Here is a 56,917-nt window from a genome sequence, read left to right as displayed (position 1 = left end):
GTAGTAGGTAGTAATATTTCCATATATCTACCACTGAAATGCACTTATGTCTATCAGGAATGTAGCATCACTTCAAATGTGTGCAGCAGAAATAAGCAGTTCAATAATTGAAGTGAAGAAAATTTTACCTGACAGAAATTCTGCAAATAGAACTTCACCAGCAGAAGGAACAGTACCACAGTGCATAATGCCAAGGAATAGCACTTCACAATCTTATGGAAATTCTGTCATGCAAGTGGGTAGTTAAAAATATAACATTTCATTAGCTTAACTAACTGCACTTCAAGATGATGGAACAAAGCTATTCAAGACATTTCCTCTGTCAACATAGGGCTGTAATACCATATATACCCTGCACTTGTTTCTGATTTATTTAAAAATGCAAAACACAAACCTGGTGACAATAGATACTATTGCTTCCCCCACTTTACTGTGTAGTCACTGGATATCCCTGGCTTGATATTTTGAGCTTAACTACAGATTATTTACAGAAATTCAGATAAAATTCTATAATTTTCTGTTCTAAAAGTTCTGGAATTTTCATTGAATTGCTTTGATGTTTTATATAATTCACTCTTTTAGAACTTTGAGAAAAATAGCTTATTTTGCTCCAAAGAATGAAATCGTGGAAGTGCTAAAAAGATTAATAATTTGTTGCTCACTTTCCTATCTTAATTTATTCTATTAATACAAGTTTTCTTAAGCGTAGTGCTTCTTAAAAAAATTGAGACGCTAACTGCTGAATTTCATTTCTGTACCTCCTTCGTGCTGCCTTACCAAGAACACAGATTTTTAGGTGAATTCCATTAATGGTAACTAAAATTATTGTGCTCTAAAATATAACTGTCTAAATATATTCCCATTTAAAAACTGAATGTGCAAGTTTTTTTTCTTTTTTTTTCCTTACCCCCCAGGCTTAACTTTTTCTTAAAACCAGATTATAGCAGGAAGGACTAGAGGTTGTGAATGCCAACTTTCACTTGGAAATTTAGTCTCTGCAGTAATTAATGTATGACAGTTATCCTGCCAAGTACGTCACTTCTAGTTTGACCATATTGGTATGAAATTTGGCCTTCCATTTTAAAATATGCCACATCCTGCTTCAGTGATAAACTCTGCTAAACCTGAGTCAAGGGACAAGGAGGAATATATTAGAGTGACAGTTCCAAGAAATATTTTGAAGGCAGAATGAAAGGTTCCAATAGAGCCTTCTCAATAAATAAGTGTACATTCTCCCCACCTGCCAAAGTTATTTCTAATTAGCTTCTTTAGATTATTCTGCAATACTGTGAAAGTCTAGCCTGGAGATGGCATCAGAGTGGACATATTTTAAAGTGACACTGCAATGAGGCAAATACAAATGTAAGTGAGGTAGGCCCGCACGTTAACAAGCCTTACCATGTCACATAAAGGACTGGGAGTCTGCTGTTTTACTGACTATTGTGATCTCATGAAAATTTCATAGATACCATGTTTTAGTTGCTAAATAATTGCTAAAAGTACACATGTATGCATAAATCAGAGAAATTATAGCAGTCTCTCCTCCACTTTGTTGCTGGCTCAAACCAAGAAACGTAAAAAACAAATACTACCACCTGAAGGCTGTTTGGCAGCCTAGCTGAAATAACAGGTTTCTGTTCAGCTGCTAGCACACAGTGTTGTAATAAAACAATCACTGTCACTTTCTGGCAGTCTTAGTGTATAGGCCAAGTACTGAATCAACTAATGAAGTAAAGAAAAACATGACAAAGACCTCCAACCCTATCATCTCTAAAAGCAGAACTGCATCAAATAAAAGACAGAACAAGTTTACATGTAAACTAGCACTGGGGCCGCTTTACCAAATTTCTTTGTCAACAGATTGATTTAGTTTCCACAACTGTTGGTTTGGCACTTTCTATAAATACTAAAATGCTCAGACACTTAAAAAACAGAACACCACACCAGGAATTCCTGAGAGTTCGAAGGGTTTGCCTATGTGGATGTCAGACATTTCTCTGCTATTAGGACCCAGGGTGAATTTAATCTACAAAGAGATCAGTTGGCCTACATCATTAACACACTTCTACAAACAGTGGATAAAACAGTTTTAAATTACCAGAAGTTGCATCATTATGGATTATTATTTTAGCATTGTTAGCCTTCTATAATATGATGTTGCTCCCCCTGGAATACTGATTAAAATAGGAACCAGATGTGCTTTTCATGACCAGATTGAAAAAGATAAACAACCAGAAAATCAATTCAAATAAAAAGGATGCCCTGGGGGTGTTTCTCAAAACTGAAGAGGGAGAGCATATGTATCTTTCAGAAGGGTGGAGCAGGAACTGAAAAACACTCAAAAACAGACCTTTCCTCTTTCACAAAAAGCCCTAAGAAACATGGAACAATCTGGTCCTTCAGATACCTATTTGGATTATACTCCAATGCACCATTATCTTAAAATTGTGTGCACTGGCAACACTGAAAGGAAAAAAAAAAAAAAAAAAAAATCAGTATTTTCAGTTTTGCTCATAAATCAACAAGAAATAAAGCTTGTATTAAAAAAAGACCTTTTTACATCTAGATCTCTGTATTTTACAGGAATACCACTTTAGTTTACTGGCCTGTAAATATGATATGAAAGTTCCAAAAGAAATGATCTATCTCCAACTCCAGAGAGCCACTAAATGGAAGCCTTATCTTTTGCCAATCCTGATGGTAGCACTTTTTATACTAAATGCAGGCCTGTATCTAGAAACTTGAAAACTATGACTACAATACAATGGCATGGTGGATCAGCAGAGTAGACCAGCTGTTTCTCCACAACAGAGCAGGGATCACAAATCACAAAGGAAATTTCAGGGCCAATTCTCAATGCTTCAGCTTTTACTGCAGATTTCAGTGTGGCCCTACTGAAGCTAGATTTTTTCCCCTGCACCTTTGCATCTAGGCAAAGTTCACTGAAGAGGGAATGTCTCTGCTTCCTTTGAAAAACAAGGAGTTGAACAGGATTCTTCATTTGGGCAGGAAACAAACAGTCTTTGTCCTTTATCTACCTTAATTTCAGAAGAGCTAGAAAGACCTAGTTTGAACCTGCTCAGCACTTATTCTCATAGCTAGAGTTCAGGTTGCACCAGCCTGCTTTGCTTCAGCTGAGAGTCACTTCCACTGGGAAAAGCACAGGCCACACAATAGCACAGTATATAATGGCAAAACAGACAACTTATGTCTAGCTTTTATGAGCAAATGATTTTGGGTATCAGTATCTCACTTTTTGTGTGAGCAAAGCTTTGTTACTATATGATACAATAGTTACTCCATCCCTAGAAGTCTTTCACTGCAGATTATCAAAGTCAAAAAACATTGAATATTCAATCTATTCACACTAAATTTAGAAATGAAAGATTCCATGCAGTAGAGCTTAGTACATATTTGATTTGCCAAGTGACGTTACTTCTCTTAGCTGAGTTTTAGGGGAAAAAAACAAAAAAAAAACAAAAAAAAAACCCAACCAACCAAAAAAACACACCACAAAAAAAAAATCAGACAGGAGAAGAGGTTTTATATGAGAAATTCCTTGGTCCCACCCTGCACTTTCTTAAAATGACTAAGTTATTAGAGTTTATTTTCAGGGGATCCCCTATTTTGCAGCTCCTATTTCTTCTGATTCACTGCATACATTAGGAGCTCATTACTTTCCTTTGTTCTTCCTCTATGCCTCACATCTCTCCCCCTTTTCCTCAGATTTGCCAAAATTTTTCCCATATTTCTTCTCCTCCACTGTTTTTAATGCCCTTTAATTTCTTTCTTCTCATAGTTGGTTTTCTGTTCTCTTCCACATGCCAACACTAGTTGGTACATTATCAGGTTCCTTTGGATACATGAGGATGCTCATCACTCTCCTTATGCAAAAGCTTAACCAAGCTTGCCAACTCAGACAATAAGCTGCATGAGAAGTATTTGTAGATGTTGAAAGATTGGTATTGGATTAAAGTTTCATTCTTTGAGACACCTGCTATGTTTGAGATACTGGTGCCTATTACAGAAATGGTTTGGTTAGAAGAGTCTAAAGTAAAATTCTTTGCCTCTCACATTGAAGAGAGGGGTGTGCAAACACACCTTTGTAGGCCTAAGAAACAATAGTTCCACTGAGCAAAATATTTCTAATGGAATAAATGGTAGCTTTTTCGTATTTATAAATGTTGTGATCCTACTCTTCCTACTGCCTCACACTACAAATTGAGAAAATCAACTATAAATTTTCTAACTTCAAATTTTTTTTGCACTGAAGTGATTTTTTATTATTATTTTTCCATAATCATGTATTTTTTTTCCCCACAGTTGCACAAATATCAACTCCTATCCTATTTTCTTCTTGTTGTTGAAGTAATGGTTATCAAAATCATGTTGATTGCAAGCCCATGGAAAAACGAATGCAAAAACAAAGGGAATCACTGATAAAATCTCACAGTCCTCATACTAGAGCTGTAACAAGATTTTACGATGCTTTAAGAGAGCTGTCCTTTCTCCCATAGGCTTCTCAATAAGGAAGAGATAAAGCATTGTAGTCACCAGTAGGAACAATCAGGAAGGGCACAGACCACTTACTTGAGCAGAAAAATTCGTCTGTAACTGAAGGTTATAGAACACATGTTAAATTTGATAAACTATTCACCAGAGACATCTTAGAGACCAAGAATTTATACCAGACACTGCCAATGTATTGTTCATGCCTAACAATGCTATGAAACAAGCAAATAAACAAAGGCATGATATTCAGAGAGGAATTTTATTGAAATGCAGTTAACTAGCAAAAAACTGCTTGTCAAAATTCTTTGGAAAAAAAAAACTTTAATATTGATATTTTCTTATTCTGTGGTTTTCTAACAACTGGATTAAGAAAATAATACTCATTCAGTTGGCTGCCATGGGAAGGGACTGACACATTCTGTACCTCAGCATGATATATTTTAGTGACGTAACTTTGTCACTGGAGCTGTTATACCTACTCACTGAAAAATAAGCATTCACAAAACATTTTTCTCCTGAAAAAATGTGTTTTCTTTTTTTCCCATTTAGAAAGTACCTGGAAAAATCAAAATCTTGCATGTATATGGAATCGTTTTAAAAATAATTTTCAGGGTATTGGGTATTTACTAATCATTATATATGCACTTATTTTTTGTGGTCAGCAGTCTCCAAAATCACATAATTCCTACATCCCAAGTGAATAACGAACATTCTTCGGAACAGTTATTCCTCAAACATGCTGCATATGCTTTTCAAATATATGCCACAGTTTTTCATCCATGATGTACAATATGCAAGGAAATATGTACCATTTAAGTCCTTGAAGCAAAAGACCTGTACTCATACTCTGCTGACAAAGTCAGGTCAAAAAAATGTTTGTTTGCTTTACTGCAGAAAAGGTTTCTGTTGCAGTAATGCAGTCAACTACGTCAGAGCCAACAGAGACACAATAGGTCGAAAGCAGACATGATGCAGATTCATTCAATCCAATATCATAAAAAGCTGATAATGACAAGTTGCCATTACACTAGACTAATTCTTATTAGGGAATCAAGTTTTCTCTCCTCTTTAATAGGTTTAAAATGTTATCTGCTATGGGGGCGAAGGGAATACAGATGCCTTAGTCCTAGGGTTCCCCCGCTCCTCCATCTCCTTTTTCTCTATCACTTCCCAAACGTTCTGCATTCCATTTTCACTTAACAGCACTATTTAGGTTTGGTTGAAGAAAATTTAGTTACAATGGATAATCTCTGTCAAAAGTAAGTGTGAAAAACTAGTGACTGAAAAAGGGTAGAAACGATTTTAGTAATGCTATAATTATGATAAGCAAAGGAAGCCAAGAGTGAAGAGGCAGATCAGACCTATCTCAGTTGAGACTCAGATCTGTTTCAAAGCCTGACCTTCATCAATTTGCTAGCAAAATTCAATCCTTGTTCATGCCACAAGCCAATCAAATAATCTAACAACAGCTGCAATAGCAGACATTTGAACTCATGGAAGCACAGCTGTTCACAGACAGAAGGGTTCACTCCTTGAATCTACAAAAGAACTACATATACAGTGAAGCGCAATGCTGCTATTACCTTGGAATATAAACTACTCTGGTAATCTTAATTCTAGGCATCTTTAAATGCCGGTCAGTTTGAAAATAATAACGTCATATCTTGCCTAAACTCTCTTGCTGGAGCTCTGAAAGCTCTCCAATTTTGACATTCTCAATTTGCCTTACTACTTTCAGTGCAAAGGTATCTTGAAACTTTTTCTCTCTCTTCGTAATCAGGCCACAGAAAAACTAGTCCTCTGATCCATAGCCATGCTAGATGCCTCAGGAATGATGCTGACATGCTTGATCTAACCCTGCACTTGTGCTAGACATCTGAGTGCATTTCACGTTATCTTTACATCCTCCTTTCACACTCTTACCAGATTACCAAAGGACTGTCCTGGACTGAAGGATATCATGGACTTGATTATCAGTGAGGAAACGTGGTGTAGCACACTTGTAAACCAATTATTAACACAGTTTTTCTATTAAAGGCACCTTTTTATTAAGTTCCCTCAGTTCTGCAAATGCTTATCTATCATTCAAATGGTAAACAACTGGCAAACCCTACAACTGTGACTAAATGGTGTCCCTGTCTCTGACAGGTGAGTAATAAATAATGCAACCATTACAAACAATTACACTTGTTCTGAATTTATTCATGAGTTTTTATTCATGAAAAATTCTGCTTGAAAAAAAAAAAAGAAAAAGAAGAATGAAACATGCACATTGCAGGAGCAAAGACTATGAACAAACTCCAGGAAAACCAAGCTACCTACCCAGAATACATTTCTATGATTGAAAGCTAGATGCTTAGCTATGTAAATCACTGCAGTATGATAGAAATCTGCCTCATATACCATTCTGATTTACGTAAGAATATACTAACGATAATTTTATAACCTTAAAATTAGTTAAAATATAAGTATATGTCAGGAGATGACAAGAGCTTACTTGGATAACATTTGTTTGGCTGTCTCTGTAAGTATGTAGTACGATACAGACTGTAATCTGTGCCATTATTCTTTTCTTCACAAGTTCCCTCCCTAATTTAATGCATGAGATAACACATGTTTTGTGCCCTTTGAGTACTTTACTACACAGTGCTAACGATGTTTCAATGTAGAGTGTGTATGTGCGTATGACTAGGTTTTTGGAATTCCATCCCATTGTTACACCTAGAGAACTCAATAGGGACAGTACCCTTTGAATTTATCATGCCTGTTTAATTAGAGAAACTCACAGCTGTAGAAGTCTGTAAGCAAATGAAGGTGCCTAATATTTTAAGGCCATGCCAAAAGATTTGCAGTGTAGGTCCATTGTTTCTGTGTAAACCTGTGTTCCACTTTAGGTTTTGGAAATGTTCCTGTTGTATTTTCCTTGTCTATCGACTCTCAACCTCCATACTTTGGTTCCTTTTCCCTTGCTTAAACTTCTGCAGTTGCCTGTCTGAACCATCTTCCTCTCTTCAGTGCCAACCCCTTCACTTTCCTGGAAGCATCCAATCCCACTCCCCTAACTAAATCCTTGAGCTTTCTCACTCAAAGTATTTTATCCCAAATTCTGACCAATTGCCATCTCTTCTTGTTGCATAGCCAGTTCACTTTCAGATGAGTTAAGGACCATCTTATAGATATAAGATCATCCACTGCTATGTGATATTGCCAGTTCTTTCATTACGTACAGGTATGTATCTATGTAAGATGGTAAATCATGTGCCAATATACTTGCTGGACATTTTTACTAATCCTTTTAACAGTGTTTTCATTCTGACTTTAACTGGTAACATCCTTACATAAGAAAGTGCAGTGCTTTATGCACTGCCATCTAACTAGATGCCAACAGGTGTTAGTAGACTGGAAGACTACTAATAATTTCACCTTTATTGTGGTTTAATCAAAGAGTGCAAATTGTAGTGCAAGTCTAAGAGAGGACCATATAATTTGCACAATATAGTTCTTTTCTATGACAAGAGTTTAATTAGAGATATAAAGAAATATTCGAATAAGAGGATAATTTTCCATTCTCAATCAACCTTTGTTCAATGAAGTATATAGGCAGTATTACAAGATCAATGAAGCCACAGTTTGAAAACTAGAAAAAAAAAAGAGGCTGAAAACTGTCCTCCAAAAATCTGCCTTCAGATGGGCTCCAATTAAAAGGAACTAAAATTGTTTTCTAAGATGAAAAGACTAACAGATGGACAGGCTAATAATGGGTATGTACTATCATGGCAACAAAGCTTTATTCTTGTTTTAAGCTTTATTCACAAATTATATTTTCCTTATGGTCAATAAAATGTTTAACCATCAAGTAAATTACAATAATGATTATGCTATATATGGAACTACGTGAAGTGTTAAAAATGGTTAGCTTGAACACTTAAACAGAAATCAGTATTTCACAGTGAAATTTCGTACAGAAATCAATATTTCATAGCATATTTCAGTTTGGGATTATATGTAATATATGTAATATTAATAACTGTATATTTTTATTCTGAGTTAAAAGCAAACCTTGAAGACCTTATTTCATATTTATTGCTACTAACGTAAAATGTAATAATTACAAGTGAATCCCATTTTAGCTATATCAGCAGGGTACTGACACCCAACATCTTAGGTTTGAAGTCTGATACTAAGACTATATTCCTACTGTTCTGAGAATTTTGGGACATGTTCTAAAGCAAATTCAGGGATCAAGAATGATAGTTTCTTAGCAATAGAAATGATAGTTTCTTAGCAGGTATGTTTTGTCCAACTTGCCTTCAGGGCAACATGGAAGGTTTTGTTGTTTTGTTTTTTTAAAATCGCCTTCATGACCCAATACCAAACCTGAATGATACATATTACAATAGGTCAGCCTGGAGATTAAGAAAGCATAGATCTCTGTTGTTTTAGATGAAAACATGACTGCAAAAAGTAATAGCCTATGGGAGTGAAGAGAATGAAGACTTTATTAAGCTGTTTCTATTTGAAATGGAGGCCTACGCACAACCTTCATAACCGGAAGCAAAGTTCTTGCCCTTCATTTTCACTTTTTCCTTTTCAGCACTGCACGGTAGCAGTGCTCTGGACAACTGTTGACTATCAAGCAGGAGCCAATGCATGGGTTAATGTAAAGGGGGCAAGGTTTATATATTAAAGGATATGTTAAAGAATGTGTATTTTGCACATTTTTATGTTTCATGTGGTCATGATACCTCAAATACATTTCTTCAAATACAAACTTGCTCAAGAAATGGCAAACTGCTAGCATTTCAGATCAACAGTTTCCCTATATCATTAAAAATTTGCTTGGGATTTGATTTGCAAAGCCCCAAGTATACAAGTTTGTAAGAAACTAGAGGAAGAAGTGCCAGACAAGCTAAATCTTCCATAAAACTAACATAAAGCAATATGATAGAAATATTAGCTACACTTGGTTTAAACAGAAGCAGGTTGGACTTATGCAAAAAATCCTGATTAGTATATGCAGATCAAGATGGCATCCTTTCATTAAAAATTAAGCAGTTGTACTTGTATAGCAAAACAAAGTGTATGATTAAATAAAACTACAGTTAAAGTATTTAAGAAAATAAAAGTTATTCTATAACTAGAAAATGTGACGATGTGGAAGCTAGCAGCAGTAATTAAAGGTTAATTACATTGTTCACTGACTGAACTTACAGCTAGAGTTTTATTTAAAGCGTTTTTTGTTTATTCTAAACACAAAACTTCATAAAGATCTGAACTGAAGCACTACATAAAAACACACACAGAAAATTACTTATTTTTCAGAGCCAAGAGAAACACATGCATACGCCTGGATCACAAGTAGCTCCAGCTTTCTGGAACCAAAACCTCAGGTATGTATATATTTTTTTTTCTCCTGTAACTAACTGTCAGAACAAATAAGTTAGCGAGGAAAAAGGAAAAATTAAAACCAGTATGGATCTGAAAGTGAAAGTTGTTACTGCTCATTAAAAAAAAAAGGAAAGAAAGGAGTATTAAAAAAAACCACATTTCTGCTTGCGTCCTATTTTGCTGAGTTTACATTTTATCCTCAATTGCTTTCTTTATAATACACAACAGATAAGCCTTTTGAATGCCACAAATTTTTTTCATTGCTATCATTCTGAATTCAGATTGTGGAATAGATCTGAGAAGGCACTGACATAAATCCAGCAAATGCACTGGCAGAAACATAACTGGCATAAAACACTACAGTCCCACTTCACGTCAGAATGGTAGTCAGGGGCTGACAAAACACAAAGTCAAGGTCGAAATAGCTGTAATCACAGTTTACAAGGGCTAACTCAATGAAAGCTGCTTCTTTGTATATCTACTGTAGGCATGAGGTCTTTGAGAGCCATGGTGTCATATCTTTCATATCGCAAAAAAGCATAGATTGAGCCCTTGCTAAACTAGGAAACTTATGTTGAGTCACAGAATATAGGGAACAGTCCAATACACTGAAATGGAGATAAAGACATGAAAAGTTGATCAGCTTTGGATTATGAGTAAAAATGGTTAAAAAAGATAATTTAAAGCAAGTGACAAATTGGATAAGCCCAGCTGAACTCTAAGAAGGAAGCTGAGGACTTGAAGGAAGGAAATGACTTATTCTCTGTGTTTGTGTACAGAAAAGCCTGAGTAATACGAGGTTGCCTGGTCTTGTACACCTTTGATGATTATTTTGGGCCATTCCAGTGAAAAGAACATTTCACTTATGTCCCCCTCACCACAAGGTGGCACGTATGTACGCTGTTATTTAACTTCCTCTACAGTTTGCTTCAATTTCTAAGAAGTAACTGTTACCTATTTCTACAGAGCGGGAGCAGTGGCGATGGAAGAAAAGCAGGTAATGATAAACAGCATTATTATATCAAGTACAGACAATAAGGTCTGTAATAATAAGGTCAATAATGGTAAGTAAACCATTCTTGATTCGTGAATTAATTCCAAACTTTCCTTCTTACTAGTATTCTGTAGAAGGGTCTGAAGCGTATTCACATTAAGCGTGGAAATTAGACAAGATAAAGAGCTATTGAAAACCTAGCTTCTATATGTTTTACAGATACATTCATCAGAATCTCAAGAGAATTTAAGGGTGAAACAGAACATAGACTTCGGATAGCAGACTGATGCCAAAGATGGATATAAGCACAGAGAAGCAGAAAGCCGGGCACATCTACCCATGTCTTTGACTCTGGGAAGTTTAAGCCTCCTGGTTATCAATTGGTTGAAGCATGAGGCTTTACTTCCATCACTGCACCTTTTCATTCTCATGTTGTGAGTTTCAGAAACTAGTAACTACCTCAATGATCCTTGTGGGTCCCCACCAACTCAGATATTCTATGATTCTACCTATGTTAAGGAAGGCTGTTTCCTAGTAGCACTTTTTCCTTCATGCTAATAAAAGTTGTGCTTAAATGTCAGGCTTTCAAACATCCAAATACGCATTCTCATTTTCCCCTAGTGGCTAATCAATTGAAAATCTCAGTGATTTTCCTTGCAGTTGTTCCTCTTTTCAAGTCCATGATATAAACATATGCAGCACTATCTATAATGGTCACAGCACACTCTCCACAATACATAATGGACCCACATGTTTCATATACCCATCAGAAATGCAATAAACAGACTATGAATCCACCAAGCTGCACAAAAGATTTCAAAGAAAACTGAGATAAATGTGTGTGTATGAAAGAGAGGAGAATTTTTTTTAAAGACAGAAAAATACTGAACTAAACCAAAGCACAGAAACACTAAGTAGCACGCAAAGCAATTCTATCCACACATCATGGGATGTGTACTTTTAGAAAGTAGATTCTTGGAGATTTAAAGTATAAACTATGTACATAGCTCCCTCTGATGACCATTGGACACGATACAATGCAAGTCTCCTTTTATTTTTGTTCGTGCATTCAACTGACAGCTGACTGGTTAAATTCTAATTGCTTCCAAGTGAGGTCAGCAAAGGTATTTATCGAAAAGGACTGAACAACAGACTCAACACACACATGCACGCGCACTCATAAGCACACACATCTCTCTAGCGTGTTGATTTATGGAAACAATTACAATATTGGTGGAGTCTTTCTGAGCTGAGAAAGTTTGTAGCTACAATAGAGTATCTCATGTTGCAAAAAGCAGACAACAGAAATGGAATACTTGGGTATCCAGCTCTTATCAACAGGAACAAGTAAGTTATCTATCCTTTACAGGAACATTCAGCAGTTTCTAACAGCTAATAACCTTTATCTTCATTTGTATATGCTAGATGCTAAAAAAACATTATGAAAACTATTTCTTTTAATAAACTGAAAAATGTAGGAATAAAAATACAGGCTAAGACTGTGAAGTCTGTCTTGAAATTTGAACTAGAGAAATGTTATCTGATAGATTGTGCTAATAGTGAAGATATATGTATGAAGTAATCAGCAGAATTTTACCATGCATGATAAAGTCGTTCAACTGAATCAATATGGGATTTTTGGACTGATTTAAGACTGAGACAGAACTATGTTTACAATCAGTTTAAATGTCTGTTTATGTAAATTGTTATGTGAGAGATACCTATTGTATATATATATTTGCATATTTGTAAAAGTCGGCTTAGCATGTCATACACTTATGTATAGTACTTTTCAGTAGCATAATGTGTCCTTGCACGTTTGTAACAATTGAGCATAAAGACTTACACATGAACCTTTTCTCACAGATCTTTTACTTTCAGTGCAAGCAGCAAATTCAAGTAGTACAGAAGGTCACAACAACAAAGGTTTTTATAACTTGTGTCTTTAAAGGATATTCTGACTGCAGAGATTTTTAAGAAGCTCTTCTCTTTCGCCATTAACTATTAAGGAATAAACGATCAGAATTCTAGAAGAGGGAACTATCTCGTTTAAATGAATCTGTAACTCGTAAAGACAGAAGGCAGGTCGGTGACCTAAGAGCAACAGTCTACTTGAGATTTAATTTTCATTATGTTGTTCATGAACACCCAGAACACTGCACTATAATGCACAAATGGATACTGACATGGATCCTGCCAATTTTGCTCTACAGATCATACTTTTACATTATCTTTCTAATGGGCACTATATCTTTAGCTTGCAATGACATGACTCCAGAGCAAATGGCTACAAATGTGAACTGTTCCAGCCCTGAGCGACATACCAGAAGCTATGATTATATGGAAGGGGGGGATGTAAGAGTAAGAAGACTTTTCTGTCGAACTCAGTGGTATATGAGGATTGATAAGCGAGGCAAAGTAAAAGGGACAAGAGAAGCAAACAACAACTACAGTAAGTAATATCTTTGCTTTTCCTATTTGACTTCTAAGTTTTTAGACATTTACACACCATTGTTTCCCCATTCCTTGATTTATAGTCATTTCAAAAGAATTTTGTATAACGTACTGACCATTGTATAAAACAAGTTTTCCAATTAATTCTACAGCAGGACATTTGTTATTGATTTTGAAATGCGTCATTTTAAATACTACATTGTAGATCTGCTAGTGTATTAGTTACAGCTGGTAATTATTAGCAAACAGAGAGCCTATTTTAACAAGTGAATTAAGGTTGTAAGTATGAAAATGTATAACCACAAACTCTGCTCATAAAATACTTATGAAACATTAACCCACGCTCATATAGTCCACAAACTACCTAAAAGTTCTGTATATTTGAGATCACAATTAAAATATATGCAATACTAGAAAGTTCAATGGAAAGAATTATGTAAACTGTCTTGCAAAATCTTTTGGATAGCTTGCCAAGCCAGGAACAAAATCTATTATAGTTTCTGCAGTTCATTATTACAATGATCATGATGAAGAAAAAATATTCTCTACTCTTTCTTCCAAAAAGATGACTCATCTACAGAGAATGGACATATAATATTTTGCAAAGCTGTACCAAATACAACTTTTGAACTGGCAAAAGAATTGTACTAATCTGTGTTTTTCACACATATACTATATAACTTCCATTTACAACTACTTGAAGGCATCAGTTTTACAATCACTATTTCCGAGACTTTGGCTTTCATGGTATTACAGATATACTACATATTTAGAGAAATATGACATCCACTTTAAAAGACATTACTTTTTTTTAAAGATATAACAAAAATACTTAAGATTATATTGCATGTTTCAAAATAAAATTAGAAGGAAAAAGTGCCAGAGACTTTCTGGTCTGGCGTTTATAGTCATCTGAAAGATCAAACTTCTTTCCAAAGATGCTATTAAATACAGTTTTAATATAGGTTGCATGTCACTGCACTTTTTAATAACAGCAGCAAAATATAAATAAAAAATAAACTTCAAGAACTGTTGTTAGTGTGATTCAGCTTTCAGCTGAACTTGACTGCATATTTTCTATAAAAACAGCACTCCTCCATGTTACACACCTAGATAGTGAGCTTCAAAGTTTATTTCTTTACTTCATGACTACATTAAGTATTTGACAATGTGTGTGGCTAAAACTTCACTGATTAATGTTACCATTTCTTTTAAACTTTGTTTCCATATGTCTCCTTTCTTCCTACTCTATTACATAGTGCAAACCCTATTGCTCTGAAAGACAACACATGGCCAGCAGCCAAATGAATTATTTGGTCCATATTCAAGACGACTCCCATTGAGATTCAGGAAAACATTATTACAATAGAGATCCATAGGGGTAGTTTGGAAGTGAAATGTTGCTCCCATAAAAATAACTGGAAAAACTATTACTGACTGTTGATGTAATTTCTTCTAAATTTTTGCACAGAATTGAATTATTATTTACAAACAAATACTTTGAAAAGATTATGGCAGCATATAGAGCTGAATAATTTCATACGTTTGCACTTTTGCGATTCCATTCTACTTAACTAAGAACTTGCTTAGTAATTTAGCATTATTTCAAATTCAAGTAAAGTTTCTCAATTCTCTGCAGGATTCCATGTTGCTGAAGCACACTAATGATACCCTGAAACGTTCTGTAGTAAAACCACTAGAGAATATCAGATCATCTTGTGCTAAAGGCAAACCATTTTCTTGTAGAGTTTTCTGAGCACTTTATTAAGATTTACTGATGGCAAAAAAACTATCATGAATTATAGAAACAGAACCTTGAGTCTTTAAACCCTTACATATATATTGCAGAGAAAAAACTTTGAACACTTTCTGGTAAATGTAAAGAGAATCAGGAGAAAAATAACAATCAATACTTGAATGGTTTATCTGGTAACTGAGATACATTACAATGAAATGTCTCCATTAAATTTAACTGAAGTATATGGGAAAACTCCCACCATCTTAAATTTAGGTCTCTTGCTTGAATTTAGCTATTCTACATTAGGAAATAATATCTGAATGCTTCTGTTGGATAAGTAGAATAGGGAAATATAAGCAAAAGGAACTTGATAGAGAACACATTCTCTGAGAAACTCAAAAACTATCATAAAAAACATTTTTTGTCATATCCTCTAATCAACAGAGTATGTAAAAGACCTTTTTGAAGATGTGTTTATGGTTCTATACTAAAATACACTTAACAAAAGTGATATGAGGGGAAAAAAAGACACTAACCTGCTTTCCCTATTTTTTTTTTTTAAACATTAGAAGACCAAACTGGATATTTTTATCCAGGGCTTCTGAAAATCAACATTTAAAAATTATATCCATTACTAAGATGAATCAATTTGTGTGTTCAAGCATTCTTGTTCTGTGAACTTCAGTTCTGGAAGTTTTAAATTAGTAAAATGTAAATTAAACCTATTTCACAGGATTGAATCCCAGAACAGTTGCAGCCAAATTGATAAAGACAGTATGAAAAACACTGCTCTTAGGAGTATCTTCATATTTTATCCTAGTTTTCCACTAATAAGTTCCATTTTGAATCATTTACATGTGTTACTAAAATAAAAACATGAAAAAAAATCACATTTTTAACCATAACGACTTCATAAAAGAAGCTGCATTGACAGTCTTGCAGACGGAATACATTACTTGTTTTCAGCCCATGAATTGTGAAACAAGAACAATCTTCACAATTAGAAACGTCTGTAGAATGATAGCCTCATCGTTCTACATCATAACCTTGGCAAGTGCCAAAAATTTGCAGAGCTTGTCTCATCAGTCCGAACCACAAATATAAGAATGCAAAGATAGTGAGGAATTAAAGTCTTTGTGTTTTAAACTTCTCTATTAAGTCACAGAATAAATATATACGTATACATATTTTATAGGTATCTTATAAAAGTAAAACCTGAAAAAAATTCTTAAGTTGTTAATTTAAGAGCCACTGTATTAAATATGTTTGAGAATTTCAGTCCATATACAATACTGGAAGAAATCTTTACTGACTGTAATTAACCTGTACTCATCATACACTTGTTTAAAAATACATTAGAGGTTAACTGTTTTGTCCCAAAAAAAAGTGTGTACTGTGTCAATAAAAGCAAATTGATGAGTCCTGTTTACAACAGTGATGACCTCATTAGTTACCCAAAGAAAATTATTCTGTGCACATTTCAAAAAGCAATAAAGCCCTCTGGTGAACACAAAACTGATATAATACAAGAGTAGAATAAACAAATAACTCAAGAGCAAACTAAGCAAATTTCCAATAAGCAGAGGAAATCCCCTTGCACCTGACAGAAACAGCTCTGCTTTCAGTCTGAAAACTAAGATGCAGAGTGAGAACTGTCACATACTGAAAAACTAAAGCAAGAATTCGGAAGCAGCCAAGAGACAAGGCCATCCAGAAAAATCTGTCATTACTCATAACACTTTTTCTTTGACAATCACTTCTTATACCTTGTCCAAACATAAACTATTGGCTTTTTATTCAAAAGTAAATTTTGTATCTTGTTCACGTAACATAATCAAAGTGGGCACACAAATAGACTTTCAGAATTCGTGATCGTAAGAAGAGTGCCTGAGCAGATCATGAAGATACTATGGCATTTCGTTAATTCTCTGTCTCTGACAGAAAATAAATCTCTCTGTATTGCTGCTTAGTTTTTAATTCCATTTTGCACGTGAATTGAATTTCACATGATCTTTTTTGGTTTTGTTCCGGAAAAAGGAAAGCAAAAATCAGAGTTCATTTTGCTTCTATCTGAGAGGATTTAAAACTACAACTGGATGATGCGTTTAGGACTTTCCACGCTCTGTTGCCTTTGGAATCTCATTTTAAAGACTTCAAAGGGCCTCTTAGTTACACGAAAAGCCTTCCTGGAACCTGAATCCTAACATGTCTGATCCTATCATATTCCATGTGTGCTCTAAACCCAGAAAGTGCCTATTTCTTCCTCTTTTCGGTGGTGACAACCAACCAAAAATATAAGAAAATAAAAGATAGCCTAGTGACATCTTGGCACAAAATGGCTGAAATCTTGGAATAAAATTCTATTGAAAACTACTTCTCTTTTGATCAAAATCCAACAAATAAGTGTTCAGCATCATTAAATGAACTCTAACTCAGTTTTGTTCAAACAAACCGTAAACTGCTGACAAAATGCACTTTATATGCATCTTAGTGGTTAAATATTCAAACCTTCTTAGAAATCAAAAGTACTTCCAATAGCATGTTATATATACTTAGGGAAAAACAGATGTCAGGCTATGTATTCTACGCTGTTGCATCAAATTTTATTTCTGTTGTTTACATACACATTAAATAAAGGAACAAGAAGATTAAATATTTGAAAATCAGGTAACTCAAGGCAGGTATTGATGCACTAGATTCAGTTAAGGGTTAGCATGCTCCAGCTGTAAAGTCTTCCTTTGCAGCTGCATTCCTGATTTCTCAAGAGTTTGTTGGTTCAGCCAATGAATTGGTCTTAGTAGAAGACAAACCCACACTGAAGTGAAAGTGCTTTTGCTTCACTGCTAATCTTTTCAATCATTAAAATAGAAAGAGATTTTGTTCAAATGACAACATATACATACATATACATACAACATATACATACCCTCTAATAACAGCCAACAGTGCCAAGGATGACATTCTCTCTTACAGGGGATTAATTAGATCTAAATATAACAGATTTCCCTACTCTTTCTCTACCTCTTGCTCTTTGTCTAGCACTGTTGGTAATCACTGCCCCTCAAGTTTGAACCTGCAGAAGAGACACTGTCTATTCCTTGCCCATATCTTATCACAAATCCCAGCTTTTCACTATCAACTGCTGCTGAAGATGGTTAAGTTTAAGCAAAGATGTAGTTAACAGAAACAGCTGGGGCACGGCTGTCTTCCTGCTTCTGCTGACTTGTTTGATAACAGTACCCTCTGGGGGAAGTGAGGAGAAGAAAGGAGGGAATTAAGTCGAACTACTGCAGCAAGATTATTGAGAGCTCACTTATCAATGCCCAGACCAGAGTTCAACTAACATTGTGCCATGAAACACATTAAAAAGTGTTCATTACTTCTGAATTTACCTCCTGAATCTTCATCACCTTGTCTATGGTGTGGTATTTACCAGAGGAAAAATAGGCATGAAGTCAGAACAGTAGCAGTTCATACCCAACATTCTTCTCACTCTGAACACGAGGTGATTGCATAAGCTTTGTGAGGGAGAATCAAGCCTCTGGGCTCAGGCACAGTCAGCAGCTTCAGAAGCTAGAATATACTGACAGGGCCATGTCTGTCTGTGCTTCAAAAGGATGAGCTGAGAGATGTGACTAGCAGAAAAAAATTAGGTTGAGTTTACATACATTGTACTTAAAATGATTCATGTGTCTTTGATACACCTTTATAATTCCGCCATGTATTGAGTTTTTCTGAATCTCTCAATATTGAGATTTATCAGAAGTGAGAAATGTTACATTTTTATGGAACCATCAATTAAGTCTAGCAGCTGGCTGCATAAGCTGGTAATGGATATATTTAAAAAGATAAAAATGCAGTTTTTCTCCCCCACATTTTCCTCCACTATTTACAATTTATCAATGAAAAAAAAACAGATGACACACACACAAACAAACAGTATTGTATCGCTAAGTATGTTATTATTGCTCCATCCTGCAGAAAATTTGCTGAAGTGGCCCTGACCTGAGACTCAAGAGACTTGAGGCTAATCCAAGTTTTTAAGCAACTTACTTACAGACTCTGGGAAAATTCTTCAACCTCTCTGGGCCTCTACAAAAGACAAATTTTACACCACTATATTAAGAGCTTCAAAAATGATTAGCGAAAAAACTTCCAAGCCTACAAAAGAATTATGTGCTAATGTTATAGACATTAAATACTTTTATTATAGAATATTGACTAATAAAATATTAATTAACTAAAATAAACAAAGGCAGCAGCTAGACAGGAAAACAGAACTCAAATCTTAATGAAGCAATTTTCCTTGTAGGTGAAAAGATTTTGGTACACAATTCCTTATACAGCCTTTCTTGCAACACAAAACCAAACTCCAGACACATCCCTTCACAGCTTCAAGCTTTCTGTATTGTTTGAGTATCTGAAAGCAATTTTTTTTTTTTTTTTTTTAGATTTCTAGGATTCTGGAGTACTATGCAAAGCTGTTTTATCCCCCTCCATCTTTCTTAAAGCTCAGGAAAATCAAGACATCCTAAAGCATGTAATTATACCATTCCACACTGCAAGATATATCAGCTAGTAGTATATTTTGGAATGTTTTCTTCATTAAAACAGAAGAAGTTTAGGCAAATGAAGGCTGTTACTCTCCTTGGGTGGCACACTGCTTTCATTGCATAATTGGCTATGACTATATTTGGCAACTGTATTTCAATTGTCTTTTTTGACCTTTGACTTTATTTTTACTTCTGGATATGAGCTGATGGAAAGGTCAAGTTAGCCTTCTGGTGTATGTAATTTAGAAACAGTACTAAGGAAAAGTTAACAGTGAAGATTCCTGTGGCAGTAACAGAGGTTAACGATCATAGCACTGAATTGTCACACTTTAAAACTTTCATAACACATGACATCATTTATACAAATGGAAAAAATTCTTTGTAACAATTGGTGTTGAAAAGTTGGAAATGGATATTCACAGATGTGACCCACAACTTCATGAAAACACACAAAAAAAGCAATAAAAATACCAATGCAATCAATACATTCTCTTGACTATTATTTAGCTTTGGAAACAAAGAACAAGATGAGGATTAAATTATAGTGGGATTTCTTTACAGTATACACACACTGTCTATGACCTGAACATTTTATCAACAGAACACTGAAGTGTTCTAAAACAGGCAGAATCAGACAAAGAGACAAGTAAATCCAAGTTAACGTCAGCAGAACTATTTCAATTAATTCCAAGTGAACACTTGCTCTTTTAAAGTTATAGCAGGAATCTGACAATTCAAACTAAAAACAACAGGCTGAAATGATATAAGAATACAGATATTCCATTAAAAGCACTGACAGCTTCCTACAAGATGTCATCTTTCAAATTTAACCACAGTCAGAACATTGACAGATCAACGCAAAACTGTAAGTGAAAACACAGATAACATGTCCATTTCATAGCACCAAACTAACTTCTAAAACAGGGGGAGTAACAAATAGCACTCAAGTCCACCACTTCAACCAAAATATCTTGTGAATACCTCTATTACTTGTAGGTTTTTTTCTGAGTCTTGTAGCATTAGTACTTTAACATTTAATTGCATATATGCCATGCCTAACTTCTACTTTTGGTATGCTGGTTTGCTTTTCTTAAATGTGTTAATAAACACTGGGAGGTGCTATAGACTAAAAAGAAGATGATCAGACTTGTCCTTGGTCATTTTGATACTCAGGAATTTTGATATTTGTCTAACTAGAAAGTAACGTCTTCAAAATAAAAGAAAGCCCATGCTAACAAGATCATATTTTCATTGATCGTGTGTGCTAATTTTATAAGCTTTTATTATGACCTTTAAATGTCAAGTGTGATTTGACGCTTCAGTCAGAAGGGACTGTTTACAGTAAATACATGTAAATTGAGAAATTTGTGACTATTACAGACAGAAATGATTATAGATGAACACACAGTTGAAGATATTAGTCAGAAAACTCACGCTCAATATCAGATCTTGAAAAGGTCGGATATGGATCTGTGCTAGTCTGAAGTCCCAGAGCTGCTCAGGTGCCATAGTTCTATGGGCTGTTTGCATGCACAGCTGTAAGCAATATAGTGGCAAATGTAAAGTATCATGTGCTTGTCAGGTGTGTGGAAGTGCCCACTACAGGAGCTTTCTGGCCCCTTTGAATAACAGGTACACAATGTTGCGTGATGATAGTAGGTTTGAATTTGAGTGGCCTACATGAACTCTGAGGGGGACAATGGTCAGGCTTTCTAGCTAGCCATTGAGCCAATGGATTTGGGAGAAAATTGGGGTGTTTGCTAACTCAAGAGAAGAAGGCAACACAGAGCTGGGAATGAACAGATTCCATTCACTCCCCCTGTAGCTTCTGCAGCAAGGGCTTTGTGAAAACAAGAGTTCTACTCCCTGACAGACACTCAGAAGGAAAATGGTAAAGATAACTGAATCCTAGGGAGTGCAGACAGTACTAATACAATTGGAGAGTACACCTTTTACCAGCAAAAGCAACTTCAGTTCCACTATGCTAACTTACTTCCACTGGAACAGCCTCTGCAGCTTAGGGGCTGCATGATGAAACAGAAATCCAAACAATTGAGTCCTCATTGGTGAGATTTTACAGGGATTTAGGAAACAGCTACGTGAATCTAGTAAAGAGATTCAAACAGTGAGATCTGCTTGTTAGGGCCGCTTTGCAAGCAAATACAGATTTTTCAGTGTGGGCAAGGGCAGTACAAGATCTTCCTCATCAACAGTCCTTCGTATTTGCTTATGAGGGGAAACTGCACCTGAAAAGCCTTCAAGAAAAAAAAAACAAACACACAAAAACTAACCTGTAACCAACCTCACATAAGGACAGGGACAAAGACGTGGGTCCACAGTGAGATTCACCGTACCCCACCCAGCACTATTGCTTGTATTAGTTTAGCACAACTTACCAATATCATTCCATAACAGTACAAAAAGAAAGTCTCTACCACATAATAAACACCTCTGACAACATATGAACCACAAGCATGACAAATAAACAATATTCGTGGACAGGGTATTGGTATTCAGCAGAAGAGGCTACTTGTAAATTAGCTGGTGACAAAAAGTGATTTTCGCATTTCAAGCAAGCTCCATTCTTCTAAATGAACCTTCTACTTCCTTAACTAAGCATGGAGATCCTGGCCAATATTTCCAACACAAATTTATAGCCAAAACCAAAGAAAAGGTACATAACACCTAAAGCAAGTGAGTATTTCTTTAGAACACTCTAAAATACTGTACAAGTCAGAAAAAAAAAAGAATTTTTTTTATACATCATAATTATGATTCAAAAAAAACTATTCATTGACTCAAGAAACAAATACTACCACCTACCTCATCAGATGAGAAATGAAGAGATCCAATGGGGGAGCCTTTTCCCTGTAACAAACACCCCTTGCTCACTGTTAGCCTCTCCTTCCTGCCACTTACTAATGTAATCAACTACACAGGTGTTTTGAGCCTTTTGCTCTCTTTCACATCCTGCCACCCCTACAGTAGTGGTACTCTGTTTTAGAGTGCTGCTACTCAGTCTAAGCATCTGTTTCAGCAGTCAGGAGACAAGATTTCTTATTGAGGCTCTACAGTACAAGTGGTCTGGCATATTCTTCTACTTTACTACCAATGTAACAGCCGTACATTGGGTGAACTGGTGTTGGAGTTTGTAGTTAATATTCATTAGCTCAAAGGAAAACAACTGTTACATGAATTTTGAGTGTAACCTAAGGAGAGTCTACATAAGTGGCAAGAATCGTAGGCCACTTACACACGTCCCTTTAAATGCATCTAATCCTGAGCAGCAAAAATAATACACCGTTAGTAAAGCTATTCTTCTAAATTATTGTACACCCATTTCAGTCAGAATGTTCAAATGAGCAAACTGGTGCTCAGACTACTTGATTGCAAACATCAAATTAAAATTACTTAGTGTGCCTTCTATTCTGTCTGCTTCTCTATGTGGCTTGAGAAATTCAGTCTATAATACTGCAAATAACTGTCATGCAACAAAATTAAAGAAAAAAAAAGATTGCCACATTTTTCTAGGAAACTATTACCACATCATTCAAGGAAATCACGCTCTGCTAATTTTTTTAACTAAGTAATCCAGTGTTTTGAATTTGAATACATCTATTTTAATCATATTGTTTTAGGGCATGTTCTGAATGATTTAATGATGATTTCTGAAATGGCACTTTCATCCAGAAGGGACACTGGAAGCAAAACCGGTCTATAGTAAGATGGTAAAACTAGCATCACTTAGACAAAAAGCATGTGATTTTTCATATGATTCATAAAACAGGAGGCATAAAAATCCTAATTTAGTAAGGTGGTGAACAGCCTACCTCTGATCCAACTAGACTATTTAAGAGAATGTGATGAGTTCCAATGCCTATATCATTTAAGTACAAAATGATCTAGTGATAGAAGATGTATTTATGACAATTATTGTGGAGAAATTATTCAAAATTGTTTTAACATTTGGAATGTAATAAATAACTATCTTGGGCAAAAGATAAATGAAAATTAATCCCACTTTTTCTTCTTATATAGCAAAATATTTTATAAATATGAGCAGGTATTATGCACATACTTTCTCCTTTTCAGACAAGATCTGTAGACATCTCAGAGACAATTTTCTAAAAGTGATGACAAGCACTTGGGTGACATTTCAAGTTACATTTCCGAAAGAAATACTTAAGCCTAAACCTCACAGCATATATATGATACTTACATTTCTAAATTACTTCAGGTGATATTTTCAAAAGAGTACAAGTAGCCACTGTTATCCACTGAGACAAAATAAGTAATAAAACCTGCATTTCCTGGCCTCCTAACCACTTGCAAGTGACCATCCTGTATCCATAAGATACACTTTTTCTTTTTTTTTTCCTGCTGGGGCTAAATTAAAATGCATGACTATCATTAAAACAAACAAACAAACAAACCACTTTCCTTCCCTTTCCACCTCTTCACATTAGCTGTTCACTATTTGTTTCTATCTGTGATGCCTTTTTGTTTGGGGTATATGAGAAAATATAACAAACTTCAGTTTTGTAATTATGGTAATTATGCTTGTTTCCTCAAAGAATTAACTATGTGAATTCCAAAACTAGAATGTGTCCTCATCCCACTGTAGGTGATGCAGGAAAATGCACAGTATTTCTGCCTGTATATAGCACTATAAATAACGATGACCTTGGCTCACAACTTAGTATACTGTCTTCTCATTCACACTTCAGCAGTGCAGGTATGGATACTTTCAGATGACTTCAACTTAAGCGTAATTACTAGTTAAAGCTCCTGTTCCTAGGAGTTAGTTACAGCTCCTAGAAAAAATTTACTCTATTCCAGCTCTAGACCCATCACAGGGGGATGCTGCTTTCTTTGTTTTCCCCTTAGCCTCTGTTAGGTACCCCTGGCAAATTATATATATGTTATCTATGGTGTGCTGCAATTTATCTCATAGGTGGTATTGTACAAATAAAATAAAGTAAATAAAAAATACTGATTTAGTCTCTGTTGAGCTGTGCCATGTTTATTTCATTAACACAGGTTTCTGCCTAAAAAAATACACCTTTCATAGTGTTCATGGTATTTGAAACATTCTCAACAATGCAGAGATGTAATCAACATGAGAAAGTAATTGTAGAGAAGTACAGCATTAACTCTCTTTTCAACATATAGTCAAGATATGGGTGTTCTACTCTTACAGACACACTGATAAACTATAAAGAACTATTAATAGCAGTCTAAATAGTTGCTTTTGAAAGTAGGAAAAAAAATTGCACAGCTGTGAAGGAGTTAAGTTACTGACTAGTGGAAAAGCTATCTAACCCTGTGATTCATCAGGAAAAGTTTACTCAGGAGTTTAAAGACCCATATTAGGAAAGAGAAAAATACAGGCAGTTTGTAAAAGCCTGGCTCTATTGAAATCCGCGAGAGTTTTGATACTGGTGCCTGCTAATGGACTGAGGAGTTAATCTGAAGGATGCCAAATAATAACTATTGCTTCTGCAAATCCATGTGCTTTTACTCTAAAATAGAGTTTCATAAAATTGGCAATAAAGACTAGGCATAAAGAAAAATGAAATTCTTCTTCCACCATTAATCTCTTCTTGACTTTCAAGTCAGAATTACTTATCTAGCTTACCAACAGCTATCTAGTAGAAATCTTGCTATCTCTGTTATTCTACTGAAGGTACAGGCTTAAGGGCACAGTACATCATAATATACCCAATTGATGATATTCAATTTGAAAAATATCTGGCTATAACTCTTCAAATATATGTTGAAAAATATATTTCTGCATAGAAGATATAAATGGAAGTTTATACTAAGTTTTTGGACCTATATTAAAACCACAGGTCCACATATCTATACTGAGTAGAAACTGATTGGATTATTTATGCTGAATACATTTAATAGTAGAAATATAATCTATTTTTGTACGCAACTTTCTACAGTGTAACATTTGCATTCAGATATGAGTCAAGTATACATTTATAGTCATGCAGGTGGCACAAAAGGAGCAAGTTAAGAACAGCAGTAGTACTTTGTTTCATTCTGTATGGTAAAAACAGATCTTCTCGGTCAATTTTGGTACTATTTCTCCAGCTTCTTGTTGCTATACAGCTGAAGTCACAAATATTTTTAAAAAGAAAAGGTTTATTCAATACATTAAGTGCTTGGAATAGACATAATTGTTTCAGTCACAGCAAATAGCATAACAAATTCTTTACCAAGAACAAGTATTTATATATAACTTTAGAAAGTATTAGTATGGTTACAGCCAAGCTCTGTGCTGGTATAACTTCATGGTCTTCAACTTAGTTCTAAAATTTCCTGTTGAGTTTAATATTACACAGTAACTTTTTCTTTTATGTTACAATCACTAGTAAGAACAGCACCATAAGGAGAAGAAATAATCATAAATACAATTCAGAACCAAAAAAAAGACCTGTAAACTGATTTTCATAAATACAAATTTATAAAAACTTAATGCAAATCATCGACAAAAGAAAAATTAAACTGAGGCAAAACCTTTACTTGTATGTATAGCTTCAGCTTCCCAGCTCACATACTAATATTAAAAACCCACCAAGATTCATCTGAGTCCTCTAGCTCTATGAACCTATAGTAGAAATCTCTGCCATGTTACTCTGCTTCCTTACAGAGAACATTTCACTTTTCTTGCTTGAACAAGGTCCTTGTTTAAACCTATTAGCTGAAATGCATTTTCAAACATCTACATATTACAGGCCAGCTGCTTTCCAGATTTTAAAGTGTTCCATATATTCTGGTACAGATTGCTTATGTATTACTTCTGTGGAGCTCACCAAACTTCAAGACATTGATACATATAAAAGCAAAATAAGAATTATGTAAATCGTCACAGAGAAATTAAAAAGTGAGGCATTCCCAAAGGCTGCTGTCTAAAGCTGTTATCAAATGCTTAAGTGGCATGAAATCTTCCATTTGTCTCAAGATCAAGCGAAAAGTACGTATTTATACTTATGCCAGTGACTGCACTGTAGTTTATCAAATTGGCTGTTTGATATTGTCACAGATGGAAATTTGGAATTCTACCAATATAATAATGAATCATGCATGAATCTCAATTTAAGATATTAAATATTTTAACAGACTGGTCACAGACAACTTTATTATCAGCAGTCACAAAATAGCAATATAGTAGTATCTGTGTGCTGAGAGCCAAGAAAACTACTGCAGGCACAGAAAAACTCACATCTTTCCTTCTGCAGTTCAGGGCCACAGAACACATTCCTTAGTTGGTAAAGAAATTGAAGTAGTTTCTATCCCATTTTAAATAGTTTTACGTGGTTTATTGAGAGACCACTGTTATGGCATAGCAATTTTACTAATGTTTTACAATTGAACTTTTGTTTCAACAAAAACAATTATTTTGGTTTAATTTCTGTCAAAGTGATTAAAGAATTTTTTAAAGGGACTTGATCACCAAGAGCTAGGTTTTTAAGGATGTTTCAGTAACAAAAGGTGGAGTTTGGCAGCAGTACATTCATGAAAATCCTCCTTTTAAACAAGCCCGTAGGTGGGGCTATCGGGGGCAATGCAAAGGACGGCTGATAACAACACAAGGCAGCTTTCTAGCTTCATAGTTTCCCTTTAATATATCCTTAGCTGATTTAAACAATCATAATGTAATTGAAATAAAGGTAACTGCACTTGGCATATAACAATTAGAACAAAAGCAAGGGAAACTTTTTTTTTTTAATATATACTAACAAATAATGCATAATAAAAATGTGTCGTGCTTTAAAGAAAATTTTTCAAATAATTTGGCTAAACCTATGCTCTGTTAACTGTTTAGTCTGCTATCTTTATTCCATGACATTTTACATTTTAGCTGTGACCGATAAATTCTCTTCAGAAGATAATATTACTATATCACAACACACTGGAGTGTGTGCAGCCCTTAGTTCTTTCTTTCTACTTTTAAGGGTACAAGTAACTTCAACTAAAATTCTAGGACATTATTTACATGCAACACTTGAGAAGACCAAAGCACAGAAAGGCTGTGGACCTGTGACAGATGATGCTTATTACCTTCTACAATATAATGAGCAATCCCAGTTGCTACTGGAATCAGGTTTCATGGCCACCACAAGTACTGCTATGACACAATCGTTCTGGAAAATAAGATCTGTCAGCGCATTCTACTAAAATCAAAATAATTAGGTATATACCCAAGGCATCTGTGTACAAACCAACCCCATATCAGAATCTGTTACAAATAACTGCATTATAATGGATTCACCATAGAAAATATTTACATGACATTAGCTGCAATAGTTTTCGCACTTACTTCATGATAATATGCGCGTGAGCAAAACTAAATGTATGCATAAACATTTCTATCACCAAACTCAAAATGGTTAACACCTCATTTCCCTCTACATCCTAAGATTTGAAGTCAAAACTGAAAAAAAGAAAAAAAAAAGGAAAAAAATGGGTTTTGATGTGGCATCATAAAGCTAGAAGAGAACTAAAGATTAACAAGAGGAAAGCAAAACATTTATAAACATTTGATCATGTAAATAAAAACAGAGGTTTAAAAAATCTGCCTGTGTGTAAATGAATGGCAAATATCCTACTGATTTTCTTAAGAGTCAGGTTTATATCTTAGACAAAATTTTTAGACTGGTAAAATGGTGTGTAAATAGAAGTAAATTAATTATATCAGATTAAATAAAGACAAGGAGTTATTAAGCTATTTAGAAAAAAAAGATTATTGGATAATTGACACACAATTTGATCCATATACTGAGTAAGACGGGAGAATATCAGGTAAAAAAGATATGAAAAAAAGATTTATTTATTGGAATTAGATTAGATGATTTGGTTTATTTTGATTTTGAGGTGTTTTGATTTGTTTTTTCATTTTCTCTTTCTGCTTGCTTAGTGTTCAGTGTTTGGTCTAATATACATTTTTTGAACTCATCTAAAATCTAAATTATTTGTCAGCAGCAAACCAGAACAATTTGAGAGGCTATATCATATAAATATATATCCAGCAATGTTTTGAAGGCACAAAGAATGAGCCAGATGGTTTTTATCACTTCCCACTCTGTGGTGCAGCAAGGGGTTAGGATGGTTTTCTTATCAGATTCCTACATTCTGTACCTTGAAAGGAATTATGTACTGCCTACTGGTGTTCTTGTAGACGCTGTAATTGATGTATTCAGATGCCTGTTGTCAGCTATCCCTGCCCCAGGTAGTAGATCTGATTTAGAAATCTAACTAAAATGTATTCAGTTGGGTAGTGCTTGCCCTACATTTTATATAAGTAGTTAGAGGAGGAAAAGATGTGTATCTATTCCAATGGGGATTGCAGTGTTTATGAATTAAATCCTCTCCTAACTGTGTGAAACAAAATCTTACAGTTCAAAATTAAAAATCATCTAAAACCATTTGCTCCTATGCCAGAGGCCTTTAAGTATAAAATTAAGCTCTGGAATACTGCAGCCAGCTTCTCTCTTGTGCGTTTACTGTCTCAATTTTACTTATTTTAACTAATTCAGTTCCTAGTCACATTGGGAAACATTTTCACTACTAAAAATGTATTTTAATACAGTTCTAAATAATCCTGAAAAATAAGGAGGGAGTTTTTTCATTTGTCCTCAGCATCTAGCTACACCACTCATTCTCCCAAGCACGTCAGTGACCAGAAAAGCTGCCACAGGAGCAGCTAGAGAAACTACACTATGCAGAACAAAACAGCTAGACCTTGAGGGTGATGGGATACTTCATTCAGAAAAAATGAGTCCACAGCAAAGTACCACGTTATGCTATCTTTACTACTGCCTGCAACCACTTATTACCAGTGTTAAGCTGTAATATCACATAAAATGCACTTGGAATTGAAATTTTTCAGAACATAGAACAGATAAGGTATCATTCCATTTCTTATACACACAAAAGATATCTGAATGTGGACTACATTCCTTAGAAAACCAGAAAAAAAAGTCTTCCACAGAAAAGATGTGACTAATTTTACGACAACTATGATGCCTAATTCTACACAGGAAAGAGGGAAGGAAATTTAATTGGCAGTGGCACAGGAATAATATCAAGACACCACCTCTTTATTAGATAAAAATATTGGATAGTGACAAATATCGAAGAACAAGGTAATTTATCTGTAGCTTTACCTTACAGAAAAATTTGGAGAGACCTGTGGCTCTGGTCTTATGTGGAATTTTTCCAAATATTAGATTATTAAAATAGCTGTAGGAACTGAAACTCTAAATTTGGGAAGTTTTGTACCACTAAACGAATGTATCTCATTTTGCTGTGAAAAGGTTAATCAGCAGAGTTTTACATACAGTTTCACTATTCTGAAGCTAGATCCAATAAATCTGCAAAACTAAGAGATCATTTATTCTAGTGAAATTAGCATAACAGACTTAAGTAAGAGATATCATTGATTTGAGTTTGATTTGTTGTACACTTTCAGCTCTAAACTATTAAATCATTAGTTTTCATAGTGGTTTGAAACAGTTTTGTTTTGTGTTTGTGAACAGGCTTATCACACTTTTTTCCATTTTTAATCTCAGTAAATATTAATTTTAATATCAATAAATATTAATACTGTAATAAAAGAGTGCTTTTTAAGACAGGGGATTAAGATTTGGATTTTATAGGACACTATTAATTCTAAAAAAATAATATTTTTTCATTGTAACCATATGTTTAGCTCCAAGGCAATTTTTATTGAAGGGAAACAGTTTCCAGCAAAAATGAGAAATGACTATGTGTTATATTAGAAGCTGATCAAGAAAATATTTTTATGAAATGCACAGTGGAGATCAGCAAAAGTGACAGGTTCTAAATAAGTTTAACAAGAAATCCACAAGTGAGTGACTGACTGGGACAGCATGTTATTCAGTTGTTGATACTATATCCCACTGTTCACGTCAGACCTTTAAATTGAAAAGTTCCATAGTTTCACAATCTACTTTAAAGAAAATTGTCACACCCTTTTGGTTTTGAAGATCAAATCAACAGAAATATTGGAAAGACAATGGTCCCAAGCACTAATGTTCCAAAGTGACATTTAGAGGAGAGGAGGCAATTTAGAGTCAGAATAGCTAAGATCAATTCTTCTTATTCTGTCATTTAGGATGAAAAAGGAAGCATTTGTTTTACAATCCTATCCAACCCACCAATATGAGCAGAAAGCCAATATAAAACCAAAGCCAAACAATACAGTATAACAAGGGAAAACACCCTTAGAAATTCTAAGCTATTTCTCTTCAGTCCTCTATTCATTACAATATGGTTACTAAAATCCACACTACTCCACTACTGTACATAGCGGAGGTAAGCTTTACTGAGTGTTGTAAAACAATGAGCACTGCTTTACATTTATCATTCTGAACAGACATTTCAGTTCCCTACTCTATCTTCTCTCCTCTGTTTGCTTCTCATCTTACATGTTTTATGCTATCTTCACGGAATTATCAAGTTAGCAGTTTCTTTCAGATACCTTGACACGGCACAAATCCTGTAACTAACAACTGTCAGCTGCTGAATATCCCCAAGACAATGGTTTATTATGAAGTTGCTCTATCTAGCAATTAACTGTATCTAGCAATTAACTGTTTTAATCAGTTTTTAGTATTAACAGTGGAGAAATTTATGAACCATATAATGTCAAGTAAGAAATCTTTAAAATAACCAATACATGAAAATCCAACAAAGTACGAAAATATTTTGATGAACTTCTGTTTAGCAATTAGTGCATTATTTTTATATAGTATGCCTACTGTTCTTGTGCCCAATGAATTGCAAAACAAACAAAAAAAAATCTAATTAAACATCAGCCACTGATGCTTAACCAAACAGACGTTCTGCATGCAGGCTGTCTTATAAATAAATTTTGCTTCTTGAGGATGCTTGACCTGAAAATAAGCTGTATCAGGTCCTCTAGGAATACCTCTCCATCGTTAGTCATGCTTCCTCAGACAATTACAGCTTTCCTGTCTGGAAATTACAAACGGGAGTGAAGCGGGAGTTTTAAGTGCTCTGGTTATTTGTCCATGGTATCCAGATGTCTGGCACCTCACTGAAGCAGTAGCTTCAGCTGTTCTACTGAAAGTCCTTGACAGACCTGCACATTGTTTATGTGCAGGTCATTTTTACAGTTGTCTTCATACCTAGAGTGCTTCAGATAGTCAGTCCATGCATGCATGGAAACAGCACAAAGACTTGAAATAACAGCTTTTTTAGTCTTTCATATTGGTCTCTGCCATAAATAGCAACATAATTTACATGTGTTTACACCATAAAATCCAGATTCTGAGTATTATAAGGAGAAGCAAGAGTATTACAGTGGGGGAAAAAAAAAAGGATAATGAATGTATGAATGTATGTACCTGATCAGACATGTATGACACCTTGTTTTCTGTTACCATAACTAATAGTATATTCAAAACATATATACAGACAGAAAACTCCTGAGTCCGGGGAGGGACCAATCTCATCTCTGCTGTGAAAATTATTATGATATACACTTTTTTACCTATTTCTACTTACAGAGCATAAGAACGTGTTCTATGAGGTACCACCTCACAGACTCTTTTACTCTCTTGTTAAGGAGAGTACAAAATACAAATGAAAATTTGACATTCTATCAATTGTAATTTAATAATGGGGGGATAGTAGAAAAACACTTAAATATTACAATATCTCTTAAATCAATAGCTTTGTTTGTCGTGAATTTTTTACCATTAGATTTGAGAGAGAATGAGCACAGAAATTGCTCTACCTGAAAACAAGCTTTAAAACATATACGTTTAAAAATATTACTGGGAACTAAAATAGCAAGCACAAACTAATACTTTGCATATACATATATATATTTTTTTCTTTTAAGAAATACAAGGGGGTAATGCTTCTTGAAACCAGTAACTTGCAAAACTACCCTATGAAATTATTCATTCACTTTCAGAAAACAAATACCAGTAGACTCCTCTGGAAAAACATTTCAAGTGCAATAAGCCAGCTAATGTATTTATTGTGCTCCCTCACTGAATGCACACATGCACTAATAACACCATGAAAGTTTTCCAGAATTCTCAGTGATTGACAATCATGATTTGTACTTTCTTGCTTTAAGAGGCACAAATATTAACTTATTAAATCCCAAATCAAAAGAACAAATTGCATTAAATACCATAAAATACCGTCTTGTAAGCAATGATGAGAGCATTTTTCTTGGCCTTAAATCATCTCTCTAAAGGTCACTTGAATTCATAAATATGTACTCCAAATCTAATTAGAAACACAAGTCAGACATATTTTAGAAGTTTCATTTTGTTTTGACTTATTCTCCATCCAAGTTTTTTTTACCCCCTCTTTCTGTATTTGAGATATCACGTACTTTATCTCAAGACAATCCTGCCTAGGAAAGGGTGTTTCACAAACACATTCCTTGCAAGTGCTTAGCTGTCAGTGCCAGCCTCCTAACCCCTAAAAATTAGCAACAGAATGTTTTTTTCCACTTCACTGCACAGAGAGGCCACAAGAAATAAAGTACTGCAAATATTTAAAAAAAAAAAAAAGTAGATTAAAAAATAGTATTTTAAAACATTTAGAATATTTTAAAAACCAGTCTTAGGTATAATATGTTAGCTAGTTCCTTAAAAGGAAATTATAAGAATATAGAATAATAACTAGCTTCTGGACTTTTGATGTTACTTTTCTTTTGTTAAAAATCCTAATTTCCCTTTTCTTCTTCCCTTTTTTCCAGCATTTAGAAGACTACAGAAGTCTTATTAGCAGTAGGCAAAACTTCATCTTACTCTTGTAAGAAAGAATATCACATATTCATATATAATACATATGAAACATATGTACCCAACAGAACATCCCAAAAACCACTGGGATGAAATTGCGGTTGGCCTTACTGAAAAATGTACTGAATACCAAAATTTCTCTTTGTATTAATGTCTACAGAAATTCTGATACTAACAAATAGAGAAGTAGTGACCAGAAACACGAGACGTTCAGAGGATATCAACAACATATGAAACATTTAGAAAAAACTCCAGCTGATGAGGGACTGAATACAGTGTACTTTAAAAACTCCTCCTAAATCTTCCTGAACAATCTTATCACCCATCATACTGAGGCAGTTCCCTAGCATGTGAAAAGATATCTATCTAGCTCAGTAGTTTTGTTCTCTGTTCTCTTCCAAAGAAGTCCCAGGTGATTCAAAACAAAACTATCAAATGCCACTCACCCAGGAAAAATAAATAAATAAATAAATAAAAATCTCACATGAGAATGCTCAATTTTGTATCATTGATATAGCTAAATGCCAATTTTTCCACATAAATTTCCAGCCCAAGGTACTGTCCTGTCTTCCAGGTCACAGTCATGAAATAAGTCCATAAGTACAAGTGTCTATAGCACTGAGAGAAACTGTTATTCTAGACCACAATGCAGGGAAACTCACCTAATTTATTATGCAATTGTTGCCAAAAAAAAAAAGAAAGAAAAAAAGGAAAAAAAAGAAATATATTCTATCTACTAAAACTGCTGTGTCAACTTAAAGGGTTGCTTCGTGTCTTTTTTTTTTTCCTAACATGTTTTATATCAACTGTCTGATACTTCATTTTCCCCAAGTGGTTAAAAAGACTGTTGCCAGCACCCATAATCATCTTCTTCTAAAGAGAAATTATAGTCCATCTCAGCTGAGTGTCCTTTAAGTACAGCAGACAAAATTTCATCTCTGCAGGAAACTTCATTCACTCCAGGAATTTTAAGCTGTATTGGATACACTGACCATACAACCATATAAAATTGTTTGGAATTTCATGCTGATTTAATAGAAATTACAGTTGTTTTCAGTTTTATATGCCCATTTTCTTTCTTTTTTTATTTTTTTCTCTTTCTGGCTTTAATTTGATTTTTTCCCAGCTAGTTTATGGTGTATTCAAGTCTTCTTTTAAGCCCGTTCTAAACTTTCACATGGATCCTTTAGAAAGTAAAAACTGAAAAACTTAGTTTACATTTTCATTTTTATCTGATGATATGTAAGACCTCTTTGTAGTTTGGCCATGTTGACTTCTCATCAGCAGCATCTTACCAATTTAAGCATATCTTTAAATAAATTTTGAATTTATTGAAGTATCAAGAGTACTTAAATGGAACGATTTAAATATAAGAATTTTCTCTTTCCTATACTAGATTGGAGACTTTTTTCCTTTTTCATGAATAGAGATTGAAAGGATGAGAACTTTTTACTTCAAAAGGAAGCATCTAAGAATGGACTTGCTAAAATATGACAATGAATTGTATACTATTACATTGAGGAGAAGAGGTTATCCTTACAAGGTCTTCTGACTGTACATTTTAGTTCTTCGTCATTTCTCCGAAGAATCTGATGCTACATAAACATTTAGAAACTGACAAAGATAAATCCCGCGTATAAGCCAGTTTAGTATTTTTTCTATTTGTGTGGTGTATACCCTTTAGGTGTAAAAGTGCCTACAAATGTTACACGACGTAGTAGGTTTACTGGTTTACTTCTATTATCATTTTTCTGTGGATACAGAGATTTACTTCCTTCCAGTCAACCAGCTAACTACAATTAAGCATGAAGACTTAAAGGTCAGCTACACTGTTCATAGCAGAGGAGCAATGAAAGTAATACGTTTTCATTCATGTAAATTCATGTCTTAAGGGCAGTTAAAAATGGTGTATTAGAAAAAGCACTCTTTAGCTTTGGAGAGATTTGCTTGACTCAGGTTACCATCCTCGCAAAGCTAATAAAGCTAATCTTTAGAGTATACTGATATTTTGTTGCTAATTTTAAAACTATCAGTTACTCAGAATCAAAGATCTTCCTGCATTTGTAGAAAAATGAGATTATTAGGTTACTTCCCAGTAAACTAAATGTCGTTACTGTTGAGTCCCATTAAAGACTTAATAATGGTACAGAATTTTTAAAAAAAAAAAAAAGAGGAAAAAAGGAGAGTTTAAAACAAAAGAAGAACAAAAGAAAACCTGAAAAGACCTCATAAAAATATCTTATTCACAGACTTGGCTGAATGTAACAGTCAAAACTGTATTATGAAACGTATACACTAAGAATATAAGGATAACCATATCAGCTCAGATCCAAATTTAATTTAGCCCCACATCCTGTTGGCAAGAATCACCAGTAGCAGATGATACAGAACAGACAGAAGAAACAGGAAATATTGGTAGTTGACCAAAACTCTGGTTGAACAGATTTATTACCTCTTGACACCTACTGACATATTAGGTTCCTATTTGCAAAAAAAATAAAAATAAAAATAAAAAAATAGTACTGTCTCTTTACTATTATGTAATTTTTCTTGTAGTAATGGAGTATCAGGAACACATACAAAATAAAGACAGACCAATGCGACTACAATGCCATATGGTGTAATATAATGTGATATGTTGGCTTAATACAGATTCTGAATGAAAATTAAATGAGGCAGGACAAATACAAATCACTTTCTCTATTTTAGGGATTTTATATTTTATTCTTTGGTATATTCTCTAGCAATTCCCTGCTTTAGTGATAAAATTATTAATAATATAAAAGCTCATTTTTATATTTAAATACATTATAAAATTATAATTTGAAGAGACAATGATTTCCATTATGCACATCTATTTAAACTCAATGTTTGTGCTGTGTTTAAATCAAGCTGAGTATTAAAAAGGAGTTTAGAAGTTTCACAGTGATAGTATCTTGTTAATAAGTATTAAAGATTCCTTTAACTATTTCATCAAAGAACTTGTGCTTTGAGAAAGTATGCAGTGCATAATAGGTCTAGAGGAAATAGCTGGTTACCTTATGAATCTAGTATGTTCAGAAGCACCATGTTAAAGTAGTGAAAGCTCTGTCCGTATTAAATTTAATATTACTCAAATATCATTCCTCCTGGTGGGAGACCTTCGATATTGGATGAGAAATTTACGTATGTGATACAAGAAATGCTGATACAGATAAACTAAGAAACTTCCAGTATATGACTTCTCAACCGTAAAAGTCTCTATAGCTTCTGTACGTAAAGGAAGGCATTTTGACCTCATTTATGTACATGATGGCGCTTTGTAATTAACAGAACAAGAGAGTTCCACACAAAAGACTATATACTGAAAGATCACTAATGAAATTCTCAGTTAATATCAGCTATCACAGTTGTAAATACACCGTAATGTCATACTTTTCCCAAAGTTTCCTAGAAATATTTCAATTTCCTATACGCTTTTATTTAAAAATATAATTAATTGTAGTAGTTCTACATTTCTGAAATGAACAGAATTACTGAGGCAGAGACTCAAGAAGAAGAAAAGGGGACTTACAATATGCTGTCTTATTGCTAAGTAACTTGGGTCGCATGCCTTAAAATAGAATGAGGAACTTAGTGATGATTCACTTGAACATCAAGTAAGAAAGTGCATGTGAGACGCTGCTTGAGAGACCTAAATCACAAAAATGCTTTGCTGGAAAGGGAAAATTCATGGTAGTTTCTCCTTTGAGGATTGATTAAGACACAACAGAAGAGACATGATCTAGATCTGGGAACAGAAAAACGAGTACTTGCATTTCTTGTGATAGGCCAGAGCATTCTGTGAAGAGAATCACAAGTACACAAGCAATATTTCCACTGAACTCCTTATGGTCTCTTTTCTTGGTCTTTAACTTTGCTAATAGTACAACATTTTTTATGTTACATATATATTGGAGAGTTCATGTCATGTTCCCTCACTAAACTTTATGGAAAGATGCACAGAGAGAACACCTTAGAGAAGTGCCATTAAAAGACCTAAAAACATCTTTGGATGAGAATAAAGCTGAAAAAACAAGTACCCCAAACCAAAATATAGTAATTCCTACAAGTAGTATGTCAACTTCCACTTCATTAAAAAAAACAAAAAAAAAAACAAAAAAAGCTAAAAAAATATAAAAACTCTAATAATAATATTGCTTTAGGCAAAAGCTTTTGGCATTTCCTTTTTAAAAGTAGTAGTATTTCTTACTTCTGTAACTTCAGCCAACAGCAGCTTACTGAAGGAAACTCGGTTTCTATTAGCATGACTTGTTTTACAAAGTTATTCTGAATCTTTCATTTTTTTAGTTCTGTATAAATAAAAAATTCAAACACAGACTTAAAAAAACACCCTCTCCTTAAGATAATGGCCAGCACAGGCAGAAGAACAAATGGATATAAACTGTCGCTGAAAAAATGCAGATTGCAAATTACTACAGAGTCTCTAGCCATTAAAATAAATCAAACTCTGGAACAGCCTTTGGCGGAAACACTGGGGGCAAAGAAATAACAACTCCAATTTAGTATTGGCAAAGTTTATGAAAAGAGAATTATCTGATGCAATTCCCAGGCTAGCAGAGCACTGGACTTGATGACCCAGAGATCCCTTCCACTCTTATGTTCTTTGTTTGGCTAGATGCAGATGTTCATCTGGTTTTCAGCCTCACTGTGGTTTCTCTAAAGAGAAATTTAAATGAAAGTTAATATAATTTTTGTAAGTTTCAGTTAGAAAATGCCCTTTTTAAGAATTGTTGCTAGGCCTGCAGCAGAGTGGAACTTGTCAAGGAATTCTGAAAGCTTTACTTAAGTTTGGCTTAGCATGAAGAAGTAAATGTGTTCAGAGGGATGAATGCCCAGCAGGGGACACACCAAGAGTAAGCAATAAGCTAGGACTGATACATCAGTAATACCAAGGAAAAGGAAGAAAAGCAAAACAGAACAGAAGAGAAAGGAAAGGACAATAGGATATAGTAAAAAAATATAGGGAAAGAGAAATACCAGCAATATTCATGCCTTTAAAAAAAACAAAACAAAACAACAAACTAATTAATGAAAAAAAATCGTATGTGGTAGCTGTAATGAGTCAATAAAAAAGTGAAAGAGAAAGAAAGGAAATGTTTTGTTTGGAAGGAAGGTCATCTTTCAGGTGACAAACTAACACCACTCTCTCTTGCTCCCCCTTCCTCACAAGTATAATTCTAAACTATTGCTTAAAACAAAAAATAATAATATTTAAGCTTGAAGACAACCTGGCATTCCTTAATACCATGTACCAACTCCCTGCCTTTTCTTTTTTTTTTTTTTAACCTAAATATACTTTTATATTGCAGATAACTTATACCTATTGTAGAAACTATAGAAAGGTGTTGCAGATATACATCATCCACGTGAAAATAAAGTAATTTATAGAAATTTATAGAAAAACACCAAATGTTTTCTGTTTTTGAATAAATAAGTTCTTGGTGAAACTTTTAATTATTTTCAAATACAGGTAACTTTGCCATTTCTATCAGTCATAAAAGCATACAAAGGTCAAGCAAATACTTCATCTTATTTAAGTCACTGTGGTCTGTTTTCTATCACTTGCAAGTTCTAAGGTTTACACTTGTTCAAGGCGGTGATACAGCTACACCAGTCTTCAAAATCAAGGCTTTACACAAATTCTGTGAACCCTGATGGCTATGTATATAATTCTTCCAAATGAATCCTGAGTATAATAAATTCTAAGATACAATGGATCTTTGAAAATATAAATGTTGCTTATATTAACATGGCAATTTCAGTAGACATTTAAAATTTATCATATAATTTTTAAGTGGCCGTATGCAGATGTGATCTCATATAGAAGATTTAAAAAATTTAGCCCTTTCTTCACATGAATAAATACATGTTTTTTCTGTTTTCTAAGAACTATTGATGTGGATTTTCAATAAGCACAGAAGTATATTAATTTAAATAAATCTTATAAATTGACTAGAGAATAAACAGACATTTTACAGTCCTTACTGTGTAACTTTGCAGGTATTCTAGAAATCAGAACAGTGGCAGTTGGAATAGTGGCAATCAAAGGAGTGGAAAGTGAATACTTTCTAGCAATGAACAAGTCAGGAAGACTCTATGGAAAGGTATGGATGCTAAATTCTCTTCAATCATCTAACAATCATGCAGACTTTTCCAACAATCATCATGTGCAATCTTTAAAAAACATATTTTTAGCTGTAGCACCTACAGCTTTGTATGAAATACTTTGTATAAAATACAGTTTGTATAAAATAAATTTCTAACATCTTAAAATGTACCCAACACATACCTAACTTTCATGCCCACTTAAAAAAATCAGTGATCAGAGTTTGTATACTTTTTAAAAATGTGAAATATTATTGGGGAATATACAAAGCTATAGTATCCAATGCTCAGATTTCCAAAGCCAAAGTTACTTATACTGAAGTAAAAGTAACATTTTCCAAAGTTACTTAAGTAACTAATATTACTACTAATATTATTATTTAATTAGCATTCTTATTCAATTAATATATGCTAATAATACTAATATGTGGATTGTATGATGCATATTCTTCTCCCATCTTCCCCAATCTAATTATTGTATGATTCTTTTTAAGAAACACGTGTACTTATTTTACTCTAAATTATTTACTCTCAACAGAAAGTATGCAATGAGGATTGCAACTTCATAGAACTAATTGAAGAAAACCATTATAATACATATGCTTCTGCAAAATGGACACACAAAGGAAAAGAGATGTTTGTTACACTAAACCACAAAGGTGTTCCTATGAAAGGTAAAAAAACAAAGAAAGAACACAGAGCATCCCATTTTCTTCCTCTGGCAATATCCTAATCAAACATGACCTATAAAGAACTAGTTCCAGCAGGAAGATTATTTTTAAAGAAGACTATTTGACAAGGTATCAAGAGAGGCTGGAATACTACTGAGAAACTGAACAAGCTGGACTTGCGCATTTATGTTTATTTTTAAGAGACTACATGGAAAAGATTTGAAAATATACACAAAACCAGATTTGCTAACTAAAAGCTGTAAAGAATTCTAAAGAGTTGTACAATCATTATCTTAGTCATTTTAACTGGGTAGTTTCTTAAATTAATTTACCCTGAAGAATAAGTCATGACTTGATTATCTGATAATATTTTATTTAAAAAAAATAAAATAATTAAAAAAACCTATCTGCTTCTTAAATATGGCTGCTATAATAATAATAAGCAGATGATAATGTTGTGTAAAATATGTCAGACTTTAAGGCTGCTGGAATGAGTTGTCAGATTATCAAGTCAATACTAAGTGTGGAGGCTGAGCAGTATTTTAAATACTTCCCCCAAGAAACTGATATCCTATACATAAACTATATGATCAGAAAAATATATAATCTTGTAAATGTCTATTGTTGTATTCAGATAAAAGAGTTAGTTTGGAAAAAAAAAGTTTACTCTACTACAAAATGTTCCTATCTATTAATGAAACAAATACTTAATGCTGCTCTAAAAGATGTTTCAAAATAGTGTATGTAAAATAAGAATAGGAATAAATAATGTACTTCATCTCACTTTTCACAAAGTAGCATTTTATATAACGATGAAGCAAAAATTCAGACATATTAAGGTATTTTATGTAACATATCCTATCGTTTGTATAATTCCTGTTAGGGCATACAGCTTTTAATGTTTTGTTTTTGTTTTTTTCATCCTTATACATGCTTTTTCTGTTGTTACAGTATTAAACTTTATTTTAAGTTGTATTTGAACTTTATTGTTTTAAGTTATTTAAATGTTATTTATAAAAAAGAAACAAAAACTTATTAAGCTGCATCTGTTTCATATGCTTTTAATTCTAAAGGAATAACAAAATGGTCTGGCTGAGATGCATGAATTTTCTTCTGTGACCAGACACAAAGTCTAGTACACAACCCTCTTGCCAACATACATTGGATGGCAGACAAAAATGACAGCCTGCAGCAAATCGCACAATGGACATCTCAAAGGAAACAATGCAAAAACGTAAAAAATCTTCGCCACATGCTCATGCTAATTGAATTTAATAGCAAGCTCAGAGTTATACTAGGTAAAAGATAGTTGCAACAGGTACTGAATAAATCCTCAAATGGTGGAACCTATACTCACAAGCACAGAACTATGTAAGAGCCTGTATAACTGATCTGAACCTTCAGCCAAGATCCATGTGACCTGATGAAGAAGAGACATTTTACTTTTCTAGCTATTAAAGTGTTCAGCTAAGCCCTACATGACTGAAGAGTTACATCGTTTCATCCTGTTCAGTTTGCCTACAAGTTTTCTTGGTATTGCAATTTCTGCTTGAAGATCACCAAAACTTAGCTAAAACAGCTGCTGGATGATCACTACAAATTTGGGATGGAGTCAAGTCAATTACCAATGGATTTATACGCTCTACTTTTCATTACAAGTGACAAGAGCCAACCATTTTTTTTCTACATATCAAGTCATTTTCTTTGTAACTGCACTCAAGCAAAACTGTCTGCAACAATTCCCTTTAACAAATATGTACTTTTTAACAAGTACTTGTTTAACAGATACCGTGATTTGGAAATTATTTGCGATTTTTGACTTGCTAATATCAAACATCAAAGTGTAGATATAAACTAGTCTGCGCAGAAAAAATTGTCAACACAGCTACATCTGTAAAGCTTCACTATGCTTTTGCCAGTTTATCTATTACTTACTCACTGAACACAAGACTGTACTATCAAAGAAACTAAGAAATTTCTTTCAACTTTTGAACAAACAGTCTTAAAGGTTAGGACATATCCTTGTTTGTTTTATTCCAGTATCTCATGGAAAAGGTGAACAGAAAAGCTGGATCAGATCATCTCGATCAATTTTCAGAGTACTTTTAACTTAGAAAATCTCTTCTAGAAGCAAATAAATTTTCAGCTGCCTCCATAAAAAAGGGTCTAGTGCTAAAAAGAGAGCATGTTCATAGTGATGACCAACAGTAGCAAACTATTAAAAGATAAGGATGAATAAAACAAAGGAGAGATTCTACTAGAGTTTAACAAGTATTATTCAAATAGATGTCAGAAATCCCCATAAAAGCCTTTCATATCAATTATACTACGATCCAGTCTCAACTTCCATCACACAATATACCATATGGGAGGTAAAATGAAAAGAAACAGATATACCTTTGGGGATATGATTTGGCATTAACCTTTATAACACTAAAAGTTCAAGAAAACCCAAAGAAAATGGTATACAAAAACCATTGTACACTGTAATTTCTTTGTTATTGCTACAGATACCTTGGTTTTAACCTAGCTTGTTTGTTTGTTTGTTTACCACAGATATTACAAAGTATAAATAGACTGTGTTTCAGAACTGAAATATAAACTCCTGTGGTTTAAACAGCCATTCTATTTAGCTACCTTCAACAACTATTCACATTTCCCAGAAACTGTTCCATTACACAGGCTCTGAATTTTAATTAACAAGGTTTTTCTTATTTCTTATCTTTTCCATTAGTGTTGATAAATACTCTGTGACACAGAAATGAGCTAATCTCACTTGGGGAATCTTACAGAAGACCGCAGAATCTCTATCCTTGGAGGCTTTCAAGACCTGACTGGATAAAGATTAAGCAAATTGGTCTGAATTCAGTGTGGGCCCCGCTTTGAGCAGTAGATTGACCAAAGCGACCTCTCTCATCCTTCCAACCCAAATAAGCCCATGATTCTAGATGAAAGTTATTTTTCTTAAAATAGCCATATAGAATTCAACAATTCAACCTATTTGAGCAACTACATAAAACATGTTTTCTATGTTAGGAAGATAATTACATATTTGCCTTGTAGTAGATCTGTAATAATTTGTATACCTTTATAGGTATGCAAAGTGGTGTAAATACATTCCATAAAACAAGAGATAATGACAACTGGACAATTTCCATGACCTTTAAAAGATGTGATATGGTACATACAGTCTCACGTTTAGTTTTCTGTATCTGTACTTTTCTGTACTTTAAACCAACATCATGCATGTCATCTGCAATAATCAGATTACTAAATGATTAATGAACTTGGTAATAACTGAAATACACTTGCCTACATTTTAAATGACTTTCTGAAGAAAAGAGGCATTCTCTTTATAAATAAGGTGGAGCAAAATTTAAGTTCACATTAAATCAATAAAGTAATAAGGAAACAACAGCATTTCACACTCAACAACCAGTATTTGAGTGGTCTAAACATTTCATAAGACTATGTAATTTAACTCCTCAACATTTTTTTAAAAAACATACAAATTTCATAACATTTAACATATGTAGAAAATGAAAGTGACAGGTTAGTTGATTCTCACAAAATCAGGGAAAATCTCATCAGAGTAGAGATACATACTCATACGTAACTATTATACTTTTTATATTAACATTTAATAACAAGAACCAAAAATTCAACTATTTACATCACTAGATGAGTTTTAAAATGTTAACAGTTATTTAAATTTTTATTTAAAACAGGAAGGAAGCTGAACTTATTAGGAGAAAAAAATTAATTTCTCTGTGCTGTTAGCAGAAGATTAGGACTGTCTTTAAATCAGAAACTCAGAAGGGAAAATATTTTAACATGACGTTTTATTAACTTTAATGATATTCAGATAGTAAAATTTCTGAAAAAGCTTTTTAGCAGTGTATATTTAAATTAACAGTCTTACATAAAATACAGTTGCAGAATTTAATTATAAAAATTGTCAAACAATCAAGCATTAAAGCTACCAAGTATTAAAACTTGAGCTCTGTAAATAGCTTTGCAATACCTGGCTAAGGAAAGCTAACTTGTAAATCTCATTCCAGACAGTGAAATTCTGTAACTGCTTACTTTCCAGACCTAAATAAAGAAGACTATTTCCTTCAATTCTGTTTAGAAGGCAGATCCTAGTTTACCAATATTGGTTTGTTTTGTTAGGAAATGCTTTTACTAAGAGGCCCAGCACTTGACAAGTTTGACTCTTAACACAGAGAGGAAAAAAAGAACTCAACTCAGAGGAAATTACTTCCTGATGAGAATAATGTTCCTTCAGCAGTAACCAGGAAAGAAGATTACTTTGAATGAAGATGCATATGCTTGTCACATAAAGTTTACAGTGTTTTCAGACTGATGTCCAACACAGAATCACAAAAGCATAGAATGGTTGAGGCATGGTGGAAGGCACCTCTGGAGGTCATCTGGCCCAACGCCCCCACTACAGCAGGTTGCCCACAACCATGTCCACAGGGCTTTTGAAGATCTCCAGGGAGGGAGACCCCAAGGAGAGCTCCATTGCTCTGTCACCTACACAATAAGGAAGTGCTTCCTGATGTTCAGGCAGAACATCCTGTGTTTCAGTTTGTGCCCACTGCCTGACACCGGGCACCATTAAAGAGCCTGGAGCCAGCTTCTTTGCACACTCCCTTCAGGTTTTTATAAATATTGATAAAATCCTCCAGAAGCCTTGTCTTCTCCAGGCTGAAGAGTGCCAGTTCTCTCATCCTTTCCTCATATAAGATGCTCCAGTCCCTTTATCATCTATGTGACCTTTCATTGTCTCTCTTTGGTCCATGTCTCCCTTGTCCTAGGGAGCTCAGAACTGGATGCAGTACTCCAGGGCAAGGATCACCCTCCCTATTCTACCTAATTCAGTATTATCTTCATGTCCACATTCCCACTATAAACATGTTGCTTTTGCTTTTTTTTTTTTTTTATAATAATGTTACATGCTATAGATTTAGTCAGAACTCAGGACAGACTCCCTTCACAGTTACAACAGGTTGTCTACGCATAAACACCATTTACTATTACCTTGGACAGCACCAGTTTTGATGGACATAAAGCAAGTCATTGGCTAGTGGCTGCTGAGTTATGATTCATCTAGCAACCTTTGAAACTTGGTTCTGCTACAGATTTCTCATATAACTTTAAGCAAGTCACTCTCGATGTCCTATTCCCTACATAAGAAAAAGAGGTACAAGTCTGATATGTGCTGCTAATACATTAAAAAATATGGCCACACTAGTTTTACATCGCCATAATAATCTCAACAGGGCTCTAGTCAGCAAAGAGGATGTTGCTGAGTTTCTACCCAGACTCGCATTTCTGTCACCGTCCAGGACACCATTCTGTCACAGCCAGATTGTTGTCTGTTTTCACGCTAGCTAACAAGGCTAGCTTGTTACGTCTAAATGAGTTGCTGTGTATGCATAGTACAGGAACATAGTAATATGTGTATTGCACAGTACAGGAACACTACATGCAACCTCCAGAGGAAAGAGAACGTGGAAACCACAGACACTCAATTCTTGTGTAAGACACTAAATTCTTGTGTAAGATAGCTAACTTGCCTATACAACCAATTCCTATTGATCTCACTGGAAATTAGGCAACAGAGAGGATCTGGGAAAGCAAGAAGCTTCTCAGCAGTCATAAGTGAGAACAAGAGATTATTAAACAAAAGTGAGAGCATCCTGCAAGCCTAAAGCAATGTGGTAGAGCACAGAACAGGATATTAATAGGAAGAGCTAAAATAGTAAGGCTGCTCCCTTTTATTTTATTTTCATAGGAAAAAACAAGTCATTCTATCTTCTTTTGGAGAGAAGCATTAACACCACAATAGCTTCAGTGACTTCAAAAATTATTGCCATTAAAACAACCTCAGGCTAGAAGTATTATTATAATCAACAGCTGAGCTGATTTATTGAACCTGCTCCACAAATAATCACTTTCTACTCAGTTTCATATTGTTGTTTTCATATACTAGCAAAGTACTATAAGGTTCAAAGGGCAAAGGAAATATGATTATACCAGAACAAAACCATTGGAATTTATAAGTCATGCAGATGTTTCCACTGGTTTTAGGTTTTGTAAAAGCATATTGTATTTTATACCCAAATGTTTCTCTGACAATTGTCTTCAACAACATAGATACATATCTGTTTCTAAAAACTGTACTGCAAATGGAGCAACACACCAGAAATGGATTTGGTAAACAAGAATTTCCTTTCAAGACCGCAACTTGATGAAAGTAGCACAGACTTTCAATTTAAAAGAAACAGCAGTTTTTGTTTTGTTTTGTTTTATTTTTTCCCAATTGTACTTGAGAAGAACTACTAAAGTAAAAAAGGAAAATGATTCAGGAAAGCTAACAGACAATATATAAGTGAAAGCGAAATTGTTCAATTTATTAAGCCACAGGTGTATGTAGCCAATCCATACAAAGATTCTACAAAGCTGTAATTTGTAGAGGCCAAATCCTTCAGATAGTTCTCAAGCAACTCTCCTTGTTGCTTAGATAGTCCACTCCGCTAGGAAAAATCCACACAGTTCTCTTACATCTACATTACAAGAGAAAGCTTTGTGGGAATGATGGCACACACTACAACACTTCCCTGTCTCTTACAGGTCCACAGAATTTCACTAATTCAAGGTTTCCTGAGTACAGCATGTTCCAAACTTTCTCTCCTAAACGTTAACGAGTACAAACCACTACCTTTTCTTAAACGTTTAATATAACTTTAAAGAAAACTTGTCAGTGTAATATCATTGAAAATGATAGAGGCTGGGGAGCAGGAAAAAATTTGCACAGAGATATCTTAGCCCATTCAGGTAGATTCCATCACTAAAGAATTCCTAAAACCATTTTTCAGCTTAACTTTAAGACTGGCTATGAATATTTCCATTTTATATAGCCAATTATACAGTAGAAAATGCAAAACCAAAGAATCTCAGACTTCACTGCCTTAAATGATACCTTTGATGGAAATTTATGAGTTTTCATCTGAATTATTTTGCAACAAAAATAAGGTTTCCTTGCCTTGGTGATTGGATAGTGATCTAAATCCAGAATTAGGATGAGCCCATGAAAAAAAGGAGGGGGGAAAAAAAGGCAAAGATGGGAAAAGCTGGGGCAGAAGGAAGACTAAAAGTAGCAAGAGAAGATTGGTAGCCTAAAACAATGGCTGTAGCTGCCAGAAGGAAAATAGAAACTTTAGACATGGGGAATATGATAGAAGAATCTAGCCAACTTGAAGAAATAAAGCGTCGGATCACATGTTCCAAAAGGGAGCAAGCTAGAAGCATCAGCACAAAAAGCTTGAGATAAGATGTTAATACAGAAGTAGTGAGAAAAAACAGCGGTCTAATATCAAAGAATAATACAGCCAAAGATCTGGTCCACCAGGACAGGGAAGACAAAGGGGAAGACAAAGGGGAAGACAAAGGGGAAGACAAAGGGGAAGACAAAGGGGAAGACAATGAAAGTGAGAGCCAGCAGCCAGAGAAAGGAATAGGAAAAAAAGCAAAAGTCATTAGTAGTAGAGGACATGACCAATTGAAACCATCAGATTTTACTAGATGAGTCTTAGCATCAGCAGCTTCTTTAAATACCTTGTAAAATTGTTTACAATAAAATACAAGTGTCAGTATACGGGAGGATATATGCTTAGAGTTGATCCACATTTTATCATAAATCGCTACGACATTTTGATTCTGTGCAAAATAAAATGAAATTATTACTAGTAATTTATGTTGACAGTTAGATTTTGCAATCTACTATAAGTTACATTCCAATATTCACAAAGTAACATGCATTATGAGATAAAAAATGTTTACAAAACTTACAGGCTGCTGCGGAACTGGCAGATCCACGAGCCTGTATGTTAGCAGTAGCACCTTCACTATTAGGATTTACTGTGGTAGCCTTAAAGCTCTCAAGATTCCATTTCTCCCATACACATTTCCTTGGTTTCAGACCTGGAAAACAAAAATTAAATTTAGAAAAATGTTGGTGTTATTTTTGAAAATTACCCTATGAATCTTTCCAAATTAAATTAAAATTATTTTCTTTCCTGACTCCAATGTTCAAATTTTTATGCCCATGCTCAACCTTAAGCCTAGGAGCCATGCCTATTTAACTGAAATATAGTCATATATTTAAAGTAAACCAGCATTTTTACGGACAGATTTTACTATCTCCTTTCTACTTCTGCTTGGTTTTGCACGTGAACAAATATCCGTATTTTGTGGTTGTTCCAATTTCAGTAATTTAATACATTTGCATATTTTTTGGTGAGGTTGTGAATTACTTTGGCAGCAATACATAATTTACTTTACTCGGTGGTTTTCAGAATTCATTCCAGTAGAATTTTGCACAGCTCCCACACTATTAATTTCATGCAGATACAGAATCTCTGCCATAGCAATAGTCTTCTAGTTTCTTGGGGGTTTGTTGTTGTTGTTGTTGTTTTGTTTTGTTTTTTTTTTTTCAGTCTGACTAAATTTTGGTTAATTCTGTCCATTATCTCTTTATAGTGGTTACACATTACAGACTCTACTGCGGGTTTGTCCAGCTCTTCTAAGTTAAAGGCCCACTTGAGGTTTGGTGCACATAACCTTGAAATATATAAACCTTCTCTAAATTACATTTTTCAGGGTATTTTTTTCTATACATAATTTTCCCTGTCTGTAACTAAAAAGAAAATTCTGCCCAAGAAACAGTGACTGACATAGAGAAAGGTTTTGAGAAAATATTTTTGTATTTTGTGTCTACTTCAAAAACATATTTCTATTGCATTTGTCAATCAGCTTCAACACACAAGATAATGAATTCCACATTGTTATGAAACCTGAATAAATGAGCACTGAAGATAGAAATCTGCTCTAAATCTAAGTTTTGGAATGGATATTAAGTAACATATACAATCTAAGAATCATAAACTCTTACTGTTAAGACAGTAAATACAGATATTTAATCACAATACTATTGCAAGAGAAGCTTCTAGTATAGGTACAGTCAGAGCACTGTAAGAATATTTATACAAACTGACAGTTTTTTCTATAGGGAGATCAAGGAATGATCTCCTAGTCTTCTGTTTAACTAAAATATATATATATCTATGATCACTATGTTCAGCAGCTTTTCTGGTAATTAGTACAGTTTTTCTTAGGGCTTGAATTTTAAGACTTGTATCCTGACTGCATTTATGTGTTTACCATAGATTCTTCCAAAATATTTCTCCTACAGAATATCATAAAGAAAGCAGTGAAATTAAATCTGCATTCATCAGTTCAATTATAAGCTATGTCTCCAGATACGATTATATCCTTGCTGGATAATTCTGCAATAGTTAAGCACTTTTACAGCTAAAAGAGCTATTCCGGAACAGAGTCACTGCAGTAAAGCAATGACTGGGCTGGATTACAGACTATATATAATCTTAAAAACAGAGTACTTTCTTTTCAGCATCATCCTGATAATCACCAGCTCTACAGAGATTATCAATTCCTATCCACTCAAACTTTGAGACATACAAGCTTTGAAAGACAGAGACATCAGAGCTCATATAGTTCTAATACAACATGAATAAGGGGGGCTGGACTTTCAGATTTAACTTTGCCCTTGAAATAGCTTCATTTAATGGAGAAAATATTTAATTCTCAATCATCTTATACAGGAACATTTCCAAAAGTGTAGGTAGTTTGTATCATGATAGAGAGAGAGAAAGACAAGCAGGTTCTATGAAACGTCTCACATTCTCAGCAAGACTTCCTCATTATTGAACACTGGAAGGTCCAGTCCAGCTTATCTCGCTATGCAAATAAATAATTAGAATGTGGTATGCTTCCACAGTATCAGCTGCATTCAGACAATAGAATACTAAACAGCTTTGCCAAGACATTTATACAGCATAGTTTAAAGTAGGTTACGTACTTTGTTTGACATGGTTTTGCCAAAAACACTTTGAAATGTCAGATCCAGTTTTATTTTTTCTTAAACTAGAAAGAGAAATAATGCCATGGATAGCCAGCTCAGATTCTTTGTCTTCTTTCCAGGCTACTGTTTTACACTGTTTATTCATATTTACATACCAATAATCAAAAATAAGATATTGTTATCAGTGCTATTATCAACATTATCACCTGAGCACAGACTGGCAGCTTTGACAATAGTATTCCCAGTACTGAATTTTCTATATATGTATATCATTACTAGGGAAAAAAGCGTTAGATTCTCACTGAAATGTACATCTGGTGGCCTGGACAAAATATGTCTCATAAAAAATTAAAACCAACCAAAAAAATTAAAAAACCAACTACCAGTACCTGATATCCACTGAAAAATTAAGTCTACCAACCCATCCTTAAAATCATCATCAAAACTTTCAATGGATTCAGGAAACACTTCGCAGAACGTGACATAGATGACTTATGACAAACAGTCAGGATACACCTACCAAAATAAGAATAACACTGTATCTACCCAGGTGACAAGAAGAGCTTTCATATTACATTTTTTTAAGTTAATGTAAAAATATTAAAGTGAAGTATAGTAATTGCAAAGCCATTCTGCTAAAAAAAATAGTACAACCTTTTATTACTTCTGTGAAACTTTAGGCAACTGTATCATCAGTAAGGGAATGCATTTCTCAATAATTTGCTTAGCCAATGTATAAGTCAAAGTCCCCAGTTAAGACTGAGCTAGACAACACTGATTTAAACAAATTATGTACTTTGAATGAGTCGCTTAGGGCTAAAATTAGGATGCAGAATAAAGCATTATATTAATAACATATTAAGTATATTAATTTGTTAATATTTAGCTAATCACAATAGTTAATGAAAAACAAGAACATTGGAAATATCTTTTAATATTGTTGTATTATTCATACATTATGTGAGCCAAAATTTGACTTTTGATAAAGAAGTGATATTTCTAGCTTTTCCTCAATATTTCTAATTGTTTCCTCTCTTCTACTTACATGCATGTATCTCCAGTTCTATTTTGTACCAAATGCTGCCAAACTGACTACATGTAAATTCGTTTATGCGACGTGTTAATAGTTTTATGAGCCCAAATATAGTATCTATATATATATCATTGAAAATACTACGTAAGTGTTCATTTACCTGAAAAAAAGGTATCTTTAGACTCCCTGGGAACAAGAAGAAAAAGCACCACAAAGTTTTCCGCAATTCTATCAAAAAAGTGGTCTTGATCTTCTTGGTTAGGCTTCAAAGGGAAAAAAACAAATCAGGAGAGAAGACATCAGCGTAAATTCAGATATTGTTGTGTGCTAATATACTGATGCAAGAGATTACTGAAGCTCATGTTTATTCACCCTATGATGGGAGGCACATTCAAATATAAGAACTCATTTATGCCTGATTATGCCCAGAGTTCAACCAACAACCAAGACCTACCAGGGTTGAGACATTCCAAACAATCAAGAGACACACTTGTTCTCCGTCAAATCCCTCACCTAGCACACTGGAAAGTCACAGACACTAGTCTCCAAAGATGTGACTGTAATATGTCAAATGAATAATATTAATCGCCATATTTATACTATGTGGAATTTCCATTATGCAATATATCTAAAGTCATATAGTCTAGAAAAATTGATACTGAATTCTGAATGAGTGAATCTCAAAAGTTTTCTTTCCCTTTGTTTGGTATCAGAGGTATTTCTTTGATTTCCAGTTTGAAGAATATTCATAAGACAAAATGCTATGTAGTTTTAAAAATATAACTAATGTAATAAAGCTCACCTCTACATTTATACCTTTTGATTCTTCAACAATGTATTTGGCAACCTGAAAAATGTTTAAATTCATAATTCAAAATTAATGCTATTTCACAGAATTATATAAATTATATTTTCAGCTAAGACAATTCATACAATGAAATGTGAATTTACTTCAGATTAGGAGCAATGGTTTAAAACTGAAAGTTTGTGCCACATATATTACAAAATATCCTTGGAGATAACAAAGAAAAAACATTTTTCAAGTTTTTTTTGTTGTTGTTTTTTGTTTCATTTTGTTTTGTTTTTCCCACAAGCATACAGAGATAAGTGTAATCTCACTTCAGGATCTAAGGAAAAGATTTGTAAATTTTGTCTTTCTCATCTAACCCATAAATAGAATTAAAAATAAAGAATATACCTTTACTTTCTGCATCTCACTTGTCTGAATCAGTAGTTTTTCTGCATCAGTTTGCTCAGAAGTAATCTCTTTAAAAAAAAAAAAGCAAGTTTTAGCTAGAAATAGGGTCTGGATTGATGACTTTCTGGATTAAAATTTAATCTGGCAAAGACTTTTCATATATCTGGATCTACATCTAAATGTGTACATGCATAAAACTTAACACACTGTATCATCCCACTGCATCACTGGAATAATTGGAAAGCTTAAAAATACCTATTTTTATCTTTCTATATGTCTCATATTTTCTTTATAACACCAACATCTGTGGAGAAAAACATGTTTTCATAGTCACTTTGGTTAGGCATGAAACAAAATGTTCATAAGATCTAGGCAGAACTGGGACTTTAGCTTATTAGATTTTTTTTAATTACAAATTTGACACTTCACACTTACAAACTGAGGAAAAGCTGAAAACAATGATCTGGAAAAATGCCTTTCATTTAAATAGTACCTAGAAAATATCTAATGTGCACATTTTATTTTACTTAAATTTCTAGAATTTAGCAAGCTGTTAATCTACAATTTATATCTACATATGCAGTCTTAATTTCTTTGGCTATTACTCCAAACTTTTTCCAAGAAGTAGGCAGAAATCACCAGTTACATAGGCCTTTTAAAGGGATTAGGATTTTTTTTCCTCATTTTCTAACCATAGTTGCTATTTGAAAAATATAAAATGACTGTTACTTTGTTCAAGGTCAATAAGCTGTTCCTCTAGATATGCTGGTCCACATTGTAATGAACTTATTTTTTCAGCATGTTCCTTTAGTTCAGTGATGCATGAGTTTATTCTGTTCTCCAAATCTGAGAGTGAACTGATGTTCAACGGAACATGTTCATACAGAGACTTAGAGCACTGAAGGAACAGTCTTTTTGTAACTTATCCACCAAAGAATGAGGTTCATCCAGAGAGACGCACCTTGGCCAGCTCTTCTGTAATCAGTACATAGTAAAAATAGTTATTTTTGAATATAATACAAATGAAAAGATTAAATCAGATAACCTGTGAAATTTATTTTGGATAAAGATTTGTAATACTGGCATAAATGCATTTTATGTATACCTCGTAAGAACTTCTAATTTTGGCAACATTATTAACACAGACTGCAATTTCCTCCTGTCCCATGTCCTGCATCCAGAGGTGATTATATCATCTCAAAAAGAGAGAAAAACAGAAATAGGCCAGGGAGGCCCATTAGAGCATACACAGAGTAATTAAAAAGACTATAACTTTTCAGTTAGAAAATGAGATAACTGAAGGAAAAAAGGGTTGTTATGTTTCTAAACAGACAAATAAAATCATGTGCAATTTAAGTTCTCTGAAGGGACGGTAATGCCTTCCATCTGTTGAGAACAGCCTTGGAAGAATAAGAAGAAACTCTGCTCCTTGGTCCAGCAAAGAATTTAAACTAGTAGCTCAAATATTTGAACAAATTGTTGACACCAATAGTAGTCATTTGAAGTTAATCATCAACTTGGTTACTTTCCTGAAATAACTTAGGAAGTGTTAATACAGAGTAATCAATCTGTTTTTAAAACCTGTAATACAGCTGAAAGACAATGATATGTTCTACCATAATAGTAGGACAGCAAGACAAATTATTCACCACTACCACCCCCAAATCAAATGGAAAGCAAACTGTTAATACATGTGTTCATTTTACTGTAAAAAGGGAAAAGGTAAGTAAAACCAGTTAGAAAATTAAAACTTAATCATATTTTGTTTTGATGTTATCCCAAATTAAAATGTTTCCATTTTTTTAATGTAAGATTGCTCTTCTTAAAAACATGTCTTTTAAATAAAAATTAAATTCTTATAATGAAATGTTCCACCTGTCAAAATATTTTTACACATTGTTGTGTCATTGTTTCTGTAAGAGAAAAAGTTTTGGTTCGATGCAGAAGATCAATTTTTCTCATAGTTCTGTAGTTAAAGGCTTTGAGTGAGGCTTTGATTTGCAAATAATGCAGGTAGGTCAAAAGGAATTTTCTGTTTCCTCCAAAAATACTGTAATTTGGAAGAATCACTGATACCCACATTATATTAAATTCTTTAACAAAATATAAAGTCATATTGAAAGATTTCCTAACAGTCTTATCAGTACAAGAAAACAAAGAAAGCTCATTAAAAAACAAAACTAGCTATTCCCCTTGTCATACTCATCAGAATGTTTTGCCTCAGGGCTCAGGACTTTGTGTTATGTTAGTAATGCTGTGGACCAATCAAATACTTTAAACAAAGCTTGGGTCAGTGTCATCACTCAAGCATGATTCCAACAGTACAAAACTTCTAAACAGCAGACAAAAACTTTCTCCATGGTTTACCTTTGAGAAAAAGGAAAGTTAACAACAGAAAGGTTGCTCTCTTAAAGATTTGCCATTTCTACAGACCTCTCATTTTCCAGTGCCTGAGGGTCTAGGAAATACAATCTATGTTCTAACTCAATTCTCAATATTTATATTCACATGGCTTTGCTCACGACCCCACTCCTGCACATTCGCTTCACCATACACATGGGTAGTTAAAATAACAAGCACTCAGACTCACCAAACCTTGAGACTGTAAGAATTCTTCAAAAGTCAAAGGAGGCTTTTGCATTTTTCTACTGACATACGGTAAGAATTGTCCTTACCAGAATGCCTTAAAAAAAACTAAGATAACACATATCAGCACATATTTAAACTTTAGATAATTAAAATTGACAGTCAAAGCAATCACTGTAGCTTACATAGAGCATGTTCATGGTCATTTCTTGCAATAAACAGAAGAATCACCACACATTCTTAATAGAAACATGCTGAAAATGTGAAAAATATTCAATTTTTCAGGAATCATAAAAAATAATCATAAAAGCAAAACTTCCATTTTCTTCTAAATATCTCCACACAAAATATTTATGATATTATTTATGTACTTCTAAAATGCACATACACACACAGACACACACACACAAAAAAGTGAATGTCCCCATCACCTGGTCTTGCTGTTTTTATATATTCAGTTTTTGTTCAGGAGTTGCAAGCAATGTGAGGGCTGCAGATTAGCAGAAGTCTTACTGAAATCAGTCGACTAGTATATCCTGGCTTCAGCACAATTAAAAACACAAACACAAATTTACACTGTTACTATGTCTGAGCAGAAACCAAATTTGAGAAATACCTGTTTAAAAAAATATATATATACATATATATTTTTAATAAATTGTGAAATTAAGAACTTGAAATAAAAATAATGTAGCAACAACTCTGAAGAATGGTTTTGTTTTGTTAATATCAGAGCTTCCAGGTGCACATAACTGCACAGTATAAAATACAAAGCAGTAATTCAGATTTCAGATCCAGCCTTTAAATGATGAGCTCTGTTGTTCCCAAAAAGTTCCTCTCTGGATTAACCATCCAGAGAAATCATTTAAGCAAAGTAGGAAATAGGACGTTTAGTAAAACCTACTATAAATAATTTTGGCAAGCAAGAATTTTAGAAGCTATTGCAAAAATCATCTTTGTGTCAAACATTTTGTCATTCCAACATAATTAACAACTGCACATCAAGAGGTGTTGTCACAGCATGAGAAGAAAAAAATATATGCATCATGAAAGGTAGACTTTTTTCTTACTACTGCAATGTATTACATACTGCTAGCATGAAAAACAAATCAACTCAAAGCAAAACAAATAACAGAATTCTGGTAGATATCCTCTGCCATTGAATGCGATACCACTGTGGTCAGTGAGGTTTTAGAGGTGTAACTGAGATCAAAGTTTGGCATAAAATCTGCCTATAACGTTAATTTTTTCCCCTAAGGCTATTATAACTAATATAACACAGACTTTATTTGACTGAGTCAAGAGAAATATTCTCTATACCGAAATTACTGCTTTAGTTCAGTCATTTCAACCTAAAAATGCGGTTACTAAACACAGAATATTGGATGTTACTGTAGAGCAACATCCTTAATCAGGTCAAGGAGTTCCACAGAAAAGGTCCCAAGTCCCGTTCAGAGAAAGATGTAAAACAACAAAAAAGAAATACCACAGCAAAATTCTTCAGTGCTTGGTGTCAACCACAAGTACAAATTAAGTACACTAGGTGAAAAAAGTTCAGGGTAAAAAAAAACGCAAAGTAAACTAGCTTTCCTGGATTTAACAAAGGACCAAAAACCTTCCAACATCCACCTCAAACAGCGGTGCCAGGGAGCAACCAGAGCCCACAGGGCAGTACAGCCTCCCCTGGAGACACCACCTCAAGGCGATTAAAACGAGGGCGTCAATTTCATAGGGGGTGCGAAACCCTGGAATAAAAACAAGCAGAAAAACGCATACTCCCTCCCTGCAGGTAATGGGATGTGGTTTCTGTTCACGGTTTTTTTGGCACAAAACATAGAAACGGGGCAGAGCCCTTTCATGGCAGG

General features: G+C 34.0%; 1 protein-coding gene across 4 annotated transcripts; it reads left to right on the top strand.

The window, feature by feature from the left end:
- The first annotated feature begins 12,050 nt into the window (after positions 1 to 12,050).
- On the top strand, positions 12,051 to 41,271 carry FGF7 (fibroblast growth factor 7). 4 transcript variants are annotated; one of them, XM_035554194.2, is made up of 4 exons: positions 12,051 to 12,241; positions 13,152 to 13,346; positions 39,508 to 39,611; positions 40,151 to 41,271. In XM_035554194.2, the coding sequence occupies exons 1-4, from the start codon at positions 12,202 to 12,204 to the stop codon at positions 40,343 to 40,345; spliced, it is 534 nt and encodes a 177-aa protein (XP_035410087.1). In that variant the 5' UTR covers positions 12,051 to 12,201; the 3' UTR covers positions 40,346 to 41,271. The 4 variants fall into 4 exon arrangements, with proteins under 4 accessions (XP_035410087.1, XP_035410091.1, XP_035410090.1 ...); XM_035554198.2 differs by having other exon boundaries at positions 12,057 to 12,241; positions 12,846 to 13,346; XM_035554197.2 differs by having other exon boundaries at positions 12,057 to 12,241; positions 12,776 to 13,346.
- The last annotated feature ends 15,646 nt before the right edge of the window (positions 41,272 to 56,917 follow it).

This window comes from Cygnus atratus, chromosome 11, assembly GCF_013377495.2.
Source record: "Cygnus atratus isolate AKBS03 ecotype Queensland, Australia chromosome 11, CAtr_DNAZoo_HiC_assembly, whole genome shotgun sequence".
NCBI classification, from domain to species: domain Eukaryota; kingdom Metazoa; phylum Chordata; class Aves; order Anseriformes; family Anatidae; genus Cygnus; species Cygnus atratus.
The sequence above is the reverse complement of the archived record's forward strand: the minus strand, read 5'-3'. Positions and strand labels throughout refer to the sequence as shown.

Coding starts and splice junctions, on each gene's coding strand:
- FGF7 (XM_035554198.2), top strand. CDS start 13,061: ATGCACAAATGGATACTGACATGGATCCTGCCAATTTTGCTCTACAGA. Junction 13,347..39,507: donor AGAAGCAAACAACAACTACA/GTAAGTAATATC, acceptor GTAACTTTGCAG/GTATTCTAGAAATCAGAACA. Junction 39,612..40,150: donor CAGGAAGACTCTATGGAAAG/GTATGGATGCTA, acceptor TACTCTCAACAG/AAAGTATGCAATGAGGATTG.